This window comes from Dromiciops gliroides, chromosome 2 (genome assembly GCF_019393635.1).
Source record: "Dromiciops gliroides isolate mDroGli1 chromosome 2, mDroGli1.pri, whole genome shotgun sequence".
NCBI classification, from domain to species: Eukaryota; Metazoa; Chordata; class Mammalia; order Microbiotheria; family Microbiotheriidae; genus Dromiciops; species Dromiciops gliroides.
The window spans coordinates 359,816,959-359,888,258 of NC_057862.1; the positions used below are offsets into that span (position 1 = coordinate 359,816,959).

Genomic DNA, 71,300 nt, shown 5'->3' on the forward strand with positions numbered 1-71,300 from the left:
CTATTTTCCAGGTCAGCAGTTTTTCCCAGAAGATATTTCACATTGCCCTCTATTTTTTTATTCGTTTGGATTTGCTTTATTGTGTCTTGGTTTCTCATAAAGTCACTGGCTTCCATTTGTTCAATCCTCATTCTTAGGATTATTTTCGTCAGAGAGCTTTTCCATTTGGCTTTTCAAGCTGTTGACTTTTTTCCCATGTCTTTCCTGCATCACACTCATTTCTCTTTCCATTTTTTCCTCTACCTCTCTAAGTTTATCTTCAAAGTTCTTTTTGAGCACCTCTATGGCCTGAGACCAATTCACATTTTTCTTGGAAGCTTTAGATACAGGTGCCCTGATGTTGACATCTTCCTCTGAGGGTGCACCTCGGTCTTCCTTGTTACTGAAGAAACTTTCTGTGGTCTTCACCTTTCTCTGTCTGCTTATCTTGTCTTTCTTTTATTTGACTTTTAGCTCCTTAAAGTGGGACACTGTTTCCAGGCTGCAGTATCCCAAGCTTCGGAAGTCCCAGGTGGTATGATTGAAGGAGGATCAGGTTCTTCATTCACCTGGCCTGTTCCCTGGTCTGTAGATGACCACAGACCAACTTGCTAATCAACCAGCTTTGTATGTTATGGTTGTTAGCTCCAACAAGCCTGTGCCCCTCCCCCTACCTGGGCCACTGCTACTCAAGCCTACCTCCTTGTTCTCATGAGGGGTGAAAAATCCAAGTTCTGCCTCAGTACCAGCATAGACCCCTGTAGTCTCCCCCCTGCCCAGGGCTCAGCCCTCTCACCACACTGTGAGCTTATTTCCAGATGACATTGGTGCTTCAGCTGAGTCAGAGGCTCTAGGGGTCTCCTTCACTGGTGAGACCTTCCTGGGACTGGATCTGTGTCAGGGTGACTGTGGGGTTGAGCTTGACTCCTGTATCAGTACAACAGCTCCCTCCTTCTGACCTTCCAAGTCATTCTTGGTTAGAAGATGATTTCATGACAAAAAAGGAAAATAATAAATGTTGGAGAAGCTGTGGAAAAATTGGAACACTAATGCATTATTGGTGGAGCTATGAACTGATCCAACCATTCTGGAGAGAAATTTGGAATTATGCTCAAAGGGCTATAAAGCTGGGCATACCCTTTGACCCAGCAATACCTCTTTTGGGTCTTTTTCCCAAAGAGATCATGGAAAGGGGAGAGAGACCCACATGTACAAAAATATTTATAGCTGCTCTTTATGTGGTGGCAAGGAATTGGAAGTTGAGGGGATGCCCATCAATTGGGGAATGGCTGGACAAGTTGTGGTATATGAATGAAATGGAATACTATTGTGCTGTAAGAAACGATGAGCAGGAGGACTTCAGAGAAACCTGGAGGGTCTTGTGTGGGCTAATGATGAGTGAGATGAGCAGAACCAGAAGAACATTGTACACAGTATCATCAATATTGAGTGTTCATCTACTGTGATGGACTATATTCTTCTCACCAGTGCAATGATACAGAAGAGTTCCAGGGAACTCATGATAGAAGAGGATCTCCAAATTCAGGAAAAAAAAAAAAAGAACTGTGGAGTATAGATGCTGAATGAACCATACTATTTCTTTTGTTTTTGGTGCTGTTGTTTTTCTATTTTGAGGTTTTTCCTCATTGCTCTGATTTTTCTCTTATAACATGACTAATGCAGAAATATGTTTAATGTTATTATGTGTATATATGTGTACATATATATATAACCTTCAGATTACCTGCTTTCTAGGGGAGGGGGAGGGGAGGAGGGGAGGGAGGGAGAAAAATCTGAAATTGGAAAGCTCATATAAACAAATGTGGAGAACTAGCTTTACATGTAACAGGAAAAAATAAAATACTTTATTAAAAAAAAAGACATAGGTCTGTAAACTCAAAATAAAATCTGCTATAGGGGACAGCCCCAAAATGTGTACAGAAAATACAACTTGGAATACCCATTAGTTTTCATCTGTATAAAGCTATGCAAATTGGCAAGGACATAGTACCCTTCTTACCCATCCCCAAGAAACAGCAGATAAATTTTACAAAGACATCAAAAGATAAAGCAACTTGGAACTCTTTAATAAAAATGAAAAGATGGAAAAAAGAAGAAGATGATTTCAGCACATTCTTCTATGAGTTTTGCTGCTCCAGGCATTTTCCTATGGCATTATTTGGATGTTTTTTGGAGCGATCGTGTCATGAGTTTGAGAGCTCACTGCCTTTCCTCCACCATCTTGGCTCTGCCCCAGAAGTCCCTCAGCCATAGAGTTTCCAACAGTTCATGTCTCAGGGCTGTTGTGTGTATTTCTGTTAAGCTCTCATGAATTGGAGTCAGTAGACCTGGCCTTAAATCCTAACTCTGATACCTTGGGCAATTCCCTTAATTTCTCTGGGCCTCCATGTCTTTCATTCTTTTTTTTTTCCCTTGGTGAGGCAATTGGGGTTAAGTAACTTGCCCAGGGTCACACAGCTAGTAAGTGTTAAGTGTCTGAGGCTGGATTTGAACTCAGTTCCTCCTGAATCCAGGGCCAGTGCTCTATCCACTGTACCACCTAGCTGCTCCATGTCTTTCATTCTTATTTTATTTTATTTTTTGTGAAGCAATTGGGGTTAAGTGACTTGCCCAGGGTCACACAGCCAGTAAGTGTTAAGTGTCTGAGGCTGGATTTGAACTCAGGTACTCCTGAATCTAGGGCCAGTGCTCTATCGACTGCACCATCTAGCTGCCCCCCCTAATGTCTTTCATTCTTAAAGTGAGGGAATGGGATAATTTCTAATGTCCCTTCAAGATCTAGCAAGCCATCTAATGTCTAATTAACTGAATGATTCTAGACAAATAATTTCATTTCTTTAAGCCATAACTTTCTCATTTATAAAGTGGAGATAATACTTATGCTACCTATTCCACAGGACTTATGTGAGAATCAAATGTGAAGTAGTACTTGGGAACAATCCTTCCTTGCTGATATTCCACTGGGTATGAAGTTGTGGAACCTCTCCACTTTCAGCTTTTGACTTTAGCTAAAGTCCTTTCCCCTTCATAAGAGGAACAGGTTCTTTCTGGAAGCAAGGTACAATGGAAAGAGATCTGACTCTGATTCAGAGGGCCTGAGTTCAGATCCCACCTCTGGAGCTTACTACTTGTGTAACCTTGGGAAATTCACTTAACCTCTTACATCTAAGTCTCAGTTTCTTCATATGTAAAATAAGGTGTTTGGATTTGATAGCCTCTCTAATTCCTTATAGATTTATGATCTTTTCATTTAAAACAGAAAGACCTGGGGCAGCTAGGTGGCACAGTGGATAAAGTACCAACCCTGGATTCAAGAGGACCTGAGTTCAAATCCAGCCTCAGACACTTGACATTTACTAGCTGTGTGACCCTGGGCAAGTCACTTAACCCTCATTGACATGCAAAAATAAATAAATAAATGAAACAGACCTTTTGATAAAGGTCTTTTTAAAAAAATCAAAGGTCTAATATGATCGTTCTTTGACTCATGTTGGGAAGGGGCAGGAGTGAAGGTGTGAGAAATGAAGAAAACTCAACAAATTTTTTCTTCCATAGGAGGGTCTGTCCATTTCTAGGTCTTGGTTGTAATGAATACTTCCTGTCAAGAAGGAGATCCTTCACCCAAGAAACAAGCACTTGAGACACAGAACCACCCCAGCTAACTAGTGCCTTTAGATTTAAATCTATTCTTTTTAAATCACAACTTCTTGGTCACCAAGGACAAAATCTGTCTGAGACCTCACTTTGACTTGGAGTTCCTTTTGGCACTCAAGATTAATTTCCAACTACTAAACTGTATTCAGTTTATTGGCAACAATAAGCATTACATTTATTCGGTAGAAGGCAAGAGCAGGAATGAACATAACACTTATTTAGAAAGAAAATAATAAGTAACTCTCACAACAATACAAACTTCCTTTGGGAGATAATGAGTACATGCATAGAGAAACCAAGCAGGAAGACCAACCCATATTTCTTGAGCAACTCACAACACTGAATGGTAGGCCTTTGTGTTCTTGGTCTCTTTAGAATATATTCGGGGAGGGGGGGGAGCCAAGATGGCTGAGGAAAGGCAGTAACCTCTTGGAGCTTCTCACATAATCACTCCCCAAAACTCCAAATAATGCCATAAGACAATTCCTGGAGCAGCAGAACCCACAAAAGGATGGGCTGAGATCATTTTCCAGCTAAAGATGGCTTAAAAGGTCAGCAGGAGGGAGCTGCTGTGCCAGGGTGGGAGTAGAGCCCAATCCCACAGTCAGACTGACACAGATCCATCCCCAGGCAGGCCACACCAGAGAAATTTACCCCCGGAGCCTCTGAATTGACTGCAGCATTGGCATCTTCTGGTGAGAGGGTCAAGCTGTTGGCCAGGGAGAGATTACAGGGCTCTCTGCTGGAGCTGAGGTATAATTTGGTTGTCCTACCCTATCTGAGAACCAGGAAGCAATATTGAGTGGCAGCAGCCCAGGTAGGGGAGGGGCACAGGCTCGCTGGAGCTATTAGCCAACAAAATTTTGTTGCCTGTTTGAATAGCAAATAGGCTTGGGGTTATTTACAGACCAGACCACAGGCCAGGTGAATGAAGAACCTCCTCCTCCTTAAATTGTACCACCTTGGACCCCCTGAAGCTTGGGACAGTGCATCCTGGAAGCAGTGCCCCACTTTAAGAAGGAGTTAAAAGTCAAGAAATAGGTGGACAAAATGAGCAGACAGAGAAAGATGTGGACCATAGAAAGTTTCTTTAGTGACAAGGAAGATCAAGGTGCACTCTCAGAAGAGGATAGCAATGTCAGGACTCCTACATCCAAAGCTTCCAAGAAAAATATGAATTGGTCTCAGGTCATAGAGGTGTTCAAAAAGAACTTTGAAGATATAGTAAGAGGGGGCAGCTAGGTAGCACAGTGAATAAGGCACCAGCCTTGGATTCAGGAGGACCTGAGTTCAAATCTGGCCTCAGACACTTGAAATTTACTAGCTTTGTGATCCTGGGCAAGTCACTTAACCCTCATTGCCCCACAAAAAATAAATAAATAAATAAAAGATAAAGTAAGAGAGGTAGAGGAAAAAATGAGAGTGATGCAGGAAAGTCATGAAAAATAAAAAAGTCAACAGCTTGAGAATAGTCTTCATTATGTATTACCTGCTATATAAAGCTACTTTTCTGTTATCTGTTCCCCTTCTGTTCCTCACAACTCTCCTGCAGGGAAAAACAACTACTTTGATACTCTTGGGTAACTGAAGCAGTAAGAAAATCTTTTAGTACACAGCCACCTTTGCCATTAAGCTGAGTGTTATGCTTTTTTTGTTGAGAAGCAGTTTCTTGGATCTGTTCTGGGGCTCTAAGAAATTTCCTTCTCTTAAGCTGTAGATAGCAACAGGGCCAGAAAGCCTTCCCCACCCAGTTCTTCAAAGAATAGAGGATTCTGCTTATTCTAATCAGCTCCCATCAAATCCAAAGCTCTAATTGTTGTAAAGCAGATGTAAAACTTGTCTTTCCCCCACTGTTTCTCCCACTAAAACCAAAAAGGCGAGTAAAAGACAACAGAAATTTCCCTTCTCCCCAGCTGCAGATGATGCTATAAGGGAATAAGCCCAGACAGCTCTTCACAAAGTAGCAGAATTCAACACTCTGCCATTGAACTTTGGGCAGCTTCAGAACTGGTCAGGTTTCAATTAGCTGGCTCAGCTGGCTTACCTCTTGTCAGCTTGTCATATTCTATCTTCTTTAAGCAGCAGTTTTTCTGACCTTCTGTGCTTTCTCTCTCTAACTCCTTTCATGCTCAGCTTTCTTCCTTCCTTCTACCTCCATTTGATTAATTTATAACCCTCTGATTTTCTTCTTTCCTCTTCCTATCATTTTTTTAAAAATATGGAACGCTTCACAAATTTGCGTGTCATCTTTGCGCAGGGGCCATGCTAATCTTCTTTGTATCGTTCCAATTTTAGTATATGTACTGCTGAAGCGAGCACTTCCTATCATTTTGGGGGGGGGTTGTTTGTTGTTTTTTTTTTTTTTAGTGTGGCAATTGGGGTTAAGTGACTTGCCCAGGGTCACACAGCTAATAAGTGTTAAGTGTCTGAGGTCGGATTTGAACTCAGGTACTCCTGACTCCAGGGCCGGTTCTCTATCCACTGTGCCACCTAGCTGCCCCACTTCCTATCATTTTTTTTTTTTTTTTTTTTTTTTTTTAGGCAATGGGGGTTAAGTGACTTGCCCACAGTCGCACAGCTAGTAAGTGTCAAGTGTCTGAGGCCGGATTTGAACTCGGGTACTCCTGAATCCAGGGCCAGTTTTTTAACCACTGTGCCATCTAGCTGCCCCCCCAATTTAAGGTTTTGGGGTTTTTTTGTTTGTTTGTTTGGTGAGGCAATGGGGGTTAAGTGACTTGCCCAGGGTCACACAGCTAGTAAATGTCAAGTGTCTGAGGCCGGATTTGAACTCAGGTACTCCTGAATTCAGGGCCAGTGCTTTATCCACTGCACCACCTAGCTGTCCCACTTCCTATCATTTTTAATGCCTCAAATCAGTGTCTTCTCATAAGCCATAACCCATCTCAAACATCTGACATAAAACTCAACCATTCCACCTTTCTATGTGGTGTGACTCCAGTAGTCTCTATATAATTTTTCTCATGATTCCCAAACTGTTATTTGATGTATAATATCTCCATTATGACCTTCAAAGTTCTTCAGATGAACTGGTGGACCACTACGCTCTATAGCTATCATTACTTATTTCTTTTCTCTGCCTTCAAGCAAATCTTCTCAGTGTGTTAACTTGAGGGGTAGTTCTATTGCAGATCCTCAGAATAGTCTGGGTCTCTCCTCATTTTACCTGGAGGCTGTGTTTCTTTTAAATCTTATTTTATCAGTGAACCTTATACAAAAATTCATTTTCTGCCCTCTTCCATCCACCAAAATGTCCACATACAAAGGGGACAGTAACTTAAAATTTTTTTTAATTAACAAATAAAAGAGGGGGCAGCTAGGTGGCACAGTGGATAGAGCTGTGTGACCCTGGGCAAGTCACTTAACCCCTACTGCCCCACAAAAAAAAAAGAAAAAAGAAAAAAGAAATAAAAGAGAGTAGAGAGCCAGCTGAATGAAAGTGAGTCAACAAAATGACTTCCTCATTTTGCGAAATTCTCACTCTTTCATGCCTGAGTCCTGTTTTCCCAGCTAGTTTAAAGCACACATTTTGTCAGGCCCTCCTCATCTGAAACAGTTTTGAGCTAATGGTGAGTACTCAGAAAGTACTGCCTAATGGCCTCATCACTCAATTTAAACTTCTCTCTCCAAAGTTACCAGTGATCTCTTAATTGTCTAATAAAATGTCCTTTTGGGGCGGCTAGGTGGCGCAGTAGATAAAGCACTGGCCCTGGATTCAGGAGTTCCTGAGTTCAAATCCGGCCTCAGACACTTGACACTTACTAGCTGTGTGACCTAGGGCAAGTCACTTAAACCCCATTGCTCTGCCAAAAAAAAAATGTCCTTTTTCTCAATTCTTATCCTTCTTGACCTTTTTATAACATTTGACCCTGATGAGCACCTTCTTCTCTGCTTACTTCCCTCCTCTCTGGGTTTTCATGATATTACTCTCAGAGGTAGAGCCAAGATGGCGGAGAGAAGCCAAGAAATTGCCTGAGCTCTCCTGAGTTTCCTTCAGAAACAACATTAAATCAAGACTCTAAGTGGATTCTGGACCCACAGAACCTACAAAAAGACACAGAGAAACAATATTCCACCTTTAGATAATTTAGAAGACTTAAGGGAAGTCTTCTTGGGAAAAAGGGAAATGCAGCACTGCTCAGCACAGTGTGGAGGGTGTCTCCACAAGTCAGCAGGAGGCTCTTGCCCACAGCACAGATCAGCATCTGAGGCCCCTCAGTCCTGGCTCAGCAGGTTGATGGTGCAGCAGGCCAGTTGTGAGACACCACCCCCCTGAAAGGACAAACTGCCAGCTTAAGAACCACCCACAGGACACACTTAACTAGACCAAGCCATTCCAGCATAGAGAGCAAGCTCAGGGCAGTGAGGAATCTATAAGCTCCAGAGGCCTCAGAACAGAAAGTCAATAATCAGGCCCCAGGCCACTAGCACAGGAAGTTTGCAACAGTGGCCCCTGTGCCCCAGAAGCAGAGTTCAACTTTAAAAATTTTTTTTAAATGGCTAAAATATGAGTACAAAACAGAAAAGGACCCTTTACATTGAGAACTTCTATAGTGACAGGTAAGACCAAAACACAAACTCAGATAAGGACAACACTCAAAATTCCTAAATCTGAAGCCTCAGAGGGGAAGATGAATTGGTCTCAAGACCAAAAAGTCTTCTTGGAAAAGCTCAAAAAGGATTTTAAAAATCAAATAAGAGAGGTAGAAGAAGAAATGGGAAAAGAAATGAGAGAAATGAGAGTTATGCAAGAAAATTATGAAAAAAAGAGTCAACAGCTTGGAAAAGGAAGCACAAAAATTGACTGAAGAAAACAATTTCTTAAAAAATACAATTGACCTAATGGAGGGAAAATCCACTGAAGAAAACAACTCCTTAAAAAGTAGAATTGGCCAAATGGAAAAGGAGGTGCAAAAACTGTCTGAAGAAAACAATGCCTTAAAAATTAGAATTGGGTGGGTAGAAGATAATGACTCTATGAGACACCAGGAATCAGTCAAACAGAATCAAAAGAATGAAAAAAATAGAAGAAAATGTGAAATACTTCATTGGAAAGGCAACTGACCTGGAAAATAGATCCTAGAGAGATAATTTAAGAATTATTGAACTACCTGAAAGCCACGTTAAAAAAAAAAAAAAGAGTCTAGACACCATATTTCAGGAAATTATCAAGGAGAACTGCCCTAATATCCTAGAACCAGAGGAGAAAGTAGTAATTGAAAGAATCCACTGATCTCTTGAAAGAAATCTCCTGGACAGCCAGGTGGCACAGTAGATAAAGCACTGGCCCTGGATTCAGGAGGACCTGAGTTCAAATACAGCATCAGACACTTGACACTTACTGGCTGTGTGACCCTGGGCAAGTCACTTAACCCTCATTTCCCTGCAAGAAAGAAAGAAAGAAAAAGAAAAGGAAAGAAAGAGAAAGAAAGATATGTTTTTCTCATCTGTCTGACTTGCTTAACTCCTTGATGTTCTTTACTGGATCTTCATCCATGTCACTCCTACTAATCATGAGTCTCTCTCAACACTATCTTGGATCTTCTTCTTTTTTTGTTCAATGCTATTTCACTTAGCAGTCTCATTAATTTCTGGGAGTTCTATGCATCTCTATGCAGATGATTCTCAGGTCTATATATCCAATCCTAGTCTTCCTTGAACTCCTGTTCGCCAACTACCTTTTGGACAACTCTAACTTCATGTCCCATAGACATCTGAAATTCAACATGTCCAAAATAGAATCTTTCCCCCAAACCTGTCCCGCTTCTAAATTTTCTTCTTACTACTGAGGTCACCCAATGATTGAGACTCAGAGTTTTGGTGTCTTCCACAACCCTTCAGTCTCACTCAACCTACTTGTCTAATCTTTTGCCAAATCTTGTCCTTTTGTCCTTCACTATATCTCTTGGACACATCACCTTCTTTCCACTCACCTATCCACTACCTGGGTGTAGACCTCTATTGCTATAGTGTTCTAGCTGGCCTACCTGCCTCAAGTCATCCCCCTCTCTAATCCCATCCCCCATTCAGCTGCCAGAAGGATTTTTTTTTTGCAGGGCAATGGGGGTTAAGTGACTTGCCCAGGGTCACACAGCTAGTAAGTGTCAAATGTCTGAGGCCGGATTTGAACTCAGGTACTCCTGAATCCAGGGCCGGTGCTTTATCCACTGTGCCACCTAGCCGCCCCCTGCCAGAAGGATTTTTTAAAGACATAGGTCCAACCATTTCACTACCCCCTCCATGTGAATCTAGGATCAAATATAAAATTTTCTGCTTGGTATTTAAAGCTCTTCATAACATGGCTCCTTCCTACCTTTTCATTCTTTTTACTTTACTCCCTTCCACACACTCTGAAGTCTAGCAACAATGGCCTTCTATGCCCTGATAGAGGCAGTTCAAATCCACCCTCAGACACTAATTTCGTGATCCGCAGCAAGTCACTTAACTTTTGTCTGCCTCAGTTTGCTCAGCTGCAAAATGGAGATAAAAATAGCACCTACTTCCCCAGGGTTGTCATGAAGATCAAATGAGATATATATATATTTTTAAACTTTCCCCACAATGCCTAGCACATAGTAGGTGTTTAATAAATGTTTATTTCCTTCCTTCCTTTTTGACTTGCTGTTCCTTACACAAATTTCCATCTTCTGTCTCCATCCCTTTGCATTAGCTATATCCCCCATGCCTGAATTGCATTCCCTCTTTACCTCTACTTCTTAGCTTCCCTGGCTTCCTTCAAGACTCAGCTTAAATATCACCTTCTTCAGGAAGACTTTTCCAGCCCCCAACCCACCCACAGCTACTCGTAACATCCCCACTCAGATTGCCTTCCATCTACTCTGTATATATCTGGTAGACACCTAATTATTTCCACGTTGTTTCTTCCACCAGAATGTGAGCTCCTTGTCAGGGGCGGGAGACTGTTTGGGGCTTTCTTTGTATCCCCAACATTGAGCACAATGCTTAGTACATAGCAAGTGATTAATAAAGGCTGCATTGAAATGCACATATGCCATCAAGTCCAAGTTTCATTTTACAGATCAGGAATCTGAGGCCCAAAATGGGGAAGGGACTTGCCTAAGACCACACAGATAGTAAATGGCAGTCATGACTCAAACCCAGTATTCCTTCCACTTCTTTTAGGTTAAAAGAGTCTCCATGGGCTTGTGTACATCCGGACTCCTTCCACAGGTCCCGTAGAAGTAGAAAATTATGTTCCTATTTTCGGGTCATAGGCAGGGGTCTCTAGGTCCCAATACCCCGCCTAGAAGCCAGATTCTCCTCTTGGGTTCACAAGTTCAAAACACTCAGTAAATGTAGTGCCAATAATGCTTCCCATTATTCATTAGGCAGTACTGAATCTTTCAACAACTTAGGAGCTGGTTAGTTCTGTGAAAACAAGGAAATGACTGTGGCAGAGCTGCCTGTCAGATGGTCTTCATGGCAGATCTATGGCCCCTCAGTATGGGCCACCCCACATACCCCAAAGGACTTCCCTAATGGGAAATGGAATTCTCACCCCCATTCTCTAGGAACCCACAGAAACCCTGAATCCCAAAGGAAACTCAGGCAAGTCAAGCAAACCCAATCCTACATATTTTTCTTGTGAAGACATCCTGTGGCACCTCCAGAGTTCACACAAGGGCTATAGCCACTGAGGTAGGGGCAAGAGGAAGCCAGTGAAGGAAGAGTGCAAGATGGGAATAGAGAAAGAAATGGATGAAAAGGATTCTAAGAACAACCAGCATAAAGAATGAGAATCATGGGGCAGCTAGATGGGGCAATGGATAGAGCACCAGCCCTGGAGTCAGGAGTACCTGAGTTCAAATCCGGCCTCAGACACTTAACACTTACTAGCTGTGTGACCCTGGGCAAGTCACTTAACCCCAATTGCCTCACTAAAAAAAAACCCAACAACAACAACAAAGAATGAGAATCACAAGGATCTCAGAAGAAGTATGGGAGAGAGTAGAACTGAGCTGGGATATTGAGAGACCAGCATTTCAGTCCTACCATTGCAATGTATTTGCTTTATAACTGCCTATAAATTATTCTACCTCTCTGCTTTCATTTCTTTTATTTTATTATTTTTTGGGGGTTTTTTTGGTGAGGCAATTGGGGTTAAGTGACTTGCCCAGGGTCACACAGCTAGTAAGCGTTAAGTGTCTGAGGCTGGATTTGAACTCAGGTCCTCCTGAATCCAGGGCTGGTGCTCTATCCACTGTATCACCTAGCTGTCCCTCTGCTTTCATTTCTTCAAGGGAAAATATCCTCTTCTCTCAACCCAGGGTAATGTAACAAGACTTGTTTGGGGTCATATCTTATCCTTTTCTTGTTTTCCCCATAGGGTCTAGCTTAGGACAGCTAGATGGGGCAATGGATATAGTGCAGGGCCTAGAGTCAGAAAAACATCTTCCTGAGTTTAAATATGATTTCAGACATTTACTAGCTTTGTAACCCTGGACAAGTCACTTAATCCTGTTTACCTCAGTTTCCTCATCTGTAAAATGAACTGCAAAAGGAAATGGCAAACCACTCCTGTATCTTTGCCAAGAAAACCCCAAATAGGGTCATGAAGAGTTGGACACAAATGAAAAATGACTAAAAAAGGATATATCAGAAGGATACAACAAAGTCTTGTTGGTCTATGTAATCTAAGAAAAGTACAACATTGAGACAAGATGCAATTTTTTTTTTAATGAGGTAGGGGGACTCTGAGGAAAACAAGAGGGTTTTCAATCTAGCCAATTCAAGTCAATAAACTTTTGCTAAATATCTATTGTCTTCAGAGCCCTCCCTCTGCTTGGGGAGATGAAAAAATTGTTAAGACTAGTTTTCTACTCTTATTGAACTTTCGGTATATAATATATACATTCATATTACATAAAATATAACATAACCACAATATGAAATAAAAGTTGAGAAGTGTATCTGATGGAATGTAAGCTCCCTGAGGTCAAGCACTGTTCTTTTTGTCTCTGTAGTCTTCTTTTTTAGTTCTTAGTGCCTAGTCTATAATGGGTGATTAATCAATGCTTGTTGATTGATTGATTGATCCATTGAGAATTCAATAAGGTATAAGTAAAGTGCTTCATGATGGAAGATATCACTTTTTTTTCCAAGAGAAAGAGAACTGGAAAAAAAATTAGTTGCCCAACAATTGGACTAAAAGGCTAAACAAATTATGCTATATAAATATAATAGACTATTACCGAACTGTTTAAAAAAAAAAGAAAAACAGATCCTATGACTATGAAAAATACAGAGAATGGGGGAAGACATATTAACTCATGCAAAATGAAGTCAGCAGAAATAAAAATACACTCATCGGGGGCAGCTAGGTAGTGCAGTGGATAGAGCACCGGCCCTGGATTCAGGAGTACCTGGGTTCAAATTCGGCCTCAGACACTTGACACTTACTAGCTGTGTGACCCTGGGCAAGTCACTCAACCCTCATTGTCCTGCAAAAAAAAAAAATGCAAAAAACAAAAAGAATACAGTCATCACAATGACTACAATGATGTCCATGGAAAGAAAATTTTTAGAACCTGAATATTGTGTCAGTTGGTCTGTCAATAGCATTTAAATCTACTGTGTGCCAGGTACTGTGCTGACTGAGGATATGAAGAAAAGCAAAAGACAGTCCCTGCCCTCAAGGAGCTTGCAGTCCAGTGAGGGAGGACAATGTGCAAACAGCTATGTACGGACAAAATATGTGAAAGGTAAACTAGAGATGACCTTAGAAGAAATGCATCCCAGTTAAGGGGGATTGGAAAAAGCTTCCTGTACAAAGCAGAATTTTAGCTGGCACATGAAGGAAACCAGGCAAGCCAGGAAAAAGAGAAGAGGTGAGAGAGAATTCTAGGCATGGGGGACAGCCAGTGAAAACACTGGGAGTTGGGAGATGTAGTGGCTTATTTGAGGAATGACAAGGAGGTCAGCATCACTAGATCACAGGGTATGTGGAAAGGAGTAAGAATTAGAAAGTTAGAAGGGGACCAGGTTGTGAAGGGCTTTGCCCAAACAAACTCTGCAAATTAAACTTGGTCCTGGAAGTGATAGGGAACCACTGGGTTTTGTTTTGGTTTGTTTTGGGTTTTTTGGTGAGGCAATTGGGGTTAAGTGACTTGCCCAGAGTCACACAGCTAGTAAGTGTCAAGGGTCTGAGGCCAGATTTGAACTCAGGTCCTCCTGAATCCAGGGGCCAGTGCTTTATCCACTGCGCCACCTAGCTGCCCCACCACTGGGGTCTTTTGAATGGAGATGTGGGGATGGGTAGATGGTCAGATCTGTGCTTTAGGAAGATTCATTTGAGATTCTAGTGGAGGATGGTCTAGAATGGGGAGAAATTTGTGGCCCGAGAGGTCAATCTGCAGGCTACTGCAATAGTCTAGGTATGAGGAGATGAGATCCTACACCGGGGTGGAGACAGTATCTGAGGACAGAAAAAAGAAGCCTATTCAAGAGAGATGTTACTAAGGTAACCTCTTTATATGAGATGGGGTGAAGGAGGAGATAGTAACAGAGGCATCTGGGGAATATAAGATGAAAAATAGGTGAGAAGAGGGAGCTCTCAATGAATGAACTCAATTCAGCAAAATAAATATGAGGCAAGGTTCTTGGCTGAGAGTAGGAAAAGGGGAAACCACAAGAGGTTTGAAAGGATTGGAAAAGTTTGGGAAAAGTCACTGTGATGAGTGAAATAGTAAAATGTTCCTGGTGGAAAAGAACTACCTTGCCATAGTGAAGGCCCAGTGGAATACTTCACACAATCTCAGACTCCGTTGTTATATTGCCTAGTTTTGCTGATTTGTTTCTTTTTATTTTTGATTCTGTATTATGAAGGATAGCTCTCAGTGGGAATGGGAATATATTGGGGAATGAAGGTGATATGATAACAGAAGACATCAAGAAAAAATCTTAAAGGCTACAGAAAAGGGGGTATTACCTCTTATAGACAGGGTTACTAAATGAACATGACTGGACTTCAGGAAAAGTCTTTCATGCCGTCTTTGTGGACAAAATGGAGGTATGGTCACTGGGAGACGACAGTTAGGTGGATTCAGCATTGCCCTCCCTGCTCCTCCCCTCCCTGAGGTGGTAAGCTATCAGATATGGGTTATACAGCAATTATGTAAAACATTACCTCAAAAAAAAATTACCTCAGGTAGTTTTGGCTAATTGTTCCCTTGTTCTGTAATAGCCATATCTCCCACATAGCCCTCTGTTTTGCACTCTTTTATCATCTAATATTGTGTTACAGTTATTTGGGTTTGTATGTTGGCTCTTATGCCCTCTCTTTTGCACCACCACCCCAAGCTTTTTACCAGCAGGCAATGTGTCTTATCTGAACTTCCTGTCTCCCTTAGAACTATCATAGGGCTTCATACATAAACCTTTGTTGAATGAATGAATGAATGATAAAGCAAATAATGGGTCACTGTCACACTGGAAGGAAGCATGTAGTGGAATGTTGTAGCAATCTTTCACTGTCAATGACTAGCATAACAGGGATGTGGTACTTAGTCATTGATGTCATTGGCCACCAGTTTTGTCTTTCTTTTCTCCTCATATGGTCCCTATTTACTAGAAAATCCCTGTTCTGAGTGATCAGATCTTTAAAACAAAGAAGCTGTCCTGTGATCCAAAGCTTATCCCCAATAGATTCATCTAGTACCTCCAAATGATCTTCATTGGAAACTTCATCAAATTCATCATTTAACAGTGTAAGCCCAAGATGATCTAACTCCTCACTGGGCTCTTCATCGAATCCTTTAGGTTGCTCTGATACCTTGATAAGTTTGCTGGACCAGATCCTAGAATTCTGCCATAACTTCTGGGTCTCATGTGGCTACAAACACCAAGAAGTTCAGTGAACCCTGGCATTCCTTCGAGTCCTGTCATCTGAAGTATGGCCCCTCCCATACCAGGCAGGCCTCCAGGAAAGTCCCTAGACAGGTATCCAGGAAAATCCAGGAAGGAGTCAAACTGATTTCCCAAATTTTGCCAGCCTTCTTCCTGTCTTTGAACGCTCTCATGCTCTCCCCTCCAAGACTTCTTCCTCCTTTCTATACTTTTTGACCTCTCATTCCTCATGCTTCCTTCCTATTTTTTTTTTCTGATGTTCAGCAATCTTCTGAGAAAGCTTTCTTCAACATAGCACGGGTATCTTCATCATAGTCCAGGTTACAAGTCATGGTACTGTCATAAGCTGCCTTCTCCCAAGGCCCTATGTCTATGCTTTTCCTTTGCCACTTGTAATTATGAGCTTATAAAGATTTGTTTCAATTGCTCCATCATCATTTCTGATAGCAGCAATTTGGCTTTCATGCTTTTATAAAGATACTGACTTTCTTGTCAAATAAAAGGATAAAATGAGGACTCAGTTTGATGACCTCTATAAGTAATTTCTTTCTTTTTCTTTTAAATAGTGGTTTTTATCCAATTATATTTAAAGACAATTTGACATACATTTTTCTTTTTTTAGTCATAAAAGTATTTTATTATTTTCCAGTTACATGTAGAGATAGTTTTCAACATTTGTTTTTATAAGATTTTGAGTTGCAAATTTTTCTCTCTCCCTCCCTTCCCTTCCACCTTCCCAAGACAGAAAGCAATCTGATATAGATATGTGCAATCACATTAAACACATTTCTGCATTAGTCATGTTGTGAAAGAAGATCAGAACAAAAGGGGAAAACCTCAAAAAAGGAAAAAAATCCCCCAAAGTAAAAATGGTATGGTTCAATCTGCATTCAGATTCCACAGTTCTTTTTTCTGGATGTGGAGAGCATTTTCCATCATGAGTCCTTTGGAATTTTGACATTCATTTTTTGTAAAATTTTGAATTCTAAATTTTTCCTTCCTTCCCCTGTCCCTTCCCTAAGGGCAAGCAATTTGATATAGATTATATATGTGCAATCATGTAAAATATATTTCCATATTTGTCACATTGTGAAAGAAGAAATAGAACAAAAGGAAAAAGACATACAAAAAAGTAAAGAAAATGAAAATAGTTTGCTTCAATCTGCTTTCAAATTCCATCAGTTCTTTCTCTGTATATGGATAGCATTATCCATCATGAGTCTTTTGGAATTGTCTTGGATCATTATAGAGCAAAATCCATCATAGTTGATCATCAAATGATGTTGCTATTACTACCTACAATGTTCTCCTGTTTCTGCTCACTTTGCTTTGCATCAGTTCATGTAAGTCTATTCAGGTTTTTATGAGTAATTTAAAGTCTCTCTAAAGTTTGCTCCTATCTGGAGCATCAATGGCTGCCATCTTCTTTTCATTAGCTTGACCTATCATCTCATCTGTCATCTCTACAATTTCATCTCCCATTTCCTGAAAGTAATCAGTGTTTGGTCCAATCACCCATTCATTATCAATTTCTCTTTCACTTCCCTTACTATGTGATTCTTCTGACTTTGGGGATTCCTCTAGTTTCTTACTTCCATTTTTTTACTTCTTAACTCTTTAAAAAAATTTTGTCCTGAACTTAACACCAAAAGAGAGCATTTCTATACACACAGTAAAACATGAAAAGAGAATTCTACATGAAAACGTGAATCTCCAATTCATATTGCTTACTTTAAAAAAAATAGATACTAAATACTCCACATTACTTTCAAAACTATCCTATTAATCTGTGCTTCTTTCTGAACATCCATCCATTTTTTCTAAAAGTTTTTTAAAGTTACAATAATCTTTTTATGATATCATCATTGCTTATTCACTTCCTCTATTAACCAAGAGAAAGAAAGGAAATTTTTTTTTTTAGTGAGGCAATTGGGGTTAAGTGACTTGCCCAGGGTCACACAGCTAGTAAGTGTTAAGTGTCTGAGGCTGGATTTGAACTCAGGTACTCCTGATTCCAGGGTTGGTGCTCTATCCACTGCACCACCTAGCTGCCCCACAGAAAAACCCTTTTTGACAAATAAGAATAGTCAAGCAAAATTAATACAAACAGTTGATCCATGTTCAAAAGTATATGTCTACCTTATGTCCCTCATCTCTCTGTCAGGAAGTAGGTAACATATTTTTATTCTTTTTTTTGGGTAGGTAACATGTTTTAACATGCATAGGTCCTTTGGAGACATGGTTAGTCATTACTTTGATCAGAGATCTTAAGACTTTCAAAGTTGTTTTTTTCTATAATGTTGTCTTCCTTGTATAAATTCTTCTCTTGGTTCTTCCAGGATTATCAGTTCATACTACCAAGGATTCTTTGAAATCTTCCCTTTTGGGGAGCAGCTAGGTGGCACAGTGGATAAAGCCCTAGATTCAGGAGGACCCAAGTTCAAATCCAGCCTCAGACATTTGACACTTACTAGCTGTGTGACCCTGGACAAGTCACTTAACCCTCATTGCCATGAAAAATTTATATAATGGTACTAATGTAATGCAGTTCCATAAGAAATGACAAAAGGAAAGATTTCTATCTGTATTTGTTTTTGTTTTTTGTGGGGCAATGAGGGTTAAGTGACTTGTCCAAGGTTACACAGCTAGTAAGTGTCAAGGGTCTGAGGTCGGATTTGAACTCAGGTCCTCCTGAATCTAGGGCTTTATCCACTGTGCCACCTAGCTGCCCCCATGTACCATTATACTACACCATTACATTAGTATACCGCAATTTGTTTGGCTATTTCACAATTATCTAAGAGGCAATCTAAATTACCCCCTTAGATTCTAGTTCTTTGATTTTATTTTCCCCCCATTTCATTTCCCCTTTATGATCAGGAAGTCTGTTTTGCTTGTGACTATTCCTTTCCTCTTAATGTTAGCCTTCCCTATACTTGATTATTTCCCTGTTGAGTTTAATGGATTTCTATACATCCAGATATTTATGTGTATACATGTGTGTGTGTTCAACCAATTTTTGAGATAACAAAATTCATCTGATGCTTACTCCCCTCAATCTTTCCTCCAGGACTGTATATTTTCACATATTCCAATTATGAGAAATAGCAAATTCCACCTCCTTCTTCTTTCTTTCTGAATTAGTATATTCTTCCTTTTACCCTTTCTTCTTTTTCTCCTCTTCAGTACCTAATACTGTTGTTTTTCTTATTTAAATCTCTAAATACTCTTGGAAGATATTAAGGATCTTTTTTTTTAAATTGCATTTTAATGAAGTGAGCAGAACCAGGAGATCATTGTATACAGTAACAGTAATATTTTAATGACCAATTGTGAAAAGCTTAGCTATTCTGATCAACACAATGATCCAAGACAATTCCAAAGGACCCATGATGAAAAATGCTATCCCTCTCCAGAGAGAGAACTGATGAACTCTGAGTCCAAATAGGAAAAAAAATATATGTTTCAATCTGCCAAGTCCATCAGATCTCTTTCTGGAGATGAATATCATGTTTCATCATGAGGCCTTCAGAATTGTGGTTGGTAATTGTGTTAATCGGTTACTAAGTCTTTCAGAGTTGATTATGTTTACAATATTGCTGCTAGTATATAAATTTTTCTCCTGGTTCCGCTCACTTTACTTTGCATCAGTTCACATGTTTTCCCTGTTTTTTCTGAAACCATCCCCTTCATAATTTCTTAAACCACAATAGTATTCCATCACATTCATATACCATAACTTGTTTAACCATTCCCCTAGTTGATGGGCATCCCTTCAGTTTCCAATTCCTTGCTACCACAAAAAGAGGTACTATATATGAGTCCTTTTCCTCTTTGATCTCTTTGGTGTATAGGTCTAGTAGTAGTATCACTGAGTAAAAGAGATGGACATTTTAATAGCTTTTTGGGCATAGGTCTAAATTGCTTTCTAGAATGGTTGGACTAGTTCACAATTCCACTGACTGTCCACTGGTATACTTATTTTTCCTCATCCCCTCCAGTATTTGTCAGTTTTCTTTTTTTTCATTTTAGCCAATCTGATGGGTGTGAGGTGATGCCTTAAAGTTATTTCAACTTGCACGTCTCTAATTATTAGTGATTTACAAATTTTTTCACATAGCTATTAGAATTCTTCCTCCAAAAACTGCCTGCTCATATCCTTTGACTATTTATCAGTGCCGGGGGGGGGGGGCTCTTATGGTTGTAAATTTGACTCAGTTCCTTATATATTTATAAATGAGAACTTTATCAGAGAAACTCGCTGTAAAGATTCCCCTCCCCCATACCCCATTTCCTGCTTTTCTTCTATCTTTGGCTACATTGGTTTTGTTTGTGCAAACTTTTTAATTCTATATAATCAAAATTTCTTGTGAACCTATCTTTTATTAGGTCATGAACTCTTCCTCTATCCATAGATCTGATAGATAATTTCTTCCATGCTCCCTTAATATGCTTATGATATCATCCTTTATGCTAAATTATGTCCACATTTGTTTCCCAGGGAATGAGAGTTAAGTGTCACAGGGTCACACACCTAGTAAGTGTCAAGTGTCTGAGGCCAGATTTGAACTCAGGTCCTCTTGAATCCAGGACTGGTGCTTTATCCACTGAGCCACCTAGCTCCCCCCTTATGTCCCCATTTTTATCTCATCTTGATTATATGGTGTGATTTATTGGTCTATTTTCTCCCAGACTAATCTCTAGTTTTTCCAATATTCTTTTTTCAAATAGTGAGCTATTGCCCCAATAGCTTGGATCTTTGGATTTATCAAACGCTAGGATACTGTGCTCATTTACCTCTGTAGATTATATTGTGTGCTTAATCTCCTCTACTAATAAACCTCTCTATTTCTTATCCAGTATCAAATTGTTTTGACAATTATGGCTTTGTATTATAAGCTGGGATGGTACTGCTAGAGCCCCTTTCTTCCCCATTTTAAAAAGTTAACTCCCTTGATATTCTTGACCTTTTGTTCCTCTGAAGAATTTTATTATGATTTTTTGCAACTCTATAAAATAATTGTTTGGTCATTTGATTGGTATGTCACTTAATAAGTAAATTAATTTAGGTAGGATTGTCATTTTTATTATATTACCTTAGCCTACTCATGAGCAATTAATGTTACTCTGATTATTTATATCTGTCTTTATTTGTGGGAAGAGAATTTTGTAATTATATTCATGTGATTTTGGCAGGTAGACTTCCAAGTATTTTATACTGTCTGTAGTTTTTTTGTTGTTGTTGTTGTTGGTTTTTTTTGGTGAGGCAATTGGGATTAAGTGACTTGCCCAGGGTCACACAGCTAGTAAGTGTCAAGTGTCTGAGGCTGGATTTGAACTCAGGTCCTCCTGAATCCAGAGCCAGTGCTCTATCCACTGTGCCACCTAGCTGCCCTGTCTGTAGTTATTTTAAATGAAATTCCTCTATCTCTTGAGTTTTGGTGGCAAAATACATAAATGTTAAGGATTGGTGTGGGTTTATTTTATGTCCTACAAATTTGGTGAAGTTGTTAATTATTTTGATGAGTTTTTTAGTTGATTCTCTAGGATTCTCTAAGTAAACTAGCATATCATCTACAAAGAGTGTTAGTTTTGTTTCCTCATTACCTATGCTTATTCTTCTAATACCTCTTGTCTTATTGCTATAGCTAACATTTCTAATACAATGTTGAATAATAATGATGACAATGTACTTTCCTGCTTCACCCTTCATTTTATTGGAAGGGCTTCTAGCTTATCTCCTTTACAGATAATGCATGCTCTTTATTTTAGATAGATTCAACTTATTTTAAGGAAATTCATTTTTAGGGTTTTTAATAGAAGTTGGTTTTACATTTTGTTAAGGAACTTGTTGTTCCTTTTATGCTTAGATTTATCTAGGTCTGAGAGAGATAAATTGAGGTGCCCTATTATTATAGTTTTACTTTTTTCTCCTATAATGCATTTAACCTTTCCTTTAAGAATTTAGATTCGGTGCATGTTTGTTCAGTATTGATATTGATCCAATATCTAGAATTCTTTTAATAAAATGTAGCTTCCCTGTTTGTCTCCTTTAATTAGCTCTATTTTTGCTTTTGCTTTATTTGAGATTATGGTTGCCATGCCATTTTTTTTTTCTTCAGCTGAAGCACAATAGATTCTGCACCAGCCTCTTATTTCAACTCTGTGGGTATCTTTCTTTTTCTTTTTTTCCCTTTTTTCTTTTTCCTTTTTTGAGGCAAAGAAGAGTGACTTGCCCAGGGTCATATAGCTAGCAAGTGTCTGAGGCTGGGGCCAGTGCTTTATCCACCTACCTATCCCGTACCAGCTACCCTTTTCTATTTCAAGTGTGTTTCTTGTAAACAACATATTGTTGGATTCTGGTTTCTAATCCATTCTGATACCCTCTTTCATTTTATGGGTGAGTTTATCCCCTTCACATTCACATTATCTCATTTAAATTCTTCTCTTTTTGACCCTGTCCCTTCTTTAAGAGTTTTTTGTTTGTTTGTTTCTGACCACTGCCTTCCTTGGTCTACTCTGTTTTTTATCCTTTCCCCCTCTTTCTTAGATCCTTTCCTCCAATTTCCCTATTGTGTGTATATGTATATTCTTCCATCTTTGAGACAGTTTAGATGAAAGTGAGGTTCAAATGTTGCCGACTTCCTCACCACCCTTTCCATTGTATAAAATCTTATTTGCATGCTCCATTTATGTGAAATTATTTTAGCCATTCTTCCTCTCCTTTTCTCCCTCTCCCAGGGAGTTTGTCTTCTTCAACCTTCCATTCTTATTTTGAAAGCATCTAACCATAATAGAATCACACCCAAGCTCTCTGTCCAATTAGACACCCTCTAAGACTCCTGGTGATGGTAAAGTTCTAAGGTGTTACATGTATCATCTTCCCATATAATAATGGAAACAGTTTAACCTCTTTTACTGTCTTATAATTTCTCAGTCATATTTACCTTCTTATTCTTCTCTTGAGTGCTATGTTTAAATGTTAAATTTTCTATTCAGTTTTGGTCCTTTCATTAGGAATGCTTGCAAGTCCTCCATTTCATCACATGTCCATTTTCCTCCCATAGGATTATACTTTGTTTTGCTAAACAGGTTGTTCTTGGCTATGATCCTAGATCCTTTGTCTTCTGAAATGTTATATTCCAAACTGTCCATTATTTTATAGTACTTGCTGCTAAGTCTTACCTGATCCTGATTGTGACTCCTTGGTACTCATTATTTCACTCTGACTGCTTGCAGTATTTTCTCCTTGATCTGGGAATTCTAGATTTTGGCTATAATATTCTTGGGAGTTTTTATTTGGGGATTTCTTTCAGGAAGTGACCAGTAGATTCTTTCAAGTTCTTTGCCCTTTGGTTTGAAGATATTTGAGCAGTTTTCCTTTATAATTTCTTGAAATATATGAAGGTTCTTTTTTTGCTCCTGGCTTTTAAAAAATATTTTTCCCCAGTTACATGAAAAAACAACTTTTAACATTAATTTTTTTTAATTGAGTTCCAAATTGTCCCTCTCCCTCCCTCACCTCCCCCTGCCTGAGACAGTAAGCAATTTAATAGAAATTATATATGTTCAATCCTGCAAAACATAAAATACTGTAGTAGTCATGTTATTAAAGAAGACATAGACCAGTAAGGGAAAACACACACACACACACACACACACACACACACACATACAGAAATCATCATTTTTTTCCTCTGGAGGTGGATGGCATTTTTCTTTTTCTTTTTTCTTTCTTTCTTTCTTTCTTTCTTTCTTTCTTTCTTTCTTTCTTTCTTTCTTTCTTTCTTTCTTTCTTTTTTTTGCAGGGCAATGAGGGTTAAGTGACTTGTCCAGGGTCACACAGCTGGTAAGTATCAAGTGTCTGAGATCAGATTTGAACTAAGGTCCTCCTGAATCCAGGGTCAATGCTCTATCCACTGAGCTGCCTAGCTGCCCCATGAATGCCATTTTTCATGATGAGTCCTTTGTAATTGTCTTGGATCATTATACAAATGATTCTTAAATTATCTTTCCTTGATCTGTTTTCCAGATAAATTGTTTTTCTTGTTGGGTATTTCAGTCTTTTGACTTTGTTTCATTTCTTTGTGTCTCATTGGATCATTAGTATCCGTTTGGCCAATTCTAATTCTTAAGGAGTTACTTTCTTCAGTAAAATGTTGTACCTCTTTTACCAAACTGTTAATTCTCTTTTCATAACTTTCTTGGAAAGCTCTCATTTCTTCTCCCATTTTTTTCTACCATTCATTTAACTTTTAAAACCAGTTTTTGCACTCTTTTAAAAATATTTCTTTAGCTCTTGCTTTTACTCTTATAGGAATTATTGTTGGGCTTGTATTGGGCATTGACTTCTGTGTTTGTGTTTGAACTTTCCTATCGCTATAGTAGTTTTTATGGTTGGGTTCCTTTTTTGTTTTTTTGTTCATTTTTCCAGTCTACTACTTGATTTTGGATTTTAGGTTAGTTAGAAGTTAGCTCTGCTGACTTCTAGTGGAGGGATGAATGTATGGCTTGGGTCTCTGTTGCTTTCACAGCTCAGTCTGGAGACCTGCAAGTTTTTGGTGCTTTTGAAGTCGTGTGATCTGAGGAGAAGTCTGTTCATAGCCCTTCTGGTCTGAGCTCTCCATGTTCTTGACCTGAGTTTGTGTTTGTTAGCTAGTTTGTGTGTAATTAAATTTCAGTAGATTATTGCTGAACTCAGTCACTGTTAGCCTGCTGTGAGGTTTTGAAGGTTCAGAATGACTGAACTATTGCCTACCCTTTGGTCTTGGTTTCCTATCCTGGTTTTTCTGGTGTAGGGCTTATGTGCTGTGCTAAAAGTTAGAACTGAGTCACCACTCTTCTGTCCTCAGAGCCATACAGCTCAATTTCTGGAATTGTTTTTGTGCTTAGCACTCAACTAGAGTCCCATGCTCAGATTCAGTCATTCCTTTCTACACTGGATCTATTATCTAGAACTTGGGAATTGTTGACAGAGCTACCAGATGGCACCCCTTCTTCCTCCCAGCTCAGATCTCTTTCTTTTTTTTATCATAAAAGTATTTTATTATTTTATAGTTACATGTAGAGATAGTTTTCAACATTTGTTTTTATAAGATTTCTAATTCCAAATTTTTCTCCCTCCCTTCCCTCCCCCCTCCCCAAGACAACAAGCAATCTGATATAGGTTATATATGTACAATCACATTAAACATATTTCTGCATTAATCATGTTGTAAAAGAAGAATCAGAACAAAAGGGGAAAATCTCAAAAAAAATAGAAACAGTATGGTTCAATCTGCATCTAGGTTTCACAGTTCTTTTTTCTGGATATGGAGAGCATTTTCCGTTATGAGTCCTTTGGAATTATCTTGTCTCATTGTATTGCTGAGAAGAGTTAAGTCTATCACAGTTGATCATCACACAATGTTGTTGATACTGTGTACAATGTTCTCCTGGTTCTGCTCACTTCACTCAGCATCAGTTCATGTAAGTCTTTCCAGGTTTTTCTGAAATCTTCCTGCTCATCATTCCTTTTTTTTTTTTTTTAGTGAGGCAATTGGGGTTAAGTGACTTGCCCAGGGTCACACAGCTAGTAAGTGTTAAGTGTCTGAGGCCAGATTTGAACTCAGGTACTCCTGACTCCAGGGCTGGTGCTCTATCCACTGCACCATCTAGCTGCCCCTGCTCATCATTTCTTACAGTACAATAGTATTCCATTACATTCATATACCACAACTTGTTTAGCCATGCCCCGATTGATGGGCATCCCCTTGATTTCCAGTTCTTTGCCACCACAAAAAGAGCAGCTATAAATATTTTTGTATATCAGATCTCTTTCTGCCTCAGTTCTTCCTACCATGGTTTTCTATTTCAGTTCCTTTTCTATTCCTGGGAACTGGAATAATCCCAGAGGCCTATCTATCTTACTAAACTGCCCTGGGCTAGAAAAATGACTTACTGAGACTTGTTCTTAGCTTTCCTGATCAGAATTTGGTCTAGCACATTTTTCTAGGTTGTTGTGAAGAAGGTAGGTTGAAAGAGCTAGACAAAAATGCTGACTCTCACTCTGCCATCTTGGCTCTGTCTCCTGACATTAAGGTTCTGAAGGGATGTTTGTTTCTTCTCCCTAACCTATGTAAGCACTATATCATCATACTGCTCCCTTCACTTACTCAAATAAATTTGCCTTCTAAATTTATCTAGATTCTTTTGTTTCTATTTCAAAGTTCCTACTTATCTCTGATCTTTTCATCAGAAATTTTTGAAAATTCATTAAAATCTGTTAAAGTCCATTCCACTTCCCTTACCCCACCATACTATTATACTAGATTTCCTAGGCTAAATTATTCTTGGTTGTAAACATTTATCTTTTGCCTTTTGGAATATTGTATTCTAAGATGTATTCTCACTTTTAGAAGAAACTGACAGATCTTTTGTGATTCTGACTGTGGTTCCTTGGCACTTGAACTGTTTCTTCCTGGACACATGAAGTATATTTTCTTTGACATGAAAGTTCTAAATTTTGGATGACATTCCTGGGACTTTTCCTTTTGGTTTATCAGTGGATTCTTTCTATATTTACTTTGCTCTCTAGTTCTAATAGATCTAGGGAGTTTCTACTTATGATTTCTTGAAATACAATGCCCAGACTTTTTTTTAAAATCATGGTTTTGTGATAATCCAGTGATTCTTATATTATCTCTCCCTGACTTGTTTTCCAGTTAGTTTTTATCTCAAATATCTTACATTTTTCTCTCTCCTTTTTTTTTTTTATCTTTTGATTTTGTTCTAATATTTCTTGCTAACCTGTGGATTCAATTCCATTTGATCTATTTTGGTTTTCAGGAATTCATTTATTTATTTTTCTTTCTTTTTTTTTTTTTTTGCAGGGCAGTGAGGGTTAAATGACTTGCCCAGGGTCACACAGCTAGTAAGTGTCAAGTGTCTGAGGCTGGATTTGAACTCAGGTACTCCTGAATCCAGAACCAGCGCTTTATCCACTGCACCACCTAGCTGCTCCCAGGAATTCATTTCTTAAATAAAGTTTACCACTTACCTCTTCTAAGCTGATTCTCCTTCCAATTTTAATCTTCAAAGTCTTTATTTCATTTTTTATTTCTTGCTTCATTCCTTCTAGGTATCCTTGTAGCTCTAATGGAAAATCCAATTTTTTTCCTTTGAGTTTCTGCTTGCAGTTGTTGTAGAGCTGGATTGCGATACTTTTCCATGCTGCTTGGTGTTTTCATTGATTTCTCTAGCTTTAGTATCTGAACTGGAGATCTATACCAGGATCTAACCCCTGCTACAGTTTTTGGGTAGAGCAATTGGCATTGCTTGTTCTCATCCTGAGTCCCCTAAGTTCTTAAACTGGATCTTTGAGGTTTGGATCTCTGGCTCTTTCTGATGTTTCCTGACAGAGTACCAGAGTATTATAGTCTTCAGAGCCACTAGGCCTGGACTATCCTGGTCTGAGAATGCTGTTGCACTGCACTAGCCATTGCATGTTGCCACTTCTAAAAAAGGTCCCAACCCTGGAGTTTTCTCAATATCCTGGGGCTTTCTCAGGGAAACCCACTACTCTGGTTACTTCTGGACCCAAGGATTTTGCATCAGCTTCAAGATTTTGTCAGAGTGGATATGTGGCAGGTGGGTGGCATATTTCCCCTTAGATATCCATCTTAGCCAGAAGTAGATTTGCATTTTTTTTTGTTTAGAATTTTATTTTCCAAATTACATGTGAGATTTGCACTTTTTTAAAAAAGGAAGCCTTAATTCTCCTTGATAACCTTGAGAGTGAATAGTCATAGGGAATCTATGCCCCCAGAAGAACTGTCATGCTGCCTCAACTGCTGTCCCTACTCCTTCAGACATCGATACTGGCAAGGTCAGCCAGCTCCAGACTTCTTTGTCCCTCTGATTCTTTCTTCTTATTTAGTTTTATGCTGAGCAGATAGAATTTTAACATCCATACTCTCTTCCTCAAGAAACATAGATCAAGGAGGCCTGCCAAGGCACTGTTGCCAGAGCTTGATCAAGGTCTGGCACTGGCTGAGCATGCCACGATCTGTGTCTGACTGAGTGGTTGAGGCAATAGGCAGCAGGACAGGCTTTCAAGGGGAAAACAATAATCAATCAATTGATCAATATTTATTAAGCACCTACTATGTACCAAGCACTGTCCCATAACATATGCAGGTCTCAGAAGGCCACCACATGCTAAAGTGGTAGTAGTCTTGTGGGGAGAGTGAAAGGGTTGGATGTTGTAGAGGTGGAAACAAGATTTGTAGGGAGAGGGAAAGTGAAGTAGCTGAGGATAACACAGGTTTCTAAGAAATGATATAGAAACCATTGCTAAGGATTATGAAGCACATAAGTATACAAAGTATAGATACCAAGCGTAGCAGTTAGGAAGGATGATTCATTTGAAACAAGGGTTACACAAGCAAGATGAACTATTTGTATATATAAAATGGTGCTAAGGGACCCATGACTGGACTATGGCTCCTTAAAAGTATGCCTTATGTTCAAATCCGGCCTCAGACACTTAACACTTACTAGCTGTGTGACCTTGGGCAAGTCACTTAACCCCAATTACCTCACTAAAAAAAAAAAAAGCAAGAAAAGTATGCCTTATGGGGCAGCTAGGTGGCACAGTGGATAGAGAGCTCCAGGCCTGGACTCAGGAGGACCTAAGTTCAAATACAGCCTCAGGCATTTACTAGCTGTGTGACCCTAGGCGAGTCACTTAACCCCATTGACTCCCCAAAAATGTATACCTTATTCAGAAATGGGATAGGAGAGGGGCAGGGAGGGGCAGAAGCAGAGTTGCATTGACAATTAAGAACACATATTAATAAGAAATTCCAGGAACCAGAAGGAAGAAGTATAAAGGAAAGAAGATGAATGATATTCAGCAGAAGAAGAGACAGAAGTGATATTGCCGAGGAAGTATCTTACAGACCACCCAGATAGATCAAGTCAATAAAAGGAGAGTTTGAGAATCAGATCTCAATCCAGGCATGTTATGGTTGTTATTATGGGGGCTTTGATTATCCAGATATCTGCTCCAGATTTATTGGTCTGTCTTAATAATGATTTCATCCTTCAAAAGGTAATGAAAGTGGGGCGGCTAGGTGGCGCAGTGGATAAAGCACCGGCCCTGGATTCAGGAGTTCCTGAGTTCAAATCCGGCCTCAGACACTTGATACTTACTGGCTGTGTGACCCTGGGCAAGTCACTTAACCCCCATTGCCCCACAAAAAAAAAAAAAAAGGTAATGAAAGCTACTACAGGAACTGCTGTGCTGGACCTGTTTCTAATCCTTGCTTTGCCACTGATTTGCTGACTTGCCACCTTTCCCCTCTTTAGACTTCAGTTCCCTCTTCTCCTTCCCCCAACTCCATGTAAAATAAGAGGATTGGACTAAATGACCTCTTTCCAGGTTTCACATTTTAGGATTCTATGAGCTTACTTTTTTGTCATCAGTGCCAATGAGGAATTCATCCATAAATAGAATTTGGAACAAAAGCAGAGATGGCACCCTGAAAAGGGATGAACTTAAAGGGACTTTAGAGAGGAATTAATTCCTCCTCCCCCAAATTTTACAGATGAGGAAATGGACTCAGAAAGACCAAGCAATTTGCCCAAGGTTGCACAGGTAGAAAGTAGCATAATTTAAACATGCAGAAAGTTATTCCAAGGGCAGGACCTTAAAGATCTCATCCCTGGGCATGTAGCAAAAATTGTGTGTCACAGTCATAAAGAAAAACTTGCACAGTCTTGGGAAAGAAGCTGAGTAAGTAGAAAGTTAGGTTGGAGAGCACCAACCCAGCTGCCCTGGGAGTCCAAAGTGAGGCTAGGATGGATGACCTTTTGCTCTTTCGCCTATTGGCTGACTAGCTCACTAGGCAAAGGTTTGCAGCTGAAATCTATCAATTTTGAGCCACTACTGAAAGTCCCCAAAGAGATTTTACAAATCAGCCATGGCCAATTTCAGCAAATTTGCTGCCTGATGCCCAGTCTGTATTCCCCAGACAGGCTGGGCTCTACAGCCTTGGTTTTTCCAGGCCAATTTGTCAGGAGAAAGAAGGTTCCATCCATTCTGTCTCAGACCTGATTCCAAAAAACCCACAATAAGGACACTGGAGTGGGGGAGGACCCGTTGTAACCACTTCCCCCCAAACCTACCAATGTCCCCAGCTGTTAAACACCAATTCAACTCCAAAGACTGGGGGGGGGGAGAAACACAGCAAGGCTAAACCACTAGACTTGTGGCCATCAGGCTGGCTATAGGAGGCCAGACTTTTGCCAGGGAGGGAGGGAAATAGAGGAAAAAGAGGCAGAGGAGGATAGTTGTCACAATCTGGGGGGGTCTCTGTGGAAGTTGCCAGCTCTAGCCCCAAACTGTAGCTTGGATCACAGCCACAAGGACAGGGAAGAAGCAAAGCTCTTACGGGTCGGAGGTCCAGAGAGTGACATAGTCCTTGGTACTGTAAGTAGGAGGGAAATTATTCTCTCCTTTTGTTTTATCTGCCTTTAGGGAAGGACCCTGTCCCCTGTCCTTTATCCTCTGTCCCCTGTCCTCTTTGCCCTTGTGAGGTTTGCATCTAGTTCTGGCTTGTGATGAGACAGAGACAGAGGGTGAAAGATGGACAGACATAGAGAAAGAAAACAGTGACAGAGAAAGAGATACACAGAGAGACATACAGAGAGACAGAGACAGGAACAGAAACACAGACAGAAACAGAAATAGACCAACAGACAGAGACAGAGTCAGAGAGATACAAACAGAAAAAGACAGGAACAGGAATAGAGAGACAGACAGAGAGAGATACGGAGAGACAAAGAGAAAGAGACAGAGAGAGAAAACAGAAACAGACAGAGAAGGAGGGAGACTTCTCCTGGACTTCTCTTCCCAATTGCAAAACGAAGCTCTGCCTCCTTGAGTTGCTCTCCAGAAAGGCTGGGGAGTGGGGAAGAGAAGACCTATTTAGCCCAGCCTGTCCTGCAGATGGACTGCTAGAATGGGTTCTTTTCCCTAGCACAGATCCCCAGGGAGCTCTCCTGTCCACAGACCAAGATGTTTGAAAAAACTTTCTCCTGTTCTTCCTCTTCTAACTTGCTGCTCAGCCTCCATCCAGCCTTCTCTCAAACCAATAGAGGGACTGAGGTCCTCAGGGCTCCTGCTGGGGCTGGCCGCCTTCAGCAGCAGGGACTTGGCTTTGCCTCTGGAATGAATGAAGCCGCATCTACCTTTCCACTTCTGAGGGTCCTCTTCTTCCATCCCTCCTGTCCCAGCCTCAGGGTGCTGATACGCTGCCCTTTTTTTTTTCTGTCATCTTCTCCCTGGACATATATCAGCCTGCTCCCAGGCACCACAGCCACTTTACTTCTACGGCCACTTCCTGAAGAGGCATCTTCACAGATGACAGCTGTTTACCAAGGTTATTTCTTGTTCAGGTACAGGTAAGACCAGACGCACTCTGAAATCCCTTCTAACTCAGAGATCCGGCAATTCTCTCAAGGAAGGAGAGGGAAGCCTCCCAAGCAGCAGCTCTCTCCCCTCCAGTTGCTCAGTCACATTTTATCCCCTTTTAAGAGGCCTGGAGAAAGTCACTTTTGGTTTCAGATTTCCAGGGACTCCTGTGGAGCGAGGTTTAGGGCTTTGGCTCTAGCTGCAGGGTGGCTCCTGCCACATCTGTCTGTGGCAAAGCATACAAAGAACAGTCATTTCAAACTCGATTTTCTTTATATGTGCTTGGGCTGTTTTTATTTTCCCCAGTTTGAATCATAGGATTATAGATTTAGAGTTGGAAGGGACCTCAGAGCCCATGGATTCCAGCCTCTTCATTTTATTTGTTTGTTTGTTTGTTTGTTTTGTGGGGCAATGGGGGTTAAGTGACTTGCCCAGGGTCACACAGCTAGTAAGTGTCAAGTGTCTGAGGCGGATTTGAACTCAGGTCCTCCTGAATCCAGGGCCGGTGCTTTATCCACTGCGCCACCTAGCCGCCCCAGCCTCTTCATTTTAAAGAAAAAGAAACTGAGGCACAGAGAAGTTAGGTGCCTTCCCTGGGGTCACACAGATAGTGGCAGGGGCGGGGGTGGGGGGGCTTGAACCTAGGTCTTCCTGATAAAAAGATTAAAGCTCTAGGTGCTAGGCCAGGCCACCTCTCTACATGGTAAGAGCATGAAGTAGTTTGGCTTCAAATCCCAGTAACTCAGTTACTACCTGCGTGACCATGGACAAGTCACTTCACTTTCTCTGGGCCCGTTTCCTCATCTGTAAAAGGAAGGAATTGTCATTAGATGCCTTCTGAGGTCCCTACCTACTCTAGTTGTGTTTACTTTAATTTGATGATAATGGTGACGATGACAATAATAGTATCACCTCTCTATAGCATCTTAATTTTTATCAGTCCTGGGCAGTTAGGTGTCATAGATTGCCAGGCCTGGAGTCAGGAAGACTCATCTTCCTGAGTTCAAATCTAGCCTCAGATACTTGCTAACCATGTGGCCCTGGGCAAGTCTCAGTTTCTTCATCTATAAAATGAGCTGGAGAAGGAAATGCAAATCACTCCCCCATCTTGCCAGGAAAACTCCAAATGGGGTCATGAAGAGTCAGACATGACTGAAAAATGGCTAAAGAGAAAGAAAATAATCCTATGAAGTAGGAAGTGTAATATTGTCCCTGATGCTTGTTACCTTTGTGATACAATCTCTCTGGGCATCGGTTTCCTTCTCCATGAAATGAAGGGGTTAGATTAGATGGACTCTGAGGTCCTTTCAAGCTCTGGACCTGTGTTCTGAGGATCAAATCATCCTCATTTTACATCTGATGAAACTGAGACACAAAGACATAAAATGATTTGTTCAAGTTTGGAAACCAGCATTTGAACTCAATTTTCCTGACTCCAAGTCTAATGCTTATTTCATTAGACCATCAAGTGTTTTCATTTTATAAGTAAGCTCATCAACTTAGAGCTGGAAGGGAAGGACCCCTGAGATCACCTCATCCAATCCTCTCATCTTCCTGAGAAAGAAACTTGGACCTTGAGAAGTAAAGTGATTTGTAGAAGCTGGTATGGGTAAGAGATGAAATTTAGACCCAGGTCTTTTTTTTTTTTCTGCAGGGCAATGAGGATTAAGTGACTTGCCCAGGGTCACCCAGCTAGTAAGTGTCAAGTGTCTGAGGCTGGATTTGAACTCAGGTCCTCCTGAATCCAGGGCCGGTGCTTTATCCACTGTGCCACCTAGCTGTCCCCAGACCCAAGTCTTCTAACACCAAATCTTGTGCCCTTTTTTTTTGTCTATTATACCTTGCTACTTCTGTGATCACTTGTTAGTGACTTTGCTTTTAATCACTGGGTAAAGACAGACAAAGCCAGACAGTGATTGGTTAAAAAATATTAGACATGCCTCTTAATCTTTGTATAACACAGCAAGTCAGTTTGAAATCACACACTTGAACAGAAGGCCTGTCTAGTGATGGAGCAATTCCAGTCAATCCCCAAAGAAGGAGTAATTTGGAGTGACAGTAAAAGAATTTCTCTTTCACCTCCCAGCCCCTAGATCCAGTCCCTCCAGCATGTGTTTGAGTTTTGAAGAAAGAGCACTATGACATCAGGGATGTTGTCATGACTTGCAATGAATTGGATTTAAATGAGACAGGGCTGTGCAGTCAGCAACCTCACTCTCTCCTCTGGAGACATGTGGGTCCAGTGGCAAGATAGAGGTCAGGACAACTGGAGATGGACCCAGATGCAGTGGGAGACCTTGGCCATGTTAAGCTTTCTCTTGGCTTTATTTTCTCCTCCTGTAAAATAAGGGCAAGAAGAGGGTTAGAATAGATTCTCTTTTGGGGCCATTCTAGTTCTTACATCTTATGATTCTAAGGCCTCTTCCTTGATCTTTCTGTGATTCCACCTTAGTTCTTTTGGGGGGGGCAGGACAATGAGGGTTAAGTGACTTGCCTAGGGTCACACAACTAGTAAGTATCAAGTGTCTGAGGCTGGATTTGAACTCAGGTCCTCCTGAATCCAGGGCCGGTGCTTTATCCACTGCGCCACCTAGCTGCCCCAAAGAGTCTTTTTGTGTGTGTGTGTGTGGTGAGGCAATTGGGGTTAAGTGATTTGCCTAGGGTCACACAGCTAGTAAGTGTAAAGTGTCTGAGGCCAGATTTGAATTCAGGTCTTCCTGAATCCAGGGTTGGTGCTGTATCCACCTAGCTGCCCTGCTGTAATGATTCTTAAATTGAATAACAAACCACTCATTCTGACTCCTAGTTCTACTTCTGACCAAGGAAATGAGCAGGAGACCATCCACAAGAAAATGAAACTGTTGAGTTTTGGGGCAGGGGTGGATGGAAAGTGATCACTAAGGTGTGTCTCAGGTGATGATTATTGAGAATAGATCAGAGGATTTGAGCTAACCTACTAATTCTGCCAGCTCTTCCTAGCCTCTACCTGGATCTACATGGACACCTGCCCATGTGTCCATGGAATGAAAAGACAATCTCAGAGCTGGAAGGAACATCAGAAGTCATTTAGGCCAATCCCTACTTAAGCAGGAATCCTTTCAAAAATATCCATGCATGACATAAGGGGTAAAGTAGTGACTTTGGATTCAGAATGTCTGGTTTTGAATTCCAGCTCTGTTGATTACTACCTGTGTGACAACAGGTAAATCCCTTCCCTTCTCTGACCTTCAGTGTCCTAATTTATAAAATTGAAGGGGTTAGCAAGATGACCTAGCTTAGACCAAGTGCCTTAAAGGCCTAAATACTTTATTTCATTCCTAAAAAGTAGTCATTGAGGCAGCTAGGTGGTGCAGTGTATAAATCATCAGCCCTGGATTCAGGAGGACCTGAGTTCAAATCCAGCCTCAGACACTTGACACTTACTAGCTGTGTGACCCTGGGCAAGTCACTTAACCCTCATTGCCCTGCAAAAGAAAGAAAGAAAAAAGTAGTCATATATCCTCCACTTGGGAACCCATTATCTCCCAAGGAAGCCCATTCCATGTTCGAATCTACTATGTGCAGGTTATTCCTTGTGTGACCTTGTACAAGACCCTTTGCCTCTCTAAGTCTCAGTTTCTCCATCTGTAAAATGGAAAGTATTTACTGTTTACCTCAAAGAATTTGTGGGATCACAGATTTAGAGCTGGAAGGAAGGATACCTATTTGGCTCGCAGATCAGGTCTATAAGCCTCCTTCCCCCTGCCACAATGACATTACTCTGCCCTCTAGCTCCCCAAAACCTAGGGCTACATTGTTTGACTCAGAATCATAGGAAGGAAGGAGAAAGGTAAAGAAAAGGAAGCATTTATAAAGCACCTACTATGTGCAGGCACTGTGTTTAGCACTTTACAAATATTCTCTCATTTGATCCTCATAACAGCCCTGGGAGGTAGGTGCTATTGTTATGCCCATTTTATAGTTGAGGAACCTGGGGCAAATAGAGGTTAAATGACTTGCCCAAGGTCAAACAGTCATTATGTGTCTGGGGCTAGCTTTGAATTCAGGTCTTCCTGACTCATGGTCCAGCACTCTATCCACAACCCCATCCAGCTGCTTCTATTATCCTCATAGATTAAAAAAATCCAGAGCTGGAAGGAAACTGAAGCCAATAGAGTCCAGTCCTCTCATCTGTTACCCACAGGATATACTTGACCTCCTAAAGATGAAATTGTGCTCCTCAAAATGAGCTCATGAGGGGGCAGCTAGGTGGTTCAGTGGATAAAGCACTGGCCCTGGATTCAGGAAGACCTGAGTTCAAATCTGGCCTCAGATCCTTGACCCTTACTAGCTGTCCAACCCTGGGCAAGACACTTAACCCTCATTGCCCAGCACACACACACACACACACACACACACACACACACACACACAAAATGAGCTCGTGAAAGTTGATTGAAGTAATGGAAATAAAGTAGAGATTCTAGGAATTTGCTCCAACCGTGCACATCTTGCCACAGCTACTCAGATGTAAAAATGATTAGTCTTATAAGTATATTAAGGAGCAAGGAGAATCATACAAAGTGCATATAAGCAATCCAAGGACCCTGAGGAGGGGTAGCCTGGAATATTGAAGGTATAGGAAGAAAGGAGAAAAGACAGACAAAAGGAAAGAGCCTTGAGAAAACAGAGTTTGGGGAACAGGAGCAAGAAGATTGAAATAGAAGGAAAGGACTGATGGTGTAAGCATGAGAACATCAAAACTGACCTGAGTGAGACCATTGGACTACCCAATCTCAAGCTCAGTCTAGGGCATTGGAGACTCTGGGTGGGCAAAGTACAGTGAGTGCATCATGGTAGGCACTTGATGAATGAAATTGTAGGAGGGCATGGTATCGGCCTCAACAGGTTACAGATAGAACCAAAATATCACTTAGAGATGTCAAACACAAAGCCCAAGGGCCATATTGTGATTGGCAACACTCCCCAGATCACTGAACCAGATTAAAATGTAATCAGGAAATATTTAACAGTGTTCTTTAAAATACAATAGGGGGGCAGCTAGGTGGTGCAGTGGATAGAGCACTGGCCCTGGAGTCAGGAGTACCTGAGTTCAAATCTGGCCTCAGACACTTAACACTTACTAGCTGTGTGACCCTGGGCAAACCACTTAACCCTAATTGCCCCGCAAAAAAAAAAAAAAAATTTAATTAAAACAAATACAATAGGACAGGGCCAGCTAGGTGGCACAGTGGATAGAGCACCGGCCCTGGAGTCAGGAGTACCTGAGTTCAAATCCAGCCTCAGACACTTCACACTTACTAGCTGTATGACCCTGGGCAAGTCACTTAATACCAATTGCCTCAGTAAAAAAAAAAAAAGAAAGAAAAAGAAAAGGAGGGGGAAAAAGTAGTTCAGCAAAACTAACCAACACATCCACTGTCTGATAATATATGCCATGTTCTGAACCCTTGAATGAATGGATGAAAAAAACATTTTGGTTTTTGGTGGGGGTTTTTTTGTGGGGCAATGAGGGTTAAGTGACTTGCCCAGAGTCACACAGCCAGTAAGTGTCGAGTGTCTGAGGCCAGATTTGAACTCAGGTCCTCCTGAATCCAGGGCCGATGCTTTTATCCACTGGGCCACCTAGATGCCCTGAAAAAAACATTTATTAAATTCCCCACCTTTGCAAAGAAGCAGGGAGGTACCTTTTTTTCATCTCTTCATCAGGGCTAAACTTGGTCAGTAAAATTACAGAGTTCAGTTCTGTCTTTTTTGCTCTTTCAATTTACATCATTGTAGTTATTTTTTTCTGTAGTGTATATTTTTTCTGCTCTTGCTTAGTTCTCTTTTGCATCAGTTCTTCCCACATTTATCTGTAATCATCAAATCCATTGTTTCTTTCTTTTTTTTTTTTTTTTGCGGGGCAATGGGGGTTTAGTGACTTGCCCAAGGTCACACAGCTAGTAAGTGTCAAGTGTCTGAGGCCAGATTTGAACTCAGGTATTCCTGAATCCAGGGCAAGTGCTTTATCCGCTGCGCCACCTAGCTGCCCCATTGTTTCTTACAAGACAGTAATATTCCATTGTGCTCATGTCCCACAAATTGTTTAGCCATTCCCCAGTTGATAGGCATCAACTTTTCCCCCAGTTTTTTGCTACTACAAAAAGTGGAGTTCATATGCTATTGAGGAAACACACCTTGGAACACTAATGCATCTGGAGTCTGATTTCAAATCCTCCCTCTGATACTCTATTAGCTGGACCATACAATGGGTAGAACTTGTGCTTAGAGGCAGGAAGACCTGAGTTTAAATCCAGCTTTAGACACTTACTAGCTGTGTGACCTGGGCAAGTCACTTAACCCTAATGGCCTCATTTTTCTCATCTGTAAAATGAGCTGGAAAAGGAAATGACAAATCACTCCACGATCTTTGCCAAGAAAACTCCAAATGGGGTCACAAAGAATTGGACATGGCTGAACAACAACAACATTTTTTGATCTTACAAAATATTTTTGGATCCTGGCTCTGTCAACTAATGGGTTAGCTGTCCTTCCCCAGCTTTGTGTTTGCTGAAAATTTAATAATGATGCCACTGATCTCTCCATCCAGGTAGCTGGAGATATCTGGGCACCTGGCTTTGTCTCTCCAGTTAAGTGATGAAGTAAACAGACTACTGGGACTGGAGTCAGGAAGAACTGAGTTCAAATTCAGCCTTAGACTGGCTGTATGACTTAGGGCAAGTCATTTAACCTTGACTGACTCAGTTTCTTAAATTATAAAATGGAAATAATAATAATAGCATTTACTGTCTAAGGTTGTTGTGAAGACCAAATAAAGTAGTACTTGTAAAAGCACTTGGTGAGGTGCCTGGTACAATCAATGTTCACTTCACTCTTTATCAGCTCATACAAAAGCCTTCTGGGGCAGCTAGATGGTGCAGTGGATAGAACACCAGCCCTGGAGTCAGGAGTACCTGAGTTCAAATCCGACCTCAGACACTTAACACTTACTAGCTGTGTGACCCTGGGCAAGTCACTTAACCCCAATTGCCTCACAGACACACACAAAAAAAACAAAAAACAAACCCCAAAACAAAAGCCTTCCTACATTTCTCTGAAGTCAGCCTTTTGTTATTTCTTATGGCATAACAATATTCTGTTACATTCATACACCATAATTTGATCAGCCATTCCCTAATTGATAGGTACCTCCTTTGTTTCTAGTTCTTTGCTATAAAAAAGAGCTACCATAAATATTTTATTTATACATAGCTCCTTTTATATTTCCTTGATTTCTTTAGGATATTAACTTAGTAGTGGTATTGCTGGGTCAGTTGAGTGACTTTCCAAATTACTTTCCAGAATGGTCCAACCATTCCACAGCTCCACCAGCAGTCCATTAGTGTGCCTGTGTTTCTGCAGACCCTCCAACAATGACCACTTTCCTTTTCTGTCATCTTCGCCAATGTTATGGGTATGAGATGGAAATTCAGAGTTCTTTTGCTATTTATATCTCTATCGGAGTTTTGGAGCATTTTGTTTTATATAATTGTCAATGGCTTGGATATTGTCCTTTGAGACCTTCTTCTCCATCCCCTTTGACAACTTATCCATTAAGGAGTGACCCTTATTCTCATGAATTTGAATCTCAGTGCTTTATATATCTTATATATAAGACCTTTATCAGAGAAACTTTCTGCAAAGAATTTTTTTTCAAATTTAAACTGCTTTAATTTTGTTTGTGCAAAAACTTTCTCATTTTAAGTAATCAAAATTATCCTGTGTGGGCCTCCCTGTTCCTTATTTGATCATGAATACTTCCCCTCTCCATAGTTGTGAAAGGTTCCTTGTTCCTCTAATTTGTTTATTATGTAACTTTTTATATCTATGTTAAATATCCTTTTGTATCTCATCTTTGTATAGGGCATGAAATGTTGGTCTATACCTAACTTTTCTCAGGCTGCTTTACAGTTTGGGAAAGTGTTGTCTTATCTAAACTTAGTATCTTCCCCAACATTTAGAATAGTACTTTACACACAGTAGGTGTTTAATGTTTGTTGTGCTGTTGTAAGTCCAGAGGAAATTATATTGAGTCATTCTCAGGTCACTACTGTCATATATTAGGGAAATAAGGCAGTAAAAATGATCTTCTTCTTCTTCTTCCCCTATAAGACCATCCTAGTTCAGGGACTTTGTGACCTTGGGTAAATCATTTCACTCCTTGGGCCTCAGCTTCTTCATTTGCAAAATGAGGTTTGGATTTTGTTGATATATAAGATTCCCTCCCATTTCTCAATCTATGATGCTCTGACCAGAGCTTTCATGATTGCGGAAGCTGATAACCAACTTATCCTTTAACATGTGGTCATCCTAGGGAAATAGGTTTTGAGGGCTTCCTTAAGAGAGTTAAGAGGGCACAGCTAGGTGGCACAGTGGATAAAGCACCAGCCCTGGAGTCAGGAGTACCTGAGTTCAAATTTGGCCTTAGACACTTAATACTTACTAGCTGTGTGACCCTGGGCAAGTCACTTAACCCCAATTGCCTCACTAAAAAAAAAAAAAAAGTGCTTGACCAGGGCAGCTAGGTGGCACAGTGGATAGAGCCCCGGCCCTGGAGTCAGGAGTACCTGAGTTCAAATCCGGCCTCAGACACTTAACACTTACTTGCTGTGTGACCCCAGGCAAGTCACTTAACCCCAATTGCCTCACTAAAAAAAAAAAAAGAAGAAGAAGTGCTTGACCCAGATTTTGCCTTTCAGGGCATAGAATAATAATGGCCAACATTTATATGGAGCTTTAAGGCTTATAAAACATTTTACATATATTTTTGATCCTTACAACAACCCTGGGAAGTAGACACTATTATTATCTCCATGTTATAATTGAGGAAATTGAGACAGAGGTTAAGTGACTTGCCAAGAGTCACACAGTTGGTAAGTGTCTGAGGCTGGGTTTGAACTAAAGTCTTTTTGACTCTAGGGCAGATTGGTAGCACAGTGTATAGAGCACTGGGCCTGAAGTCAGGAAGACTCAGCTTCCTGAATTCAAAATCTGGCCTCAGATACTTACTAACTATGTGACCCTAGGCAAGTCACTTGACCCTGTTTGCCTCAGTTTCCTCATATGTAAAATGAGCTGGAGAAGGAAATGGCAAACCACTCCAAGATTTCTAGAAAGAAAACCCCAAATGGGGTCACATAGAATCAGACATGACTGAAATGACTGAACAACTAACTGACTCCAAGCCCAGAACTCTACCCACTGCACCACCTCACTGCCTCTGAGGTAGTTACTATTATTATCCCCATCTTACAGATGAGGAAAGACTGAGATTGGGAAAGGGGAAATGACTTTGCTCAGATTGCACAGATACTAAGTGTCTGAGGCAGAATACAAATTCAAGTCTTCTTGACTCCAAGTCTGGTATTCCATTTACTCTACCATTTAGCTGCTCCTGTTGTTTAATTGTGTCCAACTCTTAATGATCCCCTGGACACACTAATACTGTCTGTGGGGTTTTCTTGGCAAAGATACTGAAGTGGTTTGCCATTTCCTTCTCCAGTGAATTAAAACAGAGGTTCAGTGACATGCCCAGGATCAAACAGCTAGTCTGAGGCTAGATTTGAACTCAGGTCTGTCTGACTCCAGGCCCAGCACTCCATCCATTCAGCCATCTAGCTGCCTCAGCTAAGGACTCATTTCCCTAAGAAGGGATAGATGAGGAACTTTAAGAACTAGGAATCATTATCAGATACAAAGGTCCTTAACTGCTTTGACTTAGTGACTAAGGAGCCTCAGTCATGAATGCCTATTCAGAGTCCAAAGAGCCTTAGGGAGCAACTTTTTCAGCCCTTTTTTAACTTTTAAAATCAGTTACATGTAAAGATAGTTTTCAACATTTGTTTTCATAAGATTTTTAGTTCCAAATTTTTCTCCCTCCCCACGACAGCAAGCAATCTGATATGGGTTACATATGTATAATCACATTAAACACATTTCTGCATTAGTCATGTTGTGAAAGAATCAATTCCTTTCTTAAAAAGAGGAAACCCAGGGCAGCTAGGTGGCATAGTGGATAGAGCACTGGCCCTGGAGTCAGGAGGATCTGAGTTCAAATCCGACCTCAGACACTTAACACTGACTAGCTGTGTGACTCTGGGCAAGTCACTTAACCCCAATTGCCTCACCAAAACCACACACACACACACACACACACACACACACACACACACACACAAAAGAAGCAAGGGATGTTTTCTATGGGGCAGCTAGGTGGCACAGTGGATAGAGCACTGGCCCTGGAGTCAGGAGGACCTGAGTTCAAATCTGGCCTCAGCCACTTAAAAAAAATGGGGGGGGGGGTGACCCTGGGCAAGTCACTTAACCCCAATTGCTTCACCAAAAAAAAAAAAAAGAGGAGACCCAGAAAAGAGAGAAGACTTGACCAGAGTCACACAGCAATCAGCAGCGGAGCTCATACTATGGCCTAGATAGACCAGCCCAAGGCACTTTTCTTCTTTCTTCCTCTCTCCCCACCAACTCAGTTCATCAAAGTTGGTAGAGAAGAGTTAATGACAGGCCCATAATGGACACATTCCCAATGATGAAAGGTAATGGTAAAAATGGGAGAAGAGGACGGTGAGAGGGAAAAGGAGGGAAGAAGGCAGGAAAACCCAACAGACTTAACAAAGGAGAGACAGATGTTTGCCTGTGGCTCAGGAAAGTATTGTTTCCTGTGAGGACTGAATATCCACAGCCCCAAGAGAGCTGCTGACACATGAAGCAAGGCTCTCCGTCAAAGCCAAGAAATAGGTAATCTGGAAAGAGGGAGGACCTGGGGCCTGGGTGGAAAGATGCCTGTTTCAGGCAGGGGACCCTGGTGTGGAAACAGCTGAGCCCACTGCAGCACACCTCTTCTCCAGCCCAACCCTTGATGCTGCACAACTCAGGGTTTGGCCCAGGAGCCAAGGGAATCCCTGGGTTTTTTGTTTGTTTGTTTGTTTTTTGGTGAGGCAATTGGAGTTAAGTGACTTGCCCAGGGTCACACAGCTAGTAAGTGTTAAGTGTCTGAGGCCGGATTTGAACTCAGGTCCTTCTGAATCCAGGGCCGGTGCTCTATCCACTGCACCACCTAGCTGCCCCTCGAATCCCTGGTTTTTAGGAAAAGGAATTGGGAGTGGGGGAAGCAGAGGAGTCAACAAAGGACTGAATCTACTTCATTATTATTATTATTATTTTGCAGGGCAATGAGGATTAAGTGACTTGCCCAGGGTCACACAGCCAGTAAGTGTCAAGTGTCTGAGTTCAGATTTGAACTCAGATCCTCCTGAATCCAGGGCCAGTGCTTTATCTACTGTGCCATCTAGCTGCCCCCTGCATCTACCTCTTTATACCGAAGAGGCTGAGGTCTAGAAACTTAGATTCAAGGATACAGGCAACCTGGGTCTATCATGCCTGCTCAGAAATCCAATTGGGCTGCATCCATGAATTCAGGCGAGAGACAACATTCAAGTCTCCTAAATGTAGTCACATCTATATAGCCTGCTAAGAAAACGTGTATTGTGCCCACAATCTCGGAGCTTAGATGGACTGTGTTTGCTATGAAGAGGTCCTAGCAGTCAATTCGACAAATATTTATTAAGAGATCAGGCACTGGGACAAGGGCTGAGGATACAATAACAAAAACAAAATCAGTTCCTTCACACAAGAAACTTTCATTCTCCTACGAAGGATACAATATGTACACAAGTAAGTAGATACAAGGTGTATATACAAAGTATTTTCAAGAAGGAGTGTGTGCTAATAATTGGAGAGAATCAGAGGCAGCACTGAACTGTCCTTTGAAGGATTGTTTTTTCCTTTTTTTTTGGTGGGGCAATGAGGGTTAAGTGACTTGCCCAGGGACACACAGCTAGTAAGTGTCAAGTGCTAGATTTGAACTCCTGAATCCAGGGCCGGTGCTTTATCCACTGTACCACCTAGCTGCCCCCTGAAGGATTCTTTTTTTTTTTGGGGGGGGGGGGGAGGTAAGGCAATTGGGGTTAAGTGACTTGCCCAGGGTCACACAGCTAGTAAGTGTTAAGTGTCTGAGGTTGGATTTGAACTCAGGTCCTCCTGATTCTAGGGCCACTGCTCTATCCACTGTACCACCTAGCTGCCCTCCTGAAGGATTCTTAAAAGGAGAGATGAGTAAGGTGTACATTTGTCATCAAGGACCCTCTCTCTATCCTCCTCTTACCAAAATCAATTCAAGGATAGAAGGAACTCGGTTTCCTCCTTATATTTCCTTTTCTCCTCCTATCAGGAAATAGTTTTGCTGGCAACAAATTCAATGCAATTTCCAGAAGCGCCTCACAGTGAATAAGACAGTCTTTAATACCAACAATGAGGATGCCATAGGGTTAGATTATTTGTAAATCAGGCAATCACAAGTACAGAGAATGGATACTGAGTCAAGGCTTAGGGACATTTCTCCCTGGTTCCTTCACTTGATCGAGATTCTTGCCGGCTCCCTGGATTGCTCTTTGCCTGGGTCAAGGTCACCCAGCTCTGCTAGGATTCCTTTCCAAGAGTGTCCTTTCTTCTACTCTTCTTAGCTCTCCCTCTTCTCAATCTGCCCCCCCCCTTTTTTTTTTCAGGGCAGTTGGGGTTAAATGACTTGCCCAGGACCACACAGCTAGTGTCAAGTGTCTGAGGTCAGATTTGAACTCAGGTCCTCCTGAATCCAGGGCCAGTGCTCTATCCACTGCGCCATGTAGCTGCCCCTCCTTCCTCTTTTCTTCAGGCCAAGAGAACCATGAAACGTTAATGACCTCTCTACTTTCTACTTCCTGGTTGTCCAGACTATAGGAATCATTTTCTCCCTTCCTCCAACTCAGGACTTGTTAGTGGCAGAGGCAGGGAGTGGCAACTGTTGCTGTCAAGCCCTGACTTAAAGTATTATCACTGATAGATACATTCTTGCAGTGACCCCTAGGCAAGCGGGTTAACCTTTCTCTGTCTCCCCAGGCAACTCAACTATATTCCAGAGAAGTTACTGGGTCTACTTTGGTAGAGGGATTTTCCTGACAGAGTTCCTTGTACCAGTTAAATCACAGATCCACCTTTTCCCTTTCTCCCCCTACCAAAAAAAAAATCTTTCATGGCTCCCTATTACCTGTCAGGTAGTAAAATTCAAACTCCTCTAACTGGCATTCAAAGCCCTCAACAATCTGCCACCCTCTACCCTTTCAGTCTTCTTCCATATGTTAGCCTCACCACTCCAGTCCCCGGTCCCCCCTGCATTCTGTTGTTCATCCTTTATTTTTCAAGGACCAGTGACATCGGAGGTGATGTCTTAACTGGTGCATGAACTGGCTTTAACTAAGGCAGAGCTGCACAAAGTCATCAGCCTCACTCCCTCTTCCTGAGTGGCAGGACAAAAGTCAGGACCACTGGCAATGGCCCAGGATGCAGTGGATGACCTTAGTGTCTTTGACATCTGACCAAGCTCTAAGCAGCCACTTTAGCTGGCTTCCCGGCTGTCAGAACAAATTGTTTTCATCTGCCTATTCCCCCAGAGGAGGTCTTCACATGCTTGGAGTACACATCCCTCTAATTCACCAACAGGTTTGAGGCCTCTTCATTACTTTCAACCTGGTTTAGCTCATCAGCCAAGATGCTTTTACTGGGGTGTGGCCACTGCACTGCTACGACTTCTTGGAGCCAGAGGTGAGAGTTGGGTGGCAGGTGGACACCAAAGGTGGATGAGCAGCCCTGAAAAGGGTTTGAAAAGCCCTCACACCAGAGGTGCAAGTCTTCCCCGACACCCCAACATATACCGCTTTGGCTGATAATTAACTAAGCAGTTGAGGCAATGGAATCTATTTTACTCTGCACATGTGCATTCGAATCCCATCCTTGTGTTTCTTTAACTACATTCCACACTTCAGGCAAACTAGACTGATTAATCCTTCCTCTGAAAACACTGTATTCTCCAAACTTCATTCCTTTGCTCTTTGCTCACTTTTCCCTGAGCCTAGAATGTTCTACCTCCTTGTCTGGGACTGTGATATTCGTTGTTGTTGTTGTTGTTTGGGGGGAGGGGGCAATGGAGGTTAAGTGACTTAACCAGGGTCACACAGCTAGTAAGTGTCAAGTGTCTGAGTCCAGATTTGAACTCAGGTCCTCCTGAATCCTATTGCTTTATCCACTGTACCACCTAGCTGCCTCCGGGACTGTGACATTCTTATCCATCCTTTAAAGCTCATACCACAATTTCTAGAAAAGCATTCTCTGAGGTAATCTCCCTTTTATACTGTCTATATCTTGTATGTTCATAATTATTTGCAAGTTGTCTTCTCCATTAGAATGCGAAATTCCTGAGAGCAGGGAACTGGGCTTTTTCCTTTCCTTTTATACCCAGAACTTAGGATAGTACCTGGAACATAGTATCAATCAGTCAGTCAATAAACATTTAATAATGTCCACTGTAGTAAGCAATTAATCACTGCTTGTTGCCTAGTGACTGACTACCCCTCCTCACACTTTTCACAGTGGTTTATTTTTTTTTAATTTTTTTTTTTTAGTGAGGCAATTGGGGTTAAGTGACTTGCCCAGGGTCACACAGCTAGTAAGTGTGTGTTAAGTGTCTGAGGCCGGATTTGAACTCAGGTACTCCTGACTCCAGGGCCGGTGCTCTATCCACTGCACCACCTAGCTGCCCTGGTTTATTTATTTTTAATGGTTCCTTTTTTAATGCATGTATTGTGTGACATTATTTACATAGTTATCTAGATTATGAACTCCCTAAGGATGGGATACAGTAGGTATCTAATAAACGTTCATTGTAATTGTTGCTCTGGTATACCCAGGCCCTAATAGTGAATGCTGCACAACAGAGACCAAGTTAACACATCTCCAATCTTCTGTCTTCCTCCTCCACCCCTCACAATCTTTTCTCGTCTGCCCTACATTTTTTGTCTTTTTTCCCTTGTCTCCCACTCCATTTTGTCTCTCCTCCTCTGCTTTAGGGCTGGGGCCCTCTGTGGCTCATGGGGTTAGCGTCCAGGGCAGATGTCCTACACTCTTCCCTTCTCCTCAATCCTCAGACTTCCAGAACCCTTCCTGACCTCTGCTTTTCTGTCTTGCTTAGAAGCTCCAGGATGATAGCTAAGCATGTGTTCCTTCTCTTCCTCCTGGCCTGCCTGTGGTTCCTGGCTGTCTACTGCCACCTGGCTGAGGAAGAGAAATGGAGTAAGGACAGGAGCTTGGGAAGAAACTCTACCATGAACCTGCCTGACTTTCCTTCTGTCTCCATTGTGGGTGAGTAGCCTGACCAGCCACCAGAGGGAGTGGGGAGCAATTTGTCTCTGGTTTAAGGATTAGAGTGGGTGGGGCATGTTCTTTTTCCTCTCCCCTAGGCTGGAAGGGTTGGATTTTATTCCCCTTTGTCTGAGGTTTCCTGTGCCCTGCAGGTGCCCCTCAAGTTCTGGCCCTCACTGTTCCTGATAAGTGGTGGCCACTACCCTTTCAGTCTATGAATTTGGAGCCACAGGACCTGGGTTCAAGTACCTGTGTGATCTTGAGAATATCACTTCTGAAAACCACTCTCTGCATTTCAGGATTCGTCTTTGTTAAAATGATGGAGGGAGGGGGCAGCTAGGTGGCGCAGTAGATAAAGCACCAGCCCTGGATTCAGGAGGACCTGAGTTCAAATCCAGCCTCAGACACTTGACACTTACTAGCTGTGTGACCCTGGGCAAGTCACTTAACCCCCATTGCCCTGCAAAAAAAAAAAAAAGAAAGAAAGAAAGAAAAAGGAAAAGAAAAAGAAAGAAATTTTTAAAAATTAAAATTAAAAAAAGGGGCAGCTAGGTGGTACAGTGGATAGAGCACTGGCCTTGGATTCAGGAGTACCCGAGTTCAAATCTGGCCTCAGACACTTGACACTTACTAGCTGGGTGGTCCTGGGCAAGTCACTTAGCCCTCATTGGTCCATAAAAAACAAAACAAACCAAAAAAAATGATGGAGGGGGCACTAAATGATCTCTATGGTCCCTTCCAGATTTAAAAATCTTATGGCCCTTTCTACCTCCCCTGACTTTCCTTCAGACCCTTGGCAGCATTAAGTGCCCACAGAGTCACAGATTCATACTGATCCACAGAACTAAACTAATCAAATCTGGAGAAAAATCAGATCAATCGAATTCCCTTCTATAGCGAATGTTCAGTGTATGAGAGCTGGGCTTTAGTAAGGCCTGAAAAACAGGGCCTAGGCCAGTGGGATTTCAGTGGGTCTATAAATTTGAATGGGGCGGGTTGCATCTTTATTTACTTCAATACAATTGGCTTCCTTTGTAATCCTATGTATTTTATTTTTATGCATTGAAAACATGCTAGGAAAGGGTTTATAGGCTTCCCCAGACTACCACAGGGATGCATAACAAAAAAAGTTAAGAGTCCTTGGTCTAGACAAGTGTTAGGGGTTGACCAGTTTTCAGTATTCCACCAACCTCTTAGTCTCAACTATTCCCAGAACCCAAGGAGAGGAAGGGGGCAGCTCCCTTTGGCCCTGGGAGGCTGGGGTGGGAGGGATACCACACGTGGGCAAGAATCCAATTTCTTCTCATTCTAGCCTGTTAGATGTCCTCTGTTCTCTTGTGTCTTCCTCTTTGCTTGTTTGTGATGCACTTACCCAATTCCTGGCTTTTGTTCTTTTGTGTCCCTGGAATTAAAATAGGCCGGCAAAATATCTCCCCATAGGCCACCTTCCTAGAGCCTCCCTCTTCCCACTTTAGCCCATTCCTGGCCCCATCTGTCAGACATGTCTTCTATTCCCTATGTTTCTTTTGAAGCACTGAACAAAAAATCCAAGAAGATCATCAGGAAAGAGACAGAAACCAAGAAATCCCCTGAGGTAGGTGGGACTTCAGCAGAAGTAAAAGAGGGATGAAGGGGTAGAAATGGAAGTTGGAGAACACATCCATCCACCCCAGCTTCGGAATGACAACATGATGCACTTATGTATAGTCTGTATTTACAACACACTTTATGTATATTACTTCCTCTGATCTCCACAACAGTCTAATGAAGTAGGGAAAAGAGAAGGTTCAGTGGGAGTAGAAGAGGGAAACAGGGATTACCACCAACTTTTTTCAGATTGAAAACTGAAGCTTAGAAATATTGACTTGGGGGCAGCTAGGTGGCACAGTGGATAAAGCACTGGCCCTGGATTCAGGAGTACCTGAGTTCAAATCCGGCCTCGGACACTTGACACTTACTAGCTGTGTGACTCTGGGCAAGTCACTTAACCCCCATTGCCCCGCCAAAAAAAAAAGAAAAAAAAAAGAAATATTGATTTGCCTAAAATCACAATACTAGTATGCAATGGATCAGGTTTTACGACTTGCTCCATTCACAACTCTTTCTATGATATTAGGGTTGTAACGGGCTAAAATTCTAGCTAGTCTGTCTAAAATATCTAATGAGTGGTCGCCAATAAATTATAAGCTTTAGCAAGAGTTAGGCCTTTAAGCATTTATTAAGGAGAATAAGAATTTGGTAAAGAGAGAGAGAAAGGCCTACATTCACCTATCTATTAAAGGGAGAGCACATTTCTAGCTCTGCTCTCCACCAGAGTCCAAAGGAAAGAGAGAGAGAGAGGCAGAGCACCCGGCTCCCCCTTCCTCCTGACACCAAAGAAAAGACGCATGGTCTTGCCCTCAAAGACCTTCCTTCATGGTGGAGCTTTTCTATAGTAAGTCTCCAGTAGGTGGCATCATTCCAATCATTACAGGGTCAAACAATGACATAGCTCTCAGTATCGCTGCTTTAGGGATTGAAAGGATCTTAGGGGCTATATTAATAGCCAATTATTGAATTAGGACTAAGGTTTCTTCCCCTTTTCTACTTCTTCATTCAGAAATCAGCCCCTCTAAGTTATTCAGGCAGCCTTTGAAGTACAGGGCTGATAATGAGATGGAAAACTCAGATATGTTCAAAAAGTAAAGAAATTTTAGCTTAGGTGAATCGATGGATTCTGGCCCATTGTGTTTTACTCAGACACATCTAGGAAACAATGGATTCTCTCTTTGAACTAAATAGGAGTCTTAGGAACAATCTCAGCTGGCTACTGACTTGACAACTCTTGACTTTTGTCATAATTAAGTGACCATGCTGGACCCAAAATAATAATGGAGGAAAAGGAATCTAAAAACTTTTATGATGGGGTCACCTTGTCTGACTCCTTCACTTGACAGATGAGAAAACTGCCTCAATTTCCAAATCTGTAACAGAAGAGGGCTGTTTCAGCATTGATGGTCTATGATTTTAACCTAAGAAAACTTAGTGGGAGAGAAAAAACAGAGTAGCTAGAAGAGTTCTGGATTTGGAGCTTCCAGGGATACCAGTTAAGTCCTGACTCTAATGTTACTAGCTGTTTGACCTTGAGCAAATTGCCTGTCCTGGGAAGAAAGTTGGAGAACGGGGTCTAATAATTCTCATAAAACCTACCTCATTTGGACATTGTAAAGGAAGCATTCTGTAAATCTTAAAGCCCTACTGTGGAAATATGAGTAACAATAACATAATGAAAAATAATAATAATAACATATAATAGAAATAAAAGCAAAGACCTAAGCTACTACCTGGGGAAAACCACCATTTGGGGCTAGGCTGGGTTCAGGGAAGGTCCAGTCTGGAGATGTTGGGGTGAAGGGTACTGGTGGGTGGATGGTGGGGGTAGGTGGTGGGGAGGATGCCTAATGGGCGAAGCCCAAGGCTTAATGGGACTTAGTGCGGAGAAGAGGGACTCCAAAGTGACTGGTTATCTCCTCATTCTCAGAAAAAGGCTCTTGTGAAGAACAATCCTCGGCCCCCACCTCCAGCCAACTGTGTGGCCACCTGGGCCAACTGCCAGCCCCTGGCATCACCCTGCTGCAACCCGTGTGCTATATGCCACTGCCGCTTCTTCCGCAGTGTCTGCTCCTGCCGCCTCTTCCGGCCCAGCTGCTGAACTCCAGGCCCAGCCTACAAATGCTCTGGGAGAGGAGACTGGGGACCCCACTCCCGTTGGCCTCTAAGTCTCCACCCACGGCTCCATCCTGACCTACTCAAGCAGGATTCTTTAGCACCAGAAGCCCAGTCATGCCTCCCCTTTGCTCACTTCTAAGTGGCTTCCTCCTGTATATAGCTGCTGTCTCAGCCTCGTCTCAGGGCACTGAAAGCAAACAGAGAAGTCCCCAAGATGGCAGGGAAAATGGGGGTGATCTTACCCCAAATTGTGACAGTAACAATGTCTAGCTTCAGGCCTGAAGGTTTGTGCCTTTTGTTCCTTTCTTTCAGCCCCATTCCCCCTCTTGTATTTAGGATTGGGCATCATCACTCAGTACTAAGGTGTATATGGCTGATAGATTCAAGAGCTACTGGTGTGAGGGATTCCTGCTTTAATCATTTCACTCCCCTACTGAGAAACCCTGAACAACTCCCTACTACCTATGAGATCCAAACTCCCCAGTCTTTCTTACAAGGCCTTATTTCATCTATCCCTCAGTTTCCAGACTTCTAAGGTTTCTCAATACTTGCCCTATCCTCCAGTCAAACTTAACCACCCAATTTTCTCATCACCCTACATTTTCCTACCCCCACATCTTTTCTCTTACTTCTCTAGAAAGCCTCTTCATCCTTCCAGGCCCATCCTTAGATGGTGCCATCCCCTCCAGGAAGCCTTTCTTGATTTCCCCCTCCCACCCACCCCCAGACTAGAAGTGGTCTCTTGTCCCCAGAAATGTATTTCTTCTATAGCCTTGATCACTTCCTGTCTTGTTCTTTTTGTGTATATGGTGTATCTTCCTACTAGACTGTGAGCTCCTTGTGGGCAGGGACTACATCTTATTCATATACATTTCCCATAGTGCCCAACACATAGCATTCTTTCAATAAATGTTATATTGAATTGACAATGTAATGACTCTGAAAGTCTGTGGTTCCATGAAATCTGCAAAAGTAAGGCAGACAGTTGGGTAAAACTCCCATAGCATTGCCTTAGAAAACATTTCTCAACTATTCAAGCTGCCCACAAGTGGAATAGACTGATTCACAAGGTTAGTGAGCTCATTACTGAAGGCAGGATGGTCATGTTAGGAATGCTTACAGAGAATTCCTGATCAGGACAAAGTTAGACTAGACAAGAGCACTGGATCTGAAGACAGAAGATCTGGATTCTAATTCTGACTCTGCCATTTATGACCCAAAACAGCAGCACATGGTAGGAAAAAATGTCAGCTACAGATTTAGGATACCCAAGTTCAAATCCCAACTCTGCCACCTACAACCTATGTGACTATGGCTCACCTCCCCTCTCGTCCTCACTTTCCTCCTCTGTAGGGAGTTGGATTAGGTATCTTTAAATCTCCTTTCAGCTCAAAAATCTTATAACTATGAACTGAGCAGTCATGAATTTCCAGTATTCAAGTCACTACATTATCAGTTTCCCTGCCCACCCTTCTATTGTTACCTTTCTTTTTTCAAATCCCTCCAGACTTGTAGCTTACCTACGGCAACCAACGCTCCTGCCTACAATGAATGGGGCGAGACCCTGAAAGAAATGAGGTGATAGTCATGCTGCCCTCTCTGCACTAGCCAGGCAACATGTGGAGTGTGATGTGCAGTTGTGGGCACCACTTTTTTTTTTTCCTTTTTAATTTTTTCTTTGTGGGCACCTTTAAAAAAAGGTGATAAACTAGATAGCATCCAGAAGTGGGTGGGCAAGATGGTGGGGCTTTTCAAGTCCATGTCATGCGAGCATCTATGGAAGGAACGGATGTTTGGCCTGAAGAAAAGAACTGGGCTTGTTTCCAGATATTAGACAGCTGTTACATGGAAGACAGATTAATTAATTAGATTTGTTTTGTTTGGTCCCTAAGGGCAGAGCTAGGAGAATGTGTAGGGAGCTACAGGGGAGCAAACTGAGGCTCTTAAAAGACAAGTTCCTAACAACTAGTTATTAAAAACTGGAATTAGGGGCAGCTAGGTGGCGCAGTGGATAAAGCACCGGCCCTGGAGTCAGGAGGACCTGAGTTCAAATCCGGCCTCAGACACTTAACACTTACTAGCTGTGTGACCCTGGGCAAGTCACTTAACCCCAATTGCCTCACCAAAAAAAAACCAAACAAAAAACTGTATTTGAGGTTTTTTTTTTAGTTCTCTTTGCAGTGCTCTGTATTTTCATTTATATGTTTAAATATGAAGCCTAGGCTGCTCTGAGAAGGGGTCACAGGCCTCAGCAGACAAAGGGGTCTGGGACACAAAAAAATGAGTTCTTAAGAGTTAAGGGCTCCTGACTAGGTGGTTGATGAGGTTCCTGCCTGTTCTAAAATTGAGCCATCCAGAAGAAAAACAAAAAACAGACCCAGGTTGGAGGAAGCCTGGACTGGTTGGGAGTCCAGAGGTATGGCTTAGAGTGCCCACCCTGCCAGTAATTCACATTGCAAATGTGGTCATGTTCCCCCCTCCCCCAACTCCCAATCTAGATCATTTTCTTTCTTTATAAAATGATCTAAAAAAAACAAACAACCCACCTGCTTTACATTTTCCAGATGCAAGATACACTATGTCCTCTGCACAGTACAAAGAGCAGACCTTCCTGTGGTATCCTCATTTAGAGCGTCAGCCCCCAGGGTTGGAACTATGTGTTCTGGGGACCATAGCCGAGGAAATGTCATTAGGAGTGAGAATACTGTTAGCGCTGGGGCCACTGACCCTGCTCCCTAAAGGAAAGGAGGTCACCTCATTGGACCTTATCTATCTGAGACACTGGAAGCCAAACTCAAACCCAAGTCCCTGTTCCCTAGGTGTTGTCCACCAGTGAAGAAACTAGTTTCCCACTGACAGGAAACCCAAAGAGGTACCGCCTTCAAATACTTCTTTCCATTTAGCCCTTGGTAAAGTTGCTATTTTTCTCAGTCTTTGCTTCAAACCAAGTGAATTGGGTAACCTGCCTCAGTTTCCTTAATCTGTAAAGTGGAGATAACAACACCTGGAGCACCTCCTTCACAGGGCTGCTGTGAAACTCAGAATTGGCTGAGGGGAGAAAAAAACCTGTGTATTCCCATGGCCAAGATCAGTGGCTGGCACACAGTAGGCACTTAATAAATACCTGAAGTCAACTAAATGGATAGAGTCCTGGCCTAGGGGTTAAAAGCCTGGGCCCAAGCCCTTGTTCTGCACACAGCAAACAAGAGTCCATCAAAAGCACTGGTGAATATGGAGTCAGAAGACTAGGGCCCTGGCAAGTACCAGTTATGTAGCTGACGCTCAGGTTAAATGTCTTAGCTACAGTAGCCTCGAACAAAATGGAAATAACACCAGCCACATGGGGTTGTTGTGGGACTCTTCCCATATTGCCACAGTATGATTAACTTATCGAGATGGGAACCGGTAGGGAGAGGTGGGAAGCACAACAACAGGCAGTGATTGATCTGCAAGGCCACAGAAGGGTCAGGAGCCTAACCTAGGTTACTGATTCCCAAGAAAAGTCAGGAATTTTTCCATTACCTTGACTTCAGTACTGGCTAGGGCCAAGACCTCAATCGAGGTTCTAACTAGAGCCGGGAATGGCACAGGTGTGGGCAGAATGGAAAGAGTGCTGAATTTGGGGCTTGGACAAACTAAGTGAATCCTGCCTCTTGTTGCCTTTAGGCCATGGTTCTCCAAGAGTGGGCCTCTGAGAAGCCTGTGGAACTTAGACTTGCAAATCCCTTGCACATATGAGAGTCACTGGACTCTCCTATTCCTCATGGCAAAGAATAATACTTTGCTTTAAGTAAAAAGTTTGAGAACCACTTCTTTAGGCCGATCATGTTACCTCTAAGGGTCTTCAGGTCCTTCTGTTAAAAAGTGGGGATGGGGAAGGGAAGGGAAGAAAAAAGACTGGATTCAATGATCCTTTCCTCTACTTCCCTCCCACCTCCCAGTTATCTCAAGAGCAATTAACTAGGATACTAGATGCCCGTTAAAGTCCTTTTTAAAAAAAAAAAAAAATCCAATGAGACTGCCCCATTGGTGAATTGACAAATGCCTTTCTAAATCCTCTTCTTGGAATGAGCAGCCCTACATGAACCTTCCTGTACACCTAGAATTCCCAAAACCTTAGCCTAGATGCTGAAGGATGATGGGTGGGAGGGGTTGGGCCACCCAGCAGGTTGGCACTGAATGGTGCCAGGTTGGTGCCCCCCACCTAAAGGCTAAGCATGTTCATCTTACACTTCCAATCTCAAGCCAATACAAAATTCCCAGGAAACCTGAGGCATCCTGGGCTCTGGGCCTAGCTGTGGGGCCACACCTGGACCTTGTTTCCCTTGGAATTCCCATAGCATTGATGCTGCCCATAGGGCTCCCATCATTCAGGTTGGCAAAGCATGGACAATTCATAGCCCAGACCTTAGTACAGAGACTGGGACCCCATGGGATAGGGAGGACAAGATTCTTTCCCCACCTTACCTGATTTGACACAATTAACAATATGCATATAGCACAGGCCTCCTCTCAGGTGGCCCTCTCTTTTTTGGAGGGAGGGAAGCCAGTGAGTGTTTAATTTTAGGAATATCTCAGGCTCACAGATTTAGAGTTGAAATAAACTTTAAAGTGCATCTAATAATTCTATAGAACAAGAAAGAGAAGCACAGACAGGTAGTAAGAAGCTGGCAGACTGAAGCACAAGCAGAGGATGGCACCCAGGCTGATCAGAAGCCTGGAGTCCGTGGGCATCAGCTGAATGGAGGATGGGTTGCCTGCAGGGAAGGTAAGTGGGCCATGATGATGCCTGGCTCAGAGCATATCAAGAACTATTATGGGGAAGGGGGATTTGACTTGGCCCCTAGGGCAGAAGGAGGAGCCATCAGTGGGTGGAAAGTACAAGAAATAACTGAGCTTGCAGCAGAAGAAGAACTTGCTGATGATGGAAGCTGGCCAAGAGTGCAATGAATGGGCTATTTGCAAAGTGGAGGGTTTTCTAAAGCTAGAAAAAAAATATTCAAGCTGGAGCTGCTGGGTAATCATCTGCAGAATACTCCTGGTCATGGATGAGTTGGACAGATGATCGATGAGGGCCTTTCCAACTCTGGGATCCTGTGATGTCCAGAGTGGGGAATCCTAGGCTCTAGAGTTGATCTAGAATTTCCAGATGAGCTAAGCCAACCTTCTTCACAAATGGGTGTGGGGGGTGGGGAGGAAGCTAGGTGGCACAGTGGATAAAGCACCAGTCCAGGATTCAGGAGGATCTGAGTTCAAATCCAACCTCAGACACTTGACACTTACTAGCTGTGTGACCCTGGGCAAGTCACTTAACCGCAATTGCCTCACCAAAAAAAAAAAAAAATGAGAGAAAGGGCCATCCAACTAGTAAGAGTAGCAGGGTTGGGATTAGGGTCTCTATTCCTAGAAAACGGAATTGTCTATGATCACAGGACTTAGAGCTAGCAGGACCCCCCTGCTCCCATTTTTCATATGAGTAAATAGATTAAGAACATGAAAGTCTTCCCCAAGGCTTTGTAGGCATTAAGCATCAAATTTGTTGTTCAATTGTTTCAGTCTCAGTCGTGTTCAACTCTCTGTGCCCCCATTTGGGGTCTTCTTGGCATCAATGGTTTGCCATTTCCTTCTCCAGCTCATTTTACAGATGAGGAAACTGAAGCAAACAGGGTTTAGTGACTTGCCCAGGGTCACACAGCTGGTAAGTGTCAGAGGTCCAATTTGAACTCAGGTTCTTTCTGACTCCAGGCCCAGGGCTCCTTCCACTGCACCACCTAGCTGCCCTTAAGCATCAAAGCTAGGATTTAAATCCAGGTCTCCTGACTCCAAATGTAGTGCTTTCTCCTTTACACTAAGCTGCCCTCCCCCACCCCCTTCCCCAGCCCTCTATCACTGGAACTGAGGGCTGAGAAAGTGCTTTCCTCCTGTCCTGATGAGGAAAGGGAATCCCCTGCCCCAACCGTGGAACACAAGGCCAGGACTAGGCAGGATTATATAGCAGCCTCTGAGATGGCTGAGGGGGAGAGCCTAGAGTGCCTCTAGACTGACCTTCACACTTTATAGATGAAGCAACCGAGTCCAAGAATTGCCAAGGGTGTGGCAGACCTTCAAGTCTACCCCATTTATGGAACCGATGGAAAAACCAAAGAGGAGGGGAGCAGTCTGCCCCCCAAAAGCACAAGTTAGTGGCACTGAGCTAGAGAGATCTTCCACTTGCCCCAGGTTTCCTCCCTTCCCTTTCACTCACACACAGACTGCTGTCACTTGTGACCTGCTCAAGTGTGGTTTCAGGGGTGGGAGCAGAAAGGACTCTGATTTGAATTGGGCATCCTGATCACAGGAGAGGTCTTAAACACAGAACACTAACTCTGGGAGGAACCTGGCCTTCATTTCCTCCCTCTGTAAAATAGGGGAAGAATCCTGAGAATACTTGAAACAGAAGTGTCAACGGTGGTCAGAATAAAGTGAACTTCCCAGATACCCGGAAGCTCAGCCCTATTAGCTTGAAGCCTGGGTAGAGAACCCTGCCTCCTCCCTCCTTAGACAGAGGGCAATGAGCCTAACTTTACTGTTCCTTGTATACAAAAGGCCATCCTGATCACTTAATTGCACTATTTTGGCCTCCAGCTCTGCCCAGCACTGACCACTCACCCTCTTTTCTCAACTACCCAAGCCCAAACTGCCATAGCGCCAAGCTTGGAGAACACAGGATGCAGACGGATAATTTCACTGCCTTTCCTCTGTTAAGTATTTTCTATTTATTCTGTATATAGCTTGCTTTGTATTTATTTGTTTGCATGTTCTCTCCCCCTGCGAGGTCCTTGAGGGCAGGGACTATCTTTTGCCTTTTATTGTATCCCTAGCACTTAGCACAGTGCCTGGAATATAGTAGGCACTTAATGAATGTTTGTTGATTGACTGAATGATAACAAACTGACTTTAGGGGCTGGGAATACCAAGCAAAATGATGCTGTGTGGGCTGTGGAAAACACTCTGACCTAGAAGCAAGGAGACCTGGGTTCTGCCACTAATGGGGCATGAGCTGGACATGTCATTCCTTCTCCAAGTCCGTTTCCCCATCTACAATAGAATAAAGTTAGAATAGACATTCCCCATGTCCTTTTCAGAGCTAATATCCTATATGCTGCCACGGAGTTAACTATGTCTAGAGGCCTAAGGTCAGAGACTATAGGCCCCATGCTGTAGTGGACAATGCAGGACACTGTCTCTTCACAGTTCAGGGCAAGGATGCCAGGCTGGGCTTGTGAAGTAGCTCATTTCTTTGATTACTCCATCCTCCCCCCAACCCCAACACCTGTGTACCATGTTAGACACAAAAACGATCCCCAAAAAAGCCAGGCTGGCTGGCAGCTATAGCGATGACACAGCAGAGAATGCCCAACCAAACCTCAATACCATTTATTACTCTGTGCAAGAAGGGCTGGATAGGCAAGAAGATGCGCCTGGTCACTTGGAGTCTTTGAGCTGGCCAGGACTCAGTACCGGTAGTGGTCTGGTTTGAAGGGGCCCTCTCTGGGGACGCCGAGGTACTGGGACTGTTTGTCTGTCAGCTTTGTCAGCTTCACATTCAGTTTGCCAAGGTGGGCCTCGGCCACAGCTTCATCCAGCTGTAAGGAAAGAACAGGAGAATGTGAGCCCTGCATTGCAGAGCCTCAACCCTGGGCTCCTTCACTAGCTTGGAAGAACACGCTATCTCTCAGATCCATCCCCTTCTCTCCACAGCTACTACTCTGATCCAGGTCCTTATCACCCCTCATTGGGACTATTGCAATAGCCTTTTAATGGGACTCCCTGCCTCAAGTCTCTTCTTTCTCCATTCCACCAGCTGTGAAAGTGATTTTCCTCAAGTGAAGATCTGATCGTGCCACATGCCCATTCATTAAAAACTCCAGTGGCTCGCCAGGATCAAATATGAATTACTCAGTTTGGCATTAAAAGCCCTTCACAAGCTGGTGCAACCTATCTTTCCATCCTTACTATCCTTATTCTATTATTTTCATCCTCATTATATATTATAATATAATATTACATATTATTATATTTGTTGTCGTTCAGTCATGTCCAACTCTGTGACTCTGTTTGGGATTTTTTTGGCAAAAATGCTAGAGTGGTTTGCCATTCCCTTCTCCAGCTTATTTTACAGATGAGAAAACTGAGGTAAATTGGACTGACTGAATTGCCCAGGATCACACAGCCAGTATGTGTCTGAGGTCACATTTGAACTCAGGTCTTTTTGACTCCAGGCCCAGCACTTTATCCACTGCATCATCCAGCTGCCTCTCTCCATGAAGAGAAAAACAAAAATCAGGGGCAGCTAGGTGGCACAGTGGATAAAGCACTGGCCCTGGATTCAGGAGGACCTAAGTTCAAATCCGGCCTCAGACACTTCACACTTACTAGCTGTGTGACGACCCTGGGCAAGTCACTTAACCCTCACTGCCTCACCAAAAAAAAAAATTACTTTGTATAATCTTTTTATATACTCTTATATAATGTGCACAGGATGGTCATAAGCTCCTTAGGAGCAGGGACCATCACTGCTTTTCTTTATGCCTGGCACAAAGAGGCTTCTGGTAAATGCTGGCTGATTGAGAAAGGCCTGGATCTGAGTGCTTCTAAGGCATAGTCTAATTCCCCAGAGAAGTGGAAAGAAACCAAGGGGGAAGCCAAGGTTGCCCTACCTACCCCCAAGAAGAAAAAGCTGCTGGGGGCAGTCAGACAAACCAGGGATAGGAGACAGCAAGCTTCAGAGAGGAAGGTGGCCCACTCCCATACAGGGTAAGGAGGGCAGGGACAAGCACAGAGAAGACTTTTCCCAAAGCCAAATTACCCAAATTAATGAAATGCCCCAATCCTAGCTCACTGGAGGCACTTAATAAATTATGCTGAACTGAGGACACAAGGTGCAGAGCCCAAGGCCTGGGGCAGGCAAGAGCTTTGCACTAGCCTCCTAAATCCGCCCCTACACCTTTTGGTGTGACCTAAGGCAAGTCTCTCAGCCTATCTGACCCCAGTCTCCTCTTCTCTAAAACTGGGCACGAGTGCTTGGGGGGAGGTCTGCAGACAAGACCAGAGCGTGCCAAAGGCCCCTCTTAGCTCCATCATCAGGGAATCGTCTGAGTGGGGGCAGAAATACAATCCAGAGTAAAGAGCCACATGGGGCAGCCTGAGAATGTGGCTGCCTGGGCCATAATCCTGTCTGTTTCTCTTTAGGAGCAACGTCTGCGTGACACTTTGCACTCATCAACAGCCTCCCCCATTTGTTTCTCACAGAGTAGAGATCCTCCTCTTCAGTGAATAAGAGCTGAGGAAGAGGAGGGGGGAAGGGACACCAAAACCCACATAGAAGAAGGGATTAGCTCAAGGTCACAGAGCAAAGAGCCAGGACTAGCAAGAATTTGGAAATCTTGATGCTCAGGGACTTGATGGAGGAAAGGCTAATGAGAGAGGTGATAGGAAGCCATCCAGATGTGTCCCCTGGACCTGCCCACACCAAAACCACTCTGATGGCTACTGAGCAGGAAGGAGAAGCAGCACCCACTGACCTTCTTGGGGAGGAAGTGCACTCCCACAGGGTACTTGTCCGGGTGTGTCCACAGCTCAATCTGGGCTAGCACCTGGTTGCTGAAGGAATTGCTCATGACAAAGCTGGGATGGCCCATAGCACAGCCCAGGTTGACTAGACGGCCCTCTGCCAGCAGGATGATCCGCCGCCCATTCTTCAGCTTATAGCGGTCCACCTGGCCGGGTGGGCAAGAGAGGTGAGGGCTAGAGACCCGGAATGGGTCTCCCTCTGCTTCTCCCCCTCCAACAGGACCTCTATATCCTCTACCCTCCAAAATCACAGAAAATCAAGGCTAGAAGGGACCCCAAAGGTCATCTAGGCCTAACCGTACTTAAATAGGAATCCATCTAGAGAGTAGTCAACAAGTGGTCATCTAGTCACTTGTCTGAACTAGCCAAGTACCTCCTACTCTGGCCCTGTCTCTGCCCACATAAATGTCACATTCTCCCTTCTTCCCTCACCCTGGCTCAGTCTCCCAGAGATGGGCAGAGGTGGTAAGGGCCAGTGCCAAGTCACTCCAGGCCTAAAATTAACAGACAAGAAAAGGAGGTAGCCCAATGGATGGAGCTGGGCCAGAGGGAAGTCTGGGTGGGCTGGGGGGAGAGCCAGGCGCTGTGGGTCCCTGGATTTCTGCCACCTACTAATAATTGCCAGTTTGCCTTTTCTATTGTTCATACATGCACATGCATACTGCTAAATGCAAAGTTGTGTATCAGACTTTGGAGGATGGGAAGAGAGGCACCAGAGTCTGTTCCCCTCCAACCCAAGAAAGATCCATGGGGTCTTGGAAGCTGTGACAGTTCAAGGAGGTTGAAAAAAGGTTCTCCAATGAGCATCAGCAACCAGGCTCAACACTGTATAGTCCCTGTCTCCCTTCCCTCAACTAATGCATCCATCAAGAACAGTGACCCCTTTCATCTATGTCTCTTTTAAGTGGACCAGAGGGCAGAGAAAGCAGTTCTATGTGGCTGTGTGTCAATAGACAGGAGTGTTTCAGCACAAGTCCCAACAGGGAAAGAGAGCTTACAACCCCAAGGAAGGCCAGGGCTTCATAGCACACACACAGCCCTACTCTTAACCCACCTGAAACCTTCCCGAAGCCTGTATCCAACCTCCTGGTGAATCCCTCTGTAGGCCATTCTCCCCGTCCATGCCCTTAATGCTAGCCAAGGATAACCCCACTCCCACCCAACCTGAGTGCTGTGGAAGGATCCTTCCATTTCTTTCCTCCAGAATCTAAAGTCATGGGATTCCAGATCTAGAGCTGAAAGGGACTCAGGAGCCATCTGATCCAAGTTCTCATTTTACAAATGAGGAAACTGAGGCCCAGGGAAGATAAGTAGTATCAGAAGTGGGACTCAGAATCAGACCCTCTGACTCTAGAGACTGTGGTATCTCTACCAGGCCTTGCTTCCCTCTGCCTCACACCAGAACCCTCCAGAGCTGGTTCACCCATCTATGATTACAGAGGATAAAGAACCCGCCAAATCGCCATATCCAGGCCCTCAAGGGCAAAACCCTCACCTGAGGTTTCACGTTCACCTTCTCCACAGAATTTTGATTCAGCCACTTTACATCTATTTCCACGTCAAAGTGGCCAATGTTACATACTATGGCATCGTCCTTCATCTGTTCAAAGTGCCTGTGGTGGAGGTAGGAAACAGGGGCCACAGGGGTGAGGGGGAGCAGGAGCTAGGGAACAAGATAGGCAGGAACTCTTTGTTGTAAGGGAAGAGGAGCAAACAAGGCTAAGGGAATGCCTGAGGGCCCAGATGGAAGGGAGGGAGCAACAAAGGAAGAATGTAGGAGCACTGCGCTAGAAGTACAACACAGAGTAAGGCAGAATGAGGTAGGGGGATGTACAGGGAGATGAGCAAGGGCACTGGGAGGACAGATGGAGGCTTCCCCTTCCCCCCGGAGCTGGGCCCCACCTGCCCAAGATGATGTCTACACAGCCTGTGGTGGTGACAAAGATGTTTCCCTCTTTGCAGGCCTCATCCATGGTGGTCACCTCATAACCTGCACACAGACACACACATACAGACATCAGGCCTGTGATCCCACCCTGAGGACCCCAAGTTGTGACCCTCATAACCTGTTTTGGCCCCTTACTTACCCTCCATAGAGGCCTGCAGTGCATTGATGGGGTCTATCTCTGTGATGATGACTCGGGCACCAAAGCCTCGAAGGGCCTGGGCACAGCCCTTCCCCACATCACCATAGCCTGCCACCACAGCCACCTTGCCTGCAATCATCACATCTGTGGCTCGTTTGATGCCATCGATGAGGGACTCACGGCAGCCATACAGGTTGTCAAACTTGCTCTGGAGGGAGGATGCAGGGTGGAGGGTGGAGGGAGGGAAGGAAAGGAGGAAGCAATCCCTCCATGGACACCAGGAAGCTTTCATCATGTCCCTCCCCAGCTCAAGAACTCTGACTCCCTATTGCCCTCTGGAACCAAGAGACCTAGACTCTAGTTCCAGTTCTACTATCTCCCCTCTCTGGGCCTCAGGTTCCTTCTGAGGCCCCTTCCAACTCAAACATTCTGTTACTCTATAAATCTGAGAGTCTAATTTCCTAATCTGTAGACTGGAAACATCAATAACTAACAACATACATCCTAAAGCACTTAAAGATTTACTTTTCTCACAACTCCCCTATGAGGTGGACAGTGCAAGCATTTTGATTCCTATTTTACAGATGGGGAAACAGACACAGGGCTCACATGCCCTGTCTACTTCCAGGGCTAATAAACCATAAGATCATAGATTTAAAGCTGTAAGGAAGTCATTTGGTCCAACCATGTCATTGTACAGATGAAGGAACTAAGGCCCAGAGTGGCTAAGTGACTTCCCTAAACCCACACATACAGCTAGCATGTGACAGAGTGGGAACCTGTATAGAAAGTCAAATCTTTTGGACTCCAAGTCTGACCCCATCCACTGCCTCATGCTGGCCCTTAGTGACTACCATCTCCCCTGGCCTGCCTATGGGGCTGTTAGTGAAGCTCACGAGAGAGACTATGTATATAAAACTACCCTGAAAACTGTAGAAGGGTCCTGTAAACTAAGTCCTTCCCTGCGCACTGTGAGTGTGGCTGCTTGAGCCAGCCAATGCCACAGTGGGTATGTGTGTGTGGAGGGAGGGGGGGAGAGGAAGGGGCAGCAGAGCTTCCAGAGAGGAACGGAGTACCTTGGTAACAGAATCATTCACATTGATGGCTGGCACTTTCAGAACTCCATTGAGCTTCATCTTGTAGAGATTGTGGACGCCGGTGGTGGTTTCTTCAGAGATGCCTCTAATGCCTGAGCCAAAGGATGCTCCATTAGGATCAATGCCAGCCCTCTGGAGTCACCCTAAATCCCCTTCAACAAATATTTACCAGGTGCCACCTTGCCCAGAGCCTGCAGCTTGGGAGGGTGTTCATGGGAAATGAACTCCCTTTGGTCCTCTCACCATTCTAGCCCACCCCTGTGGGAGGGGGAAGAAGAAAAAGACCAGCAGTGAGGCCAGTCAATCAACAGCACTGCCCCCTCTCCCCCCCCCCTCTCTCCCCACCCTGGGCAATCACTTTGGGTTGTACTAGGGTGGGTGGAAGAAGCCTTATGCCTTTCCATCTCTCCTTCAGCTACCCCCTTCACTGGGTTGCTAGGGCCCCACTGCTTGGAGTCAGATATTCTCATTTTTGTTTTCAGACTTTGGAAATGAGGCTGGGAGGGAGCTTTGAGATGATCTAGTTCAGCACGTGCATTTTTAAAAAGGAAGAAACAGGCCCGGAGTCACCCAGCAGATTACTGGCAGAGTTAAGACCTGGACCCCTGCCGTCCTGATTCCAAATCCATTCCTCTTTCCACTTCTTCATTCTCCTTCCCACCAGCAGCAGATAGGGATCCCCTAGTGGCTTAACAAAGGCTTCGTGCCTTTTCCCTTCCACAGGCTCTCTCGTTATTAACAGGGAACAATGAGGTCGTTGCCCTGAGACATACAGCTCTAAGAGTAAACTTACATGTATTGGCTATGGGTGGGTGAATGGGGGAAAGGTTCCTGGGCCTAGAATACCCCTTCCCCCAGTCCCATAAAGCAGTAAACCTCTGGTCGATGACCAGGTGCCAGAAACAGGAGAAACACCTACCTCAGCTCCAAGTCACCACATTTTCTCCCTAATCCCCCAATCCAGAGTTTACTGACTTCTTATTATTTTTACTGTATATGCGGCCTCACCCTAAGCCCCTCAGGCCTGCAGCTGAGGAAAGGGGCCTGGGGGTCAGAGGCTATTTGGGGAAAGGAATCCAGGATCCCAGCATCCCTACACATAGGGTGCCCTACCATTCTACCCCAGCCCTGACCCCAATCGTAGATATTTCCCCTTTTGAATCTTCCTAGACAGACTCTAGCGAAAAGGGAGACCCCCCCCCATTTCAGAATGGAAACCCAGACTCCAAACTGAGGCCTAACCAGAGCCAGAGGGGTGCCCTTCCTCCCTCTTCTCTAGGACCTCAGAACTTGAGATGATAGCAATATCCAGAAAAAAGTTCCCAAGGACACTCGGAGGGTTCCTCCCTTTCTCCCTCCCACACTAGCCTCAGGGGAGGCTTGGCATGAAGGTGGTTCTGTGCTGGAGGAGGGACACAGGCAAAGAGCAGGAGGCTCCCGAGGGAAAGGTCACCCTATCCCCCAAGTGCTCAGCTATGAGCTGTCAGTTCCCCAACCTGGCTCAACCTGCTCCCTAGGAGGGTAAAGCCAGGCCACAGTAAACCCTGTATAGGGTTCAGACACTCCACCTTAGGGCTGGCCCTGATCTTCCGGGGAAAAAAAAAATGGTTCCTTGAGTTTCCTCTCATAGGATCACAGAGAAAGAAGAGACCTGCAAGATTATCTAGTCCAACTCTCCCAATTTATAGATGAATAAACTAAGCCCAGCTAAGGAAAATGCCTTGTCCAATGAGCTGGTAAAAGAGCTGGGCTTTGAATTCTGTTCCTCTAATTCCATCTTCAGGGCCCTTTCCACTATATAAGACTGTAGTGCCTTTGGGAGTTTTGAAAAAGCCACCCCTCGCCCTCCAAGTGTCAAAAACAGCCACTGAGACCACCTCATCAGCTCCGACACACTTCCTTGGTGAAGCCAAGGTTTCAGGGACTGGCAGCCTCTTCCCACTAGGAGGGCTCCACAGATGACCCCTGCACACCCCTAGCATTCTATTCCTGTCCATCCCCATTCCCCACTATTCCTCCTTACCCTTCAGGAGCTCAGGGTACTTGGTGTGAACGAGGTTGGTGAGGTCCCCACCATCATCCAGGATCATGTTGAGGGGCTGCCCATCCTTGAAATAGAGGGTCTGCTCAATGCACCAGAGATATTCCTCGTCAGTCTCCCCCTTCCAAGCGTACACTGAGGCAAGAGTGGGAGCGTGGAGGTTAAGAATTCAATGCAACTGACCAAACATTTGAGCGTGTGAGGTCCTAAGCTTGGTCCAGGAGGCACAAAGAGAGAGGCACCCCACAGGCCATGCCCTCAAAGAGTTTACAATTGGCAAGCTGAGGTTACAACATGTACACAATAAAGAAGCGTGTGATGGAAGCAGAGGAGAGATGAAGACAAAGTGTTCTAGGAAAACTCGAGGAGACAGAACGTTAGCTAGGGGCATCAGGGAAGGCGTCCCTGAGGAGGTGACGCTTGATCAGGGTCTTGAAGGAAGAGGAGGATGTCAGCAAATGGAGATGAGGACAGAAAAGGGAGCCAGGTCTGTGTGAAGGAAGGCAGGCAGGCAGGGCAAGGTCAGGGAACAGACAACAGTCCTGTTTGGAGCACACAAGGCAGAAAGGAGAATGGGACAAGATTAGTCTGGATGGGTAGATTATGGGAGGCCTTGGATACAAACTCATCAGACTTTTTTATTTTAATTCTATGGGCAATAAGGAGCAATTTAATGAGAAATCAGGGCCAGACCTCATACACAGCCCACCCAACTAGCAGCTGGCACCAGGAGAACCCAGATCTCCCAAGCCCTGACCTCCAGGGGAATGGGAGGAAGCTTCCCATTAGGGTCTTCCCTTCAGTTTCTGAGCCAGGCTCCTAAGAGTAGAAGGGTCACCGTATCTCCCTAAAGAAACAGTATCCCCAATACATCTTTCCGTTTTTTGTAGCAGTACCAGAAAGCTATGAAACGAAGCCAAGCCAGGGAAACCTCCACCCAACTCCAATCTAAAGAACCAAGAACTGCCCTGGTCATCCTTTTTTTTTTTTTTTTTTGGTGAGGCAATTGGGGGTTAAGTGACTTGCCCAGGATCACACAGCTAGTAAGTGTTAAGTGTCTGAGGCCGGATTTGAACTCAGGTCCTCCTGAATCCAGAGCCGGTGCTCTATCCACTGTGCTACCGAGCTGCCCCCTGCCCTGGTCATCCTTAAGGAACAGCTCCTGGGCCCCTGAATACAGGACTGAACCACCTCTATCTCGGTCAGCCTTACCACAAAGTCTGTGTTGGGGGAGTGGGAGTGGGATAGCGGGGAGAAAAGTACAGAAGAACCGTAGAATAATCATCATCATCATCATAACTAGCATTCAGGTAGTGCTTTAAGGCTTGCAAAGCCCTTTACATGACTTATATAAGACACCACCAAGAAGGAGGCTCCTGGGGAGGGGAAGCAGGAGGGCAGATCACGATGCCATCCTGTCTCAGTGCACACACCAGGGACTTCTGACCCAACCATGGTCTAGAAAGAAAAGGGCTCTGCTGAGCTACTGAGGTTGCAAACCCTGGGCAAAGGGCAAAAAAAGAAACATTCTGCAAACTAAGCTTTTTCCTTCCAGTTCAAAGTCCAGTGCCCCAACTCGCAGAGATGGAAAACCAAAGAGGGCTGCCCACTCTGCACACCTCCTCCAGCAGGGAAATGGAGGGCAATCAAAGGCACTTCTGGCTCCTCTCTGCTCTGGCGGGAGCACATCCAAGGCAGCCCCCACACCCTTCCCAAGCATCTCATCAGCCTCTCTCCACCCAAGGCCCTTGGCCTCAGACACAGTACTCTCATCTCCAGAGCTCCACTCTCACACAGAGATAATGAAACACTGCTGGGTTTTCTTCCTACTCAGGGATACTCAGAGCCTCTTCCAGCCTCCTAGCTCACCCAGACCAGACCAGGACCTGGCCCCTGCTCCTCAGAAGGCCAAAGGAAAGCCAAGATTTGTGCCTTGTGGATGTGCATCCTTTGATTTCACCCAGGCTCTCATTATGGTAACTCCCCAAGGGCTGGACAGTCATCATTAATATTATACAGTACCCCTCCCACTCACTCCTCCAAGAAACATTCCTACTGTCCTGGACCAACCAACTTCCCCTGGCCACTCCAATCCTACTTCTTTCACAGAATCTTATAGTCACAGAATTTTTAGAGCTGGACAGAACCTAGAGAGGGGCAGTCTGGCACAATCAAAAAAATGCTGGAACTGGAGTCAGAGGATCTGAGTTCAAATCCCAGTTCTGACACTTGCTACCTGGGGAAAAATCACTTAACATGGCTGGGCCTCAGTTTCCTCATCTATAAAATGAGGTGGTTGGCCCCTAAGCTTCCAGCTCTATCTATGATTCTATGACCTCAGAGAGGCCTGACTGCCCCCCCCAACATCCCTTTCACCCCCATCTCATGCCTTGAACAGCACCTCCAAACTTATCAGCACCTCCATCTACAGAGGCAGCTCTAATTGTTATGAGATGACATGTGTAAAGCTCTATATAAATGCTACCTATTCTTCTTTTTGTTCTTTTTCTTTTTTTTCCCTATAGGGCAATAAGGGTTAAGTGACTTGCCCAGGGTCACACAGCTAGTAAGTCTTAAGTGTCTGAGGCTGGATTTGAACTCAGGTCCTCCTGACTCCAGGGCCGGTGCTCTATCCACTGCGTCACCTAGCTGCCCCTTGCTACCTATTATTCTTAAGAAGTGCTTCCTTGGGGCAGCTAGGTGGAGCAGTGGATAGAGCACCGGCCCTGGAGTCAGGAGGACCTGAGTTCAAATCCAGCCTCAGACACTTAAGACTTACTAGCTGTGTGACCCTGGGCAAGTCACTTAACCCCAATTGCCTCACTAAAAAAAAAAAAAAGTGCTTCCTTCAATCCAGCGGTAGTCTGCATCCCTGTAACTTCTCTCCCTGGACCACATGGAATAAGTCACTTCCACATGCTTAACTCCTTTAAGTAGCTGAAGTCTTTCCATCCTGGAGGCCTTTTCCTCCAGCTCCCTGCCCCCAAGAATCCATGGCCTTGGTGGGAACTATGCCCAAAGGAAGAGGACTTACCAGGAACACCAGTTTTGGCAATGGCAGCTGCTGCATGGTCCTGGGTGGAGAAAATGTTGCAACTGGACCACTGTACCTGCAAAGATCAAGGGACAAGAGGTCATTCACAAAAGCAGAAAACAGCAGCCCAAGGTCAATATAGTGAAGTCAACTAGGATGGAGGCCAAAGGAGCTATCAATCAGTACACATGATGGGTCAAGGAGGTCAACTCACAGTGAGTGGATTAGAAAAGATCCCTGGGTTGGAAGTCAGAAGAGCAGGCTTTAGTCCTGACTGGCATTCATTGTGTGGCCTTGGAAAAGTCCCTTCTCTGGGACTCTTTCCTTCTCAGTAAAATGGGGATAATTCTTGCCCCACTTACATCACATATTGCTGCTACTATACAGTATTGTGTTGGCAAAAAAAACCCCACCAAACTATAACAATTATAAATGCCTGTACCAAGAGAGGGATGATTCACCTTTATAGATTTAGAGCTAAAAGAGACTTCAGAGGCTAGCTAGTCTAACTCCTTTTTTGTTTTTTTAGACGGGGCAATGAGGGTTAAGTGACTTGCCCAGGGTCACACAGCTAGTAAGTGTCAAGTGTCTGAGGCTGGATTTGAACTCAGGTTCTCCTGAATCCAGGGCCAGTGCTTTATCCACTGCACCACCTAGCTGCCCCCTAGTCTAACTCTTACAGATAAGGAAACTGAGGTTCTAAGAGATCAAGTGACTTACCCAAGATCTCATGGGTGGCAAATGCCAGAGCTGAGATTTGATGCAAGGTCTCTCTGGCTCCAAAGCCAGCACTCTTTCTTTCCACTGTACCTCGACATGGAATAAGGAGGTTGCTGAACAGGAAGGCCTCCAAAACTGCCTGCTTTGCACCCAGTCTCATGTATTTCTGCTCCCGGATCCCACTACTTGCTCCTCTGATACTCCATGTGGACTCACCTCGGCTCCCAGAGCCACCAGTGTCTCAATGAGGACAGCTGTCTCCACAGTCATGTGCAGGCAGCCAGCAATCCGGGCACCCTTCAGTGGCTTGGAGGCTGAGTACATCTCTCGAAGTTTCATCAAGCCGGGCATCTCATTCTCTGCTATGTCCAGGGCTTTACGTCCCCATGTGGCCAGGCTGATGTCAGCTGCAGGGACAGGGGAGAAGACAAACTCAGCATTATGTGGGGGAAGGGAAGAAGATAGACCCCCTCCTTTGCTCTATCATCAAACATATTCTGAGCTTGCTGCTTCTGACAGAGTTATCAGCTCTCTGAAGGCAGGGACCTTGCCTCAAACTTGCCAATCTTAGTGAACTCAAGCAAGGGATGGAAAGCCTCAGGAAATTCCAAAATCCCAAGAGCTGGAAAGAACTTCGGAGGGCATCTAGTCCAACTTAAAACTAGTAATGGGAAATTGACTACTTCTCAAGGGAATCTATTACCCTTTATTTTTGGATAGCTGATTATTTCTTCTTTATCAGATGATTTTTTTTCTTTTTTCTTTTTTTTTTTGCACGGGGCAATGGGGGTTAAGTGACTTGCCTAGGGTCACACAGCTAGTAAGTGTCAAGTGTCTGAGGCCAGATTTGAACTCAGGTACTCTTGAATCCAGGGCCGGTGCTTTATCCACTGCACCACCTAGCTGCCCCCTATTTCTTCTTTAAAATATACTATAAATATACACATAGTGACCAAAACATCTTAGAATAATATCGAGCTTTGTTTTTTTTTTGGTTTTGGTTTTGGTTTTTTTGCAGGGCAATTGGGGTTAAGTGACTTGCCCAGGGTCACACAGTGAGTAAGTGTTAAGTGTCTGAGGTCGGATTTGAACTCAGGTCCTCCTGAATCCAGGGCTGGTGCTCTATCCACTGTGCCACCTAGCTGCCCCTGTTGTGTTTTTTGTAAGGTAATTGGGGTTAAGTGACTTGCCCTCGGTCACACGGCTAGTAAGTGTTAAGTGTCTGAGGCTGGATTTGAACTCAGGTACTCCTGAATCCAGGGCCAGTGCTTTATCCACTGTACCACCTAGCTGCCCCCAATATTGAGCTTTAATAAGCACATGCATATATGTGTGTATGTGTGTGTGTGTGTGTGTGTGAGAGTATACATATACACACATAAACACATGTATATATGTATATTTTTCTTCAAATAGCAACTATCATTAAATAAAAACATCCAAGAAGATAAAAATGAAAAATGACATCTAAAACCATAAACTTGAAATTCTTTACAATTTACCTTTAAAATATGCCTATTACAAAATAATAACAAAAACATCCTATTTGTTTCTGTCTCTCCTTCTGATTCCTTTTTATTCTGTGTGTTTATTTTTCCAGAATGGGATGGAATAGTTCTAAATGTAGAAAGTTTTTTTCTCACACTATGCCAAATGGTTATTGAATGAACACACAAACTGAGGTTGGCTAGAGATGTCTATAAGACAGAAAGGTGGCTTAGCCTATTGGTTAGAACACTCAACTTAGCAGTCAAGATCGGGAATTTGAACCTCTACTCTTTTCCCCTATAAGCTATGTGACCAGGGGCAAATCAATCTCTTGAGTTTTCTCATCTGTAAAAATAAAGGAAGATCTGTAGGATCTACCTGAGAGTTTTTATGAGACTCAAATCTACACACACACACAACTTTACAAACTTTAAAAATGCTATATGAAGATCAGTGACATTATTTCTAAATATGTCTGACTGCACACATCACTCCCCTGTTCAAAATATTATAGCAAGTTTCCCTACCCTCTAACTACAAACTTCTCTTTTCGGCACTGATAGCAAGGCTCTTTTTGCAGATTTCCTACACATCATACCCCTTTTCTACACTCTACAGTCACCCCAAACTGTTCCTCACACAACATTCCAAGGTCTTACAAGGTTGTTCCCCATGCCTGGAATGCACTCTCTCCTCACCTCTGCCTGTTATGACCCCCATCTTCATCCGTGGTTCAGTTCAAGCACTGCCTCTTACATCAGGCCTTTCCTGGTTTCCCCAAGCTGCTAGCACCCACACCTCAGCAAAATTACCTTTCGTGTAGAATATATTTGGAATTTATCATCGGAAGTATATTTTGTATTTACTTATTGGTATACATAGTTTCCAAGATAATATAAGCTCCTTTAGGGTTGGGCCCTTTCAAATTTTGTCAGGGGTACCTAGGTGTCTCTTTGAGAGTAGAGCACAGGCCTTGGAGTCAGGAGAACCCGAGTTCAAATCTAGCAATGGGACACTTACTACCCATGTGACCCTGGGCAAGTCACTTAACCCCAACTGCTTTCCCTCCTCCCTCCCCCCCCCATTTTTGGGGGCGGGGCAATGAGGGCCAAGTGACTTGCCCAGGGTCACACAGCTAGTGTCAAGTGTTTGGGGCAGGATTTGAACTCAGGTCCTCCTGAATCCAGGTACGGTGCTTTATCCACTGTGCCACCTAGCTGCCCCCCTCATTTTC

The 71,300-nt window shown here is 43.3% G+C and overlaps 2 protein-coding genes, 1 non-coding gene and 1 pseudogene across 3 annotated transcripts in view; 1 reads left to right on the forward strand and 3 right to left on the reverse strand.

Moving 5' to 3' along the window:
* Positions 1-5,866: 5,866 nt before the first annotated feature.
* LOC122744795 lies at positions 5,867-5,973 on the reverse strand. The gene has a single exon (XR_006355139.1). It is a non-coding gene; the product is annotated as a U6 spliceosomal RNA (small nuclear RNA).
* A 1,914-nt stretch (positions 5,974-7,887) lies between these two features.
* LOC122738884 lies at positions 7,888-30,802 on the reverse strand (annotated as a pseudogene).
* A 15,317-nt stretch (positions 30,803-46,119) lies between these two features.
* On the forward strand, positions 46,120-49,970 carry LOC122739930 (agouti signaling protein). The gene is made up of 3 exons (XM_043981662.1): positions 46,120-46,279; positions 47,812-47,873; positions 49,800-49,970. The coding sequence occupies exons 1-3, from the start codon at positions 46,120-46,122 to the stop codon at positions 49,968-49,970; spliced, it is 393 nt and encodes a 130-aa protein (XP_043837597.1).
* Positions 49,971-57,387: 7,417 nt separating this feature from the next.
* AHCY (adenosylhomocysteinase) overlaps positions 57,388-71,300 on the reverse strand; it is a 16,870-nt gene continuing 2,957 nt past the window's right edge. Inside the window, exons 2-10 of the mRNA XM_043987301.1 lie at positions 68,795-68,985; positions 67,859-67,934; positions 64,807-64,959; positions 62,763-62,875; positions 61,687-61,894; positions 61,502-61,589; positions 61,095-61,212; positions 59,551-59,745; positions 57,388-57,612 (exon numbers count right to left, since the gene is read on the reverse strand). Coding sequence (XP_043843236.1) covers positions 57,481-57,612; positions 59,551-59,745; positions 61,095-61,212; positions 61,502-61,589; positions 61,687-61,894; positions 62,763-62,875; positions 64,807-64,959; positions 67,859-67,934; positions 68,795-68,985 — 1,274 coding nt within the window. The 3' untranslated portion in view covers positions 57,388-57,480. The remainder of the gene's footprint in view (positions 57,613-59,550; positions 59,746-61,094; positions 61,213-61,501; positions 61,590-61,686; positions 61,895-62,762; positions 62,876-64,806; positions 64,960-67,858; positions 67,935-68,794; positions 68,986-71,300) is intronic.

What these genes read in the sequence shown, in the direction of transcription:
- LOC122739930 (XM_043981662.1), top strand. Translation starts at nt 46,120, where the DNA reads ATGATAGCTAAGCATGTGTTCCTTCTCTTCCTCCTGGCCTGCCTGTGG. An exon ending in TCCTTCTGTCTCCATTGTGG is followed by an intron (nt 46,280 to 47,811) that starts GTGAGTAGCCTG and finishes TTTCTTTTGAAG; the next exon opens with CACTGAACAAAAAATCCAAG. An exon ending in AAACCAAGAAATCCCCTGAG is followed by an intron (nt 47,874 to 49,799) that starts GTAGGTGGGACT and finishes CCTCATTCTCAG; the next exon opens with AAAAAGGCTCTTGTGAAGAA.